General features: G+C 45.6%; 1 protein-coding gene across 1 annotated transcript; it reads right to left on the minus strand.

Annotated features, from left to right (window-relative positions):
* Positions 1-12,977: 12,977 nt before the first annotated feature.
* On the minus strand, positions 12,978-46,995 carry LOC103542932 (adhesion G protein-coupled receptor E2-like). Its single transcript, XM_070614096.1, is given in 19 exon segments — positions 12,978-13,287; positions 13,373-13,541; positions 14,441-14,532; positions 14,792-14,858; positions 33,381-33,616; positions 33,900-34,097; positions 35,156-35,332; positions 35,896-36,119; positions 36,271-36,378; positions 36,461-36,638; positions 37,563-37,640; positions 37,769-37,815; positions 37,901-38,047; positions 39,446-39,529; positions 39,532-39,578; positions 41,223-41,376; positions 43,892-44,041; positions 44,331-44,384; positions 46,858-46,995. Coding segments are annotated over 19 exon segments (2,358 nt in total). The 5' UTR covers positions 46,889-46,995; the 3' UTR covers positions 12,978-13,170.
* Positions 46,996-57,818: the final 10,823 nt, after the last annotated feature.

Consider the following 57,818-nt stretch of genomic DNA (forward strand, 5'->3'; position numbering starts at 1 on the left):
ATGCTTATTTCACTTTCCCCTTATGACTGTATATACCATGTATTTATATTTTATATAGAGGGTGGCATGGAATGACTTGGGATAAAGGATGCTGCTGTGACTCTGAGTGCCTCGTGCATCACTGCTTCAGAGCATTAGTTCCTGCTTATGGAGCTTACTATAGCATCTTTGTCTGATTGTGAGTAAGTGTTTTCTATCTTCTCACCAAGGAAAATTAAAAAGCACATGGACCATGTGACACCAAACAGGTGCTCCACACATGTGGGGAATGGGACCTCCATGGGCAAGCGTAAAGATGAGCATAGAAAGACAGTAGACACAAGTACAGGAAGAACGCCTCTCATGACAGGGAAGTGCCTGAATGAGTAAAGGAGTAAACTAAGTGTGAGTCATTCTGGGGCATCACCTCCTATATACCCAGGTTGCCCGGTGTGGTAGGCATGTGCTGCTCAAGCAGATCTGTTAGTGAAGTGCTCTGGGAGCTATGCATGCCCTTACCACACTGTGTTTGGAGGCATCAGACACGGCCCTGCTGGAGAGTGTGTACTTCTCAGACTCAGTTTTGGTTTTCCTGACCCTTGCGAACCATTTCCTGTACTGCTCCTGGACCTGCAGAGGCAAAGCAGACTCTGGGTTAGCTCACTGGGAGGAGTAAGATGGGAAGAGTCCTGAGTGGGTGTCACACAGTGATACCTCCTGGCTGAGGAGGCAGTGCACCAGGAAAATGAAGACGCCCTGCAGGCTGATGATGGTGAAGAGGTAGGCCATGATGTGGGCAGCTGGTCCCACCTGCAGGATTCCCAGACACCACGTGCATCCCAAGATGAAGAGCTGAGCTGTGCTTTAAATTTCAGAATCCTGGAGAGGAGTAAAAGTGAGGCTCCTGATGCGCCTGGAGCAAGAAAACCAAGAGCATTTTTATCTCCACTCCATGGATGCTTCTGACTGAATAGTGACCATCTTGGATCTTACTGTCCATGAGCCCCTAAAGAGAAATCCTCTTTGGGTCCAGAATGGTATTTGAACTTGAACTGAATATGGTAGTGACTTCATAATGTGGGTTTCAAAAAGATCATGATGTTTCATGAAGATCCCTAGTTTCATTCAACCAACAGTGTGGAGGACATTCTGTGCACCTGGCTCTGTGCTGGGCCTTGGGAACTAAAAACAACAAACAGAAGATTTATGTTTTCTCAGCTCTTACCCTCTAGTGGAAGAACAAAAACAAATGGTCATCTATAACACTTGTGAAGTGCGAGGTACTTTTCTGCCCAGGTCCGCCCAGTAGTGTTCCCATCCTCACCTTCTCCATGGACTGACCCAAAGCATTCTTTGTCTAGAATAGAGGCCATTGATTCTGTGCAAAGCTGGGGAAGCAAGGGACATCTCCAAGCTTATATTCCTGGGGATGAGGGTAAGGCCTTGCTGAGGCTGAGCTGAGTCAAAATGGGGAGGGCCAGGCACCGTCAGCATTTCCTTACAGAAAGGCGTGATTAATTGGGTGTCATCTCTAAAAAAGAATTGCCTAGCCAAGGTCACAACGATTTACACATATGTTTTCTTCCAAGACCTTTATCATCTTAGTCATTACACTCAGCTATATGATCCATCTGGAATTAATTTTTCTAAATGGTGTGAGATTTTTAATAAGGCATGAGGTCCACATTCTTGTGCATATGGATATCCAGCTGTCCTATCATCATTTATTGAAAAGATTATTCTTTTCCTCAACTGACTACAGCTCATGGACTGGCTGCCTATGTTTGTCAATAAAATTTTACTGGCACCCAGCCACGCCCAGCTGTTTGTCTACTGTCCGTGGCTGCTTTTTTGCTACAACCACAGAGTTGACATTGTGACAGAGACTGCATGGCTCACAAAGCTGAAAATATTTCCTGTCTGGGCCCTTACAGAAGGCTTGCTGACCTCTGGTGTAGCAGGTGCAGGATCTCAGAGACAGGCCTCATCCCCTTCTATTATGAGCACCACATCCTGAACATTAGTCCCTGACCCAGAGGTCCATCAAAATGTCAGATTTGCAGCTTCTATATTCAGAATGTTCACGGCTGGGACGCAACCCAAATGTGCATTGATAGGAGATAGGTAAACATGGTACAGCCATACTAGGGAATTCCCCAATCCTACACGCAGTATGAACCCATTTCTATAGCATGCACGGAGATTTACAAATATGTGTGTACATGTAGAGAAACATGACTGGAAGGACAGACATAAACTGTAAACAGGACAGGCCTGTAGAAAGAATGACTGTGTGTGTCTTGAGGGAGAGATGGGTCAGAAACGGGATGTGAGGAGAAACTTTCAATTTGTAGATTTCTGGGGTGTTTAAATGATTTACAACAAGAAATGTTTTATATAAATCATGTGCAGTGATGAGTAAAAACATTAAATCTTAATTTATTAAAAAGAAAGAAAGAAAGCCATGTAGGTGGCTAATTAGTTCTGCCTATGGCTGGTCACGCTCAAACCCTGACTTTTCTGATTCTCACCCTAGAGGATGGTGTCATCTCTGGGTGTGGGGACAGAAACACATTTTACCATTTTCCAGTCTCTTTATTTTACTCGTCTCTCTCCGTAAAGACAACAATCCTCAGAAGGATAAATCATTTTCTTGTCTGAAAGCTCCAGATCGCTTTGTAAGGCAGATGGCATAAACCCCAAACTCCTCCTTTCCCAACATGCAGATTGCTTCCAGTACCACTCCACACAGACTGTCCAAGTTCATTTCCTGTCAACCCCCTTTCAGGCATTATCTCTGGGTAGCAGCATTTTTGAGCATTTGTGTTTATCTGCAGTCTCTCTACAATGGGGTCACATCCTGGCTCAGCTACTTGCTGGCTGCATGAACATGGACAAACTAGTGCCCATCCTTAAGCCTCACTTTCTTCACCCTAAAGTGGGTGTAAAAGCTACTTTGCTTACAGAGTTGTTTGATGTGTAAATAATCCATTTTGTCACTTAGCAAACAGTGATAGATCCCTTCCCGTGAGTCTGGCCCTGTGCTATGTGCTTGGCCTTCGATACCCAATGGGAAGGCAAAACACACACTGTTCTAACACCTTAGAGCAGAAATGTGGTGAGAGAGACATGTGTGAGTTAGCAATTGCACAAAGGAGTGGAGCTCAGCACAAACGGAGGCAAGTGCTATGAAAGAAACGAGCACCCTTAAAATCTTCTGTCCAAGATATAATCCTTGAGATGTTAGTTGATATATAGATGGAACTTTTTTCAATATTTATAAACTTGGACTTATTTAAAGGATTGAAGAAGAAAATCGGTGATTGCTTAGGATGATGCTAACTGAAAAAACCTGAGAGTCAGGGTAAAGATAATGTAACTGACAGAGGACATCATGTGTAGCAGAAATCATGATGCCATCAGAGGAGTGCCTGGAGCTGGCGAACACTGACCTCACTCATAGGGTTCCACCCTCCCAGTGGTGGCTTCTGAGTGAGTGGTAGTCAGCATGAGCAGAAGCCTCCTGGACCAGCGCCAAGCCAGGCTCTTTGGCCCCAGAACAACCTGGAGGGGATGAGAACCAAGTGTGCCCCAGCGGGTGTTACCCACTTCAGTGGGGGTGACAGGAAGTCAAAGGACGAGAGCGAGAGACAGAGAGAAACATGCACATCAAGTCAACCATGATATTTTCACTGTGAGATTCCTGGCATGTAGTTTGTCTTTGTGCTATTCAAACATTTCCAATGTTCTGTGTTTTTCCTGCATTGCTTTTGAAATCAGAAAACCATCCTGTGTTCTCTCCAAAGAAGGAGTCAGTGCTGGATTCATCATCCCAACAACAGTTGCTCGAAGGCGTTACACGGCACATCTGCCCATGGATGAGGGGGCAGAGAGAGAGGTGTGGGCACAGCTGCTCCTTCTTCCTCTTCTCTTGGAGAAACTCCTGAGACTGGTCTCTTCACCTCGCCCCTCCAGGCTCCCCCCTCTTCTCACCACTTCTCAGTCCTTTTCTCCACCTCCCTCCCCGCTCTGTCCTGCAACCACCACTGTATTCTCCTACCTTTATCTCCCTAGTCCAACTATGTCTGCCACCCCCACGCTATCCAAACCCCTTGCCCGTCCCCTAATTGTCCCATTTTCTCTCCCGTTCCAAGATCCCTAGTTCAGTCACCTCCGTGAAGCCCGGAAACCCCCCTGCCCCCAGCAGCCAAAGAGCATTGGGCACACTCTGATTCCTTCAAATTCCCGTCAGCTGCTTCTCTCCATTCTCTCCGTGCTCTCCCTCATCCGCACTCCAGCAGCAGCCTCTCTGCCCCTCACCTGGCCCCCTGAGCCCTATCAGGTAGCCAGACCCCTCAAGCCTTCCTGTCTCCCTCCCACGCTCAACCCCATATCAAAGTTACTCTAATTCCTCTCTAAATCCTCACTCCTTTTCATTCTTCTGGGACCCTCATACTTCACTCCCTTCTTTGTCAACCACGCATTCCAGTTTCCCATAGTTGTCCCTGTCACCCACCCTGTTTGTACTCAGTGGTCCCAATCACCTGAGAACCATAGGACCTCTGTCCATCCCGGATTGCTGGGTCCGTAATCTTCAGCGTATCCTGAGTTCTACCAGTCCAGGCAGCTTTCCTCATTTCCCTCAGGCCCCCAGACCTCCCCAATTTATCACCCCCTCCCCTCCTGTTCCTCCAGTTGCTGTACCGCCTCAGACCTACGCAGCCCCCGTCCCGCAGCCCCAAGCCCTCTGAGCTCCCCATTCCTGCACATCTCCCTGCATCCTCTGCCTCTCCTGGTGTCTCCCATCCTCCCCTGACCCTCTCTGTGCCTGCAGTTACCCCACATGCAGTCTCTCTCCAGCTCCCCATTGCCCCCACTTTCTCCTCAGCCCCCAATACCACTTTCTCCTCAACCCCCAATACCAGTCTCTTCCAACACAACCCAGTTCCAATCAGGTCCCCTCACCTTCTCCCCAACCTTCCCATCCTTATTCGCACAATTTCCCACCCACTTATTCCCAGGGCCCTGTCCTCATCTCACTATCAGTCTTTCAAACTCCCACCCAAGAATGCTCCAGAGGAAGACTGAGTGGTCTAGCTGGGTCCCTCCCAGGTTACTGCAGTCCCGAGCATCCCCAATGCCCCTCCACTCACTCCTTTTGTCCACTCCTTCCCCAATACCCCTCCTTCCATTTCACTTCTTAGGCCACCCCTCCTACCCTGAGGAACTTCCACATCCGGGATCCTCACTCTTGGATGCACAATCTTAGGACCCAAGTGCCCAGCCTCTTGGTATCTCTGAGATTTGAGGACTCCACGTCTGCAGATCCTGCTATTTGTAGTTTTGTGGTCCCTGACTTAGACACTTCCAGTTCCGTGAACATGGGCTCCTTAACTGCTGGCATCCGACAGCTTCTGGTTATATACTTTCTTGTGTCTGGATTCTATGTTCTCCACCATGGGGCTAAATCCTCAATGAGTCCCTGTTTCCTCATCTACACGGTGACCATCAGAACCAGGAAAGGGGGCAGCCAGTGAGGGGAGCTGTCACAGCAGACCCCCAAAGTGGAGAGCTTAACGGAGAGACCTCTTCAACCTTTGTACCTGCTCTCTTTGATGGGCGTGGTCATGTACTGGAGGCCTGTCATGAGAGGTGTCTCATGGCTGTTTCTAACTCAGTGACAGAGTTCTGGATAAATGAGCTGGGGAACCCCCAAGCTCACTCGTCCTGGTTAATTCTTGTCTGTCTTTGGGTTTCCTACCAGAGCTTAATCTTTACTTTCTCAGTTAACATTAAAAAATGACCCATGAGGAAATTATTGTTGTTATTCCCATTATAAATAAGGATAATATATTTGATAGATTTTTAAAGGTGAAGATATGAGGGCAAATGCTGAGATCTGCCTCCCACGCCGTAAACATCTCGGAATGCTGCCCTCAGTTGACCGAGAGCTCTCTCCCATCTGCCCTCTCCAACCATGGCTGGTTCCACTTCTGCCGTGTCCCCACAGGGCTGTGTGTCCCTAGACCACAGTATCTCCTATACTGCATTTTCTCTTTCTCCTGGTTTTCCATCTTACAGACCGTTGTGGACTGAATGTTTGCGCTGCCCTGTGAATTCATGTGTTGAAGCCCTAACCCCTGATGTGATGGTGTTTGCTGGTGGGTCTTTGGGAGATAATTAGGCTTAGATGAGAGCAGGCCCTTCATAGAAGGATTAGTGCCCTTGAAAGAAAAGACATCAAAGAGTTTCGTTTCTCTGTCTGCCCATGCTCAAGCTGCAAGAAAAGGCCATGAGAGGACACAGCGAGAAGGTGGCCATCTGCAAGCCAGGAAGAGAGCTCTCACCAGAACCCACCCTGTCAAACCTCGCTCTTGGCCTTCCCAGTCTCCAGACTTGTGAGAAAGTAATTTCTGTTGGTTAAGCTGTCCAGTCTGTGGTTTTTTTATGACAGCCTGAGCTGACCAATTCACAGGTCCTCACTATTCCTAGAGAATGAGATGATGTCTATCTTGTTAACTTTAGTTTCTTTCAGTTTAGCATGATGTCTTTCCAAAGAGTAAGTGCTCACCGAATATTTGAAGAGTGAATGAATAAATTGGTGTCAGATGAGGAGCTCCCCAGAACACCCTTAATATCTCCATAGATAAAGATTTATGAAGACATGGCCATAAGCATTCAATTTTGAGTGTCTATAGCCATTTTCATGCTACAATGGCAGAGTTGAGTTGTTGCTGTAGCTATCTGGCTGTGATGGTTAATTTTTGTGTCCTCCTGACTGGGGCACAGGACGCCCAGATGGCTGGTGAGGCGTGATTTCAGGGTGTATCTGTGAGGTGTTTCCAGAGGAGATTAGCATTTGAGTTGGTGGACTGTGTGAAGCAGATGGCCCTGTCCCGTGAGGATGGGCATCACCTGATCCACTGAGGGTCTGCATAGAATAAAAGATGGAGAAAGTTGAATTGACTCAGGCTGAGTGCTGGAGCTGGGGCATCAGTCTCCTGCCCTCGGTGCTCCTGGCTCTCAGGCTTTCAGGCCCTGATGTTAATCTACGGCTCCCTGGCTGTTAGGCCTTCAAACTACACCACCGGCTTTCCTGGGTTCCCAGATGACAGGTGGCAGACTGTGGGACTTCTCACCCTCCATTATGATGTGAGTCAATACCTCATAACAAGTCTCTTCATATTTCATATTTGTGTGTGTGTGTGTCTGTGTATCCTATTGGTTCTATTTCTCTGGAGAATCCTGACTATTACACTGGCCCACAAAGCCTAAAACATACAGATGATGATCTGAGCTTTCAATGTAGCTCCATGTGAGGAGGAAAGGAGATGGAGTCTGTGAAATAGTTCATACTTCAATTGTCCAGCTGTAGGACTTGGTTTATAGGAATCTTTCAGCCTCTGAGTCAAGTCCATGAAGGAGGGCCTGTTCTCTCCTGATCTCTGCCTTGCACACAGTGAGTAATCAATATTTTTGAATGACTGAATAATTAAACCTATAGAAAACAGAACAAAGAAATTTGAAAATCCAGACTATGGTGTGAACATTCCTGATCTTTTGGCTGTTGTTGGTTTGAAAATTCATTCAGGCTGGTGTTCCTGCTCATAGAATTTTAGCATGTGGAAGAGCATTTGTAGGAAGAAGAGGTTTCAGAAAAGGGCTTAACCCAAAGAGACCAAAGAACTGGCCCTCAACTGGCCTTTTCTGTGTGGAGTGCTTTCTGAACATACTGTGGGGCACAGAAAAGTTCCAGATTTCACAGGAATCGAGCGTGAGCATGTCCACCACGACTTCTTCCACATTGCTGACACGATGGCTTTCTTGAAACACACACCACAAAATCATCCTTCTCCTCTCCTAATGGCTCAAAGAATAACAGTTCTGATTTCCCATGGGAGAAGAGGATATAGTTCAAAAGATCTTTCAATTCACCTGGAGAGAAAATGTTTTAGACGTGATATATAAAACCATAGAAAGAGAGCTTAAAAGTTTGCTTTGGAAAAAAAAAATAAGAAATTTCAGAAGTAATCACAAATTTCTATGCCAGACAGATTCGTCAAGGCAAGACCAAAAGGCCATATCAGATTGCCTTCTGCTGGACCCTGGTCTTTCTCAGAAATCCCATCTCCCTACATTTCCTAACCCCCAAGTTACAGAAGATAACAGCAATTAAATCTGCTCCAAAAAATTATCCATCTGTTTCAAATGTGTTTCCTGTTCCCTCTGCTTCAGGGTTTGTGAAACGTTGCTCTATGCCTGGAGTCACATAAGACGGCAGCTGAGAAATGAGTGAAATGTGGGAAGGATTACCTACAGTTATTCACCTAAGATAGAAAGGAAAAGGCATTAAATTCCTTTCACGCCCTTCTTCTTTCCACCCCCAGTGTGAGTTATTTGTTCCTACGTGCACAGGAAGCTAAGCAAAATTTCTGAAATTTAGGTGGGCGACTTCACCTGCTTATCTTTACTCAAAAACTTTGTAAATACTGTACTTCAGGAAATTACTCAGACCTGAGAACAAGAGAAAATATTTTGTTTTCCTTGGATGAAACTTCAGGAAGCCATGGAAGGGATGCCAAACGAGAGGGAGATGCCTTTACATCTTTACACAGCAGAGACACTACATTTTAGGAGATCATAGAAGGTAAAATTACATTAGGCAATGAATCTTCTTGGTCCTTTACTCATAGATAGTAGATATATGTGATGAGATTACTCGAATTTTAGAAGGTTTCATTAGCTATCTGATGCCATTGCTGCATTTCTCTCACAGAAAGTGTACGTTTCTTTGATTCACTGTGTATATCATCTCTGGGCAGGAGGGAAATTGGTGGGATGAGAGGATGATAAATATTTGTTCAAATATCTATACTATGAGCCAAATTTTGATGGCTCTACAATAGGTAAGCTAAACCTTGTACAGTAAGTATGGTAGAGAGGAAACTGATCCACCAAAGATGCTCACATTCTCATCTCTGGATTTGTAAATATGTTACTTTATATGGGAAAACAGATTTTGCTGATATATTTAAACTCAGAATCTTGAGATGGGAAGATTATCCAGGAGCATCCAGGTGAGCCAACATCATGACTAGGGTTTTTATAAGGGAAAAAGGGAGGCAGCAGAGTCTGACTCAAAGACAGGAAAGGAGATATGGTGACAGAAGCAGAGGAGAGAGACTGAGAGACTGGAGATGCTACACTGCAGGCTGTGATGAGGGAGTGGCTCAAGGGGCTCCTAGCCAAGAAATGCAGACAGCCTCTAGAAGCTGGAAAAGGTGAGGAAACGGATATTCCCCTAGAATCTCCAGGAGGAACGCTGCTCTGATGACACCTTGATTTTGGTCCCTAAGACCGATTTGAGACTTTCTACTTCTAGAGCAGTAAGATAAATTTGTGTTGGGTTCAGCAGTAAGTCTGTGGTAATTTGGTCCTACAGCAATAGAGAATAAATACATTCAAAGTATAGATGTGGAAGAATCAGTTTTCTGGGATTCTGGAGTGAAGGCAGCTCCGATTTGGTTGAGGGACTCCTGGGAACTAGCTCCCAGGGATAAGGATACGGCCTTGCTGAGGCTGAGCTGACTCAAGAACACGAGGGACAGGTACTGTTAGCATTCCCCTAAACAGAAAGGCGTGGATTACTTGCTATGTTCTTCCTGAATGAGTGCAAGCCCTGAGTGGGACAGGCCTGTGGAACAGCGAGAATTCAGCCTCTCAGATCCGTGGGACCCTCCCTTATGTGTTCAACATCAGCTGTACTGAGGGATGCTGCATTGGCTCCTGCTCGGTTACATTGTGCATCCTTGGATGAGTCAACATTTACTGTGGGGGGATGGTCATCCCCCTCCCACCAAAGCACAGTTCACTCGAAATCCTGCAAATGGAAGCAATTAATTAGTTCTGATTGGGCAAGACTCAGAAAACTGTCTCATTTGTACATGGGAGATGAAGGGGACGATTGAGGACTTAAAATGTTTCTCAGTTTGACCAAGTTCACATGGCAAGTACTTGGTAGAGCTGCTATTTTATTCCAGATCTGTTTCAGTCTAGGAACTAAGATCTACACAAAGCTCTTTGATCATAAAGAAATATTAGGGTGTTAACAGGTAGACATGATGGTTAATAACAAAACAATAAGTAAGGCAGAGAATTATCTTGAAATTCCCAAGAGAAAGAGGCACCTTAAACTGATCAATAATTTATTCTAATATTTTACCTCCATCATGATCAGGAAGTTCATTCATTCATTCGTTCATTTGTTCGGTAAGTAACTATTGAGCACTTGGGAAGTGTTAGACGTGGAGAGATTGAAAACAAGACAATTCTTGCCTCTTCTGCAGCTGCAGTTTGTTCGTTCGTTAATGTGATCAGTCATGCAGCAATTATGCGTTGAGCATTTCTACAGGCCTGGCCTTGTGTGAAATGCTGAGGATGCAATAGGAAGGAAAAGCAGCATGGTGCCTGCTGCAGCTCAGATCTAGAGGAAAGACAGACATTAACCAGATAGTGAAAAACAAGAGTGAAATGACTCTGAAGATGCTCTGCGGGAAAGGCACAGTGGCTATCAGAGTGAAAAACCAGAGAATCTGACCTATTCTGAGCAGGCAGAGAAGGCTTCTTGGAGGAGTTGACACATGAGCTGAGATCTGAAGGCTTATATAGTTTTGAGTCAAGGAAGGCATAAGAGTGTTTCAAGAAGAAGGAACATGTACAAAGTCTTTATTCCAAAGAAGCACGGTGAATTTAAAAAATTGAAAGAAATCCCATGTGGCTGGAACAATGGTGAGTATGTGGCAGATGAAGCTGGAGAGGTAAGCAGGAGACAACCCAAGCAAATTCTCATTGATTATGGATTTGGGGTTTGGTCCTATGTGAAATGGATTTAACAAAGGAGTGACATGATTCTATTTGTGTTTGAAAAGCTCTCTCAGGCTTCTATGTAAAGGATGCATTGGACGGTGACAAGAATAGAAAAGGCAGGTCAGTTGGGAGGATAGTGCAGTTGTTCAGGCAAGTAAAGATGGCAGCCTGGCCAAGGAGGGAGCGATGGAGATTGAGCCAGCTGGACATATTGGGCACATATTGAGAATATGAGAACAATAGGATTGGGGCTGGCCCAGTGGCATAGAAGTTAAGCTGGCACCCTCTGCTTCAGCAGCCTGGGATTCACCTATTCAGATCCTGGGGGTGGACCTACACACCGCTCATCAAGCCAAGCTGTGGTGACATCCTACATAGGTGAACTAGAAGGACTTATGATTGGATACATAACTATGTACTGAGGCTTTAGGGAGAAAAAAAAGAGCAAGAATGGCAACAGATGTTACCTCAGGGTCAATCATCTTTACCAAAAATAAATAAATAAAAAAGGGAAACCTAAGATAAAAAAAGAACAGCATTGTATAATGAATAGGTTGTGATGCGGAGTAAGATCATTGTTAAGTGTAACTTTCAGGGCTCAAATGTGTCACAGGATGGATGTAGTGCCATTCAGAAAGACAGACACCATGGGAAAGAATTGGATTAGGATAAAGATTGCAAGTCTTATATAGGAAGGATGAGTGGAAGGTGTCTTTGAGATATCAAAAATGTCAAATAGGTAAGTGGAGATGTTCCTCTCGATCTCAGAGGAAGGGTCCGATCTAGGGAAACATACAGAGGCATCATTTGCATCGAGATGTGACTGCATCTAAGGAATGGATGTGATTGTTTAGGAGGAAAGAATTTAATGAGAACTGAAGTTTTTCTGGAACCAACTCATTGGATGGAGCTATGAAGGAGACAGACATAAAAGCTAGAGAGAATGGAAGAAAGACATGCAGGGGTATATAAATAGAATCTATAGGGGATAAAGATGGAGAGTTTCATGAGAAAGGGGTGGTGAATAGTGTCAGAAGTTTCTGAGAAGGCTTTTAGGAACACAGAGATCACTGTAGGTCTAAGAGATATATGTTTTGGTGGAATCATGGGGGAAAGAAGCCATATTGCATGGGGTTAGGGAGTGAGTTTAAAGCAGGGAAATGGAGACACAGAGAAAAGTCAACTATTGGCTGGTGGCTAGAACAGGGCCAAGTAGTACCTGTGTGAAAAATGGAAGAAAACTAAACGTTTCCATAACTTTGGGAAGAACACTGTTGAGAAGGTGAGGGAAGAAAAGAGGGAGGCGGGGAGGGAGGAAGAGAAAGAGAGAGAGAGAATGTGTGAACAATAATGTAAGGATAGTTGATAAGGCAGGAATGATGGGATCCAAAGAGCAGGTAGAAGCATTGTCTTCAGAGAGGAGGAGGGAATTGTGTTGATGACACAGGAATGCGGAGGGGATGCACGCTGACGTTTGGTGGGTATGGTGGATTGTGTGAAATATACAAAGTATCGTAATGTCTTTGATTTTGTCTGTGAAACAGGTGATGAGAACATTTTCTGAGAAAGGGGGAGGAGAGAGAAGATTCAACAATGGAACCAGTGCTGGGTTAACAAGGTAACAAGAGAAATGCACAAGGACTCCCTGGCAGAACCCTAGACTCCTTTAAATGGTAAGGACGACTCAAGGGATTTCATAGAAGATGGAAGAGTTGAGAAAACATAGGTAAAAGGACTTTGTAAGTTTAAACCACTGTGTTGCTTCTTTGCAATCTGTGCCATGAATTATCCCACGTCATTAATGCTTTTCCTTCAAGGTTTTGCATAGTGTAGAAGCTGTTGAAAATATGAGGAAGTCTTTTTAAGAAAGTCTAAAATGCCAGCTAACCCTTATGTCTGTTTAATTCATAAATATGTGCGTCATTTCCTTCCATTTCCCCCTTTGTGTGAGTGCTGCTGAGTGACTGTGAGATAGAAGGTGTGCAGAGAAGAAGGACAGAACAATGCGGCTCTGAGTAGAACATGCATCACCACTTTGGATCATTGATTTTTTGCTTATCTAGTTAACCAAGCACAGCACATAGCAGGTGTTCAGTAAGAGCGCTGATGTGTAAAGGTCAAGATGAACACAGTTCCCTAAGCAAAATACATTTATTAAAATAAACTTTTAAACTGAGACCACTGCTAATGGTTAACGAGTCCAGGAGTAAGTCAAGCGTGAGCCAGCCTAAGGCATCATCTGCTGTTCACCCAGGTTGTCCAGTGTGATAGGCACGTGCTGCTCAAGCAGATCAGTTGGGGAAGTATTCTGGGAGCAATGCATGATCATACCGTGATGGGTTTGGAGGCATCAGACATGGCTCTGCTGGAAAGCGTGAAAGTCTCAGACTCAGCTTTGGGTTTCCTGACCCTTTTGAACCATTTCCCGTATTGTTCCCGAACCTGCAGAGGAAAAGCATACTCTGGATCAGCTCACTGAGAGGGGTGAGGATGGGAAGAGTCCTGGGCGGCAGCTGGATAGTGGTACCTGCTGCCTGAGGAGGCAGTACACCAGGAAGATGAAGACGCCCTGCAGGCTGTTGATGATGGTGAAGAGGTAGGCCATGACACGGGCAGCTGGACCCACCTGCAGGATTCCCAGACACCACGTGCATCCCAAGATGAAGAGCTGAGCTGTAGCTTTAAAAGTCAGCATCCTGTGGAGGATAAGAAAGGAGGCTCCTGAGGCACCCAGAGCAACAACACCAATGCCATTCACATCTCCACCCCATGGATGCTCCTGCCTTCCTCTGCTGGTGATGAGTTCTCAGGCTGCGCTGTGATCATCTTTGATCTTTGCCATTGATGATTCCCCATAATGGAAATGGCACTCAGGTACAGGAGGGCAGTTTGATTTAGATTGAGGAGGATAGCGATACTTCAAATGTAAGCTTCAAAAATTTTATGACGCTCCACAGGGATCCCTATTTTCACTCAGCCAACACTACTGAGGAGGTACTGTGCATCAGGCTCTGTGCTGGGGCCTGAGCATAAAAAATAACACACGTAAGATTCCATTTCCATTTGGAAATGATGATGATAGGAATATAGAAGAAACATCGTTAAATTTCCACAAGGGTTCCTGGAGCAAAGGCCTGCCCAATCTCCTAGATTTGATGTTGACTAGGATTTTTTTCCAGAGAGAGGAATGGACGAGGGGTGAGAAGTAATCTGAACTGATGGTGTTGTGTGAAAATGTAGACTGGTGTGGGAGCAGACACAGAGTTTTCTAAGTGCTTCATGGGAACATCAATCTTCTTTGCACTTTTGTCATGGGACTGCTGATAAAAGTCCAAAGAATGCTTATCAACCAATGTCAATTCTTCCTGCTGCTGAGGGAGTAACAATCTGGGACTAGAGATGGATGGACCATTTTGGCTGTGGTGTCAGCCACACACCCCTGAGTCTGAGCTGGCTGCCACAGAAGCATAGCTGGGTCTGATTACTCTGGGTTCTCAGAAGACCCTGAGAAGGGGCAGCAGGGGCTGCTAAGGGACATGGCTTCGCTCTTGGGACCACACGCGGCTGTGGGCTGTCACCCTCCCCTCCAGCTTACCTTGTGTCCTGCAGGGTGGACACATCACTGTTGAGGGAAGACAGTCTGCTTTTCAACATCCAGAGAGTCATCAGAAAGAAAGCTAAGTTGACCTTCAGGAAACCACAGAAGGATTATTGATTAAAATTCCATTCTGTTTCTGTATCCTAGCCTGTCCAACATCAATTCCACCCTTAAGTAGTTTCCACATTTAGTAACAGTGCTAGAGTTTGTAGTTTTTGGAGCAGTCTTAGAAAACCAAACCAAATCCATGACAACCCAAGGATATTCCAGCTCATCCACCTCCTTATAATTCTGCCCTTCTAATGACCCCCAGCTGAGCATTAAGGATGTTCTGAAGTCATCACTCACAGAGCAGATGGCACAGACTGGTCCAAGGAAGCCCCATATAAATCCACTTTCTGAGCGGAGCCAGCAGCTGAGCAAGAGAGAGAATAAAAATTGCACTGGTCCTTAGGGATATTGAAAAAGTATATAAATTCGCTCATCTATTCATTCTTCAACAAATATTGAGTATCTTGTCTGTGATAGGCTGTGTGGTTGGGCTCTGAAGATATAGCAGTGAAGAAAGTAAACATTGGACTTACAAGCAACATGGGGGAGTGAGCTGTTCCCTTCCTCTCTCCCCCTTTGAACTACAACTAAATGGACATTCCCTGAGCAACAGAGGAAGCCCACACAGCACAACAGGATGCCTGAGAACACAGGCAGCTATACATCTGAGGGTGGATGGACTGGCCTCCTGGGAAGTAGCAGAGATAGATGAGCACACCCTTCTCTCTCCCAGTAGCCCTGTCATGCACACCAACGCTTGCTAACCTGGTGCAAGTGCCCAGAAAGTGGGAGCACACAGCAGGACATCTGTAAGAAGAGGTGGTGGTAACCCTTAGCTTGTGCTTGTGGTCACTCTCCCAGCAGGGAGGGGGAGCCCACTGCTGCCCCTGTGCCACCAAGGAGCAGCCATAGCTCGGGTCCCAGTGAGTATGTCCCGCCCTCCAAGCACAGCAGCCTAGTGAACCGAGGCTGTGGACTGTAAACAGAGGCCTCAGCAGATCTACGTGCTGGGGCAAAAGGCTCCCAAGCATGTATGTGAGCACTCACAGTGCTGCTGAGTCCCCAAACAGGGAGCGGGTCCTGGGCAGCTGTGGGAATAGGCACGCAGCTGGACCCACTCAGGTTCACTTTCCTGGTGGACAGGGAGAGCCTGCTGTGCCCCAGTGCTGTCAAGGAGCAGTCATAGCTCGGGTCCCAGCAGGGAAGCCCCAAGCGCCAAGCACAGTGGCCCCTCAGACTGCAGACCATAAACAAAGACTTCAGAAGATCCACCTGCTGGGGCAAATGCTCCCCAGGCCCGTATATAAGTGCTCCTAGTGCTGCTGAGCTCCCAAAGGAGGAACAGGCCCCAGGATGCTGTGAAAATAGGCACGGTAGCTTTGAGCCCGCTGGTGACCACTTTCAGGCAGGGAGGGGGAGCTCAGAGGGCCCCTGAGGCACCAGAGTGGACCTAGCCCAGCGAGGAAGCCTTGCCTGACAAGGAGAGTCCACACAAATGCCTGAACACACCCCAGGCTGGGGTAAGCACCCATAATACACCCACAGCTCCCAGCAGATGAGGTGGGGCCAGGAAAACTGCTCCTGCTCCCGTCCCCCCCCAGTAGTAACAGGGGGAATCTGTGCCCTAAGAATACCACAAATGCCCCAACAAAAGATTAGTTCATCAAACACCATGAGAAACTGCAGCAACAATTCAGACCAGAAGGAAAATGACAATTCTCTAGAAACTGACACTGAAGGCACAGAAATATACAACCTAAATGACAGAGAATTCAAAATAGCCATCATAAGGAAACTCAGTGACTTCCAAGAAAACACAGAAAGACAATTCAAGGAGCTCAGCAATAAAATGAATCTCTTCACCAAAGAGATTGAAACTATAAAAAAATCAAGCAGAAATTCTGGATATGAAAAACACAATTGATGAAATGAAAAAATAATCTAGAATCTTTAATAAATAGAACTAATCTTATGGAGGAAAGAATTAGTCTTCTTGAGGGTAAAAATGTGGAAATTCTACAGGTGGAGGAGGAGACAGAACTAAGATTTTTAAAAAATGAAGGAATCCTTTGAGAAATATCCAACTCAATTAGGAAAAGCAACATAAGGATTATAGGTATTCCAGAGGGAGAAGTGGGGGAGAAAGGAGCAGAGAGCTTGTTCAAAGAAATAATTGCTGAGAACTTACCAAAGCTGGAGATGGCTTCAGATTTACAGATAAATGAAGCTAATCAAATGCCCAACTTCATCAGCACTAAAATAACTTCTCAAAGGCATATAATTGTAAAAATGGCAAAAGTCTGTGATAAGAAAAAATACTAGGAGCAGCAAGGCAGAAGGAAATAACCTACAAAGGAAATCCTATCAGGCTTTCAGTGCACTTCTCAGCAGAAACCCTACAGGCTAGGAGAGAATGGAATGATACATTCAAAATACTGAAAGACAAAGACTTTCAGCCAAGAATACTCTAGCCAGGAAAGCTTTCCTTCAGATACGATGGAGAAATAATCTTTCCCAGATAAAAAAAAGCTGAGGGAGTTCATCACCGCTAGACCTCCCCCTACAAGAAATAAGCAAAGATGCCCTCACACTGGCAACAGAAAGACAAAGGTCTACAAGGCTCTGAGCAAGGATACAAATACACAGACATGATAAGAAACGTGTGCCCTCTACCAGGACAGAGAACCAAAGACTCAATTATAACTTATAAGAGAAAGGGAAAGAAAGCATCAAAAGTAATGGTAAACACTTCAACTTAGCCACAAACTCAAAAAATTAAAAACAGAAAAATTTTTAACAGCAGTTACTCAGAAGGGGAGAGGAAAGGGAAGGAACCTGCTTAGGTTAATGGAGATAAGAGGCTATGAGGAAATGGTCTATCACATATCCAACATCTTTCCTACAACCCTCACGGTAACCACCAACCAAAAAATCAAAGCAGAGCCACAATTCACAAAAAGTGAGAAATATCCCTCAGAAAACCAATAAAATGAAATGGCAGTCAGAAATACAAAGGAAGAGAAACAGTGGAAACATAGAACAACCAGAAAACAAGAGACAAAATGGCAGCCTTAAGCCCTCATATATCAATAATCACTCTAAACGTAAATGGATTGATCTCTCCAATCAAAAGACACAGAGTAGCTGGATGGATTAAAAGACAAGACCCAACAATATGCTGCCTCCAGGAAATGCAACTCAGCTCCAAACACAAACACAGGCTTTGAAGGAAGGGATGGAGGAAAATACTCCAAGCTAATGGCCAACAAAAGAAAGCAGGTGTTGCCATACTTTTATCAAACAAAGCAGACTTCAAGTTAAAAAACACAAGCATAGACAAAGAGGGGCAGTATATAATGATAAAAGGGACATTCCACCAAGAGGATGTAACACTTATTAATATATATGCACGTAACATAGGGGCCCCAAAGTACGTAAAGCAATTATTAACAGACATAAAGGAAGAAATTAACAGCAATATGATAGTTGTAGGGGACCTCAACACCTCACTCACACCAATGGACAGATCATCCAGACAAAATATCAAGGGAATAGTAGATTTAAATAAAACACTTGATCAGATGGATTTAATAGATATATAGAGAGCATTCCATCTGAAAACAGCAGACTATACATTCTTCTCAAGTGCACATGGGTCATTCTCAAAGATAGACCATATATTGGGAACCAAGGCAAGCCTCAATAAATTTAAGAAGATTGAAATCATCCCAACCATCTTTTCTGACCACAATGCTAGAACCACAAGAACAAAACTGGGAAAGTCAGAAATATATGTGGAGACTAAACAACACGCTACCGAACAACCACTGGATCATTGAGGAAATCAAAGGGGAAATTAAAAAATACCTGGAGACAAATGAAAATGAAAATATAACATACCAACTCTTATGGAATGCAGCAAAAGAGGTCCTAAGAGGGACATTCATAGCAATGCAGGTCCACCTCAGCCAGCAAGAAAAATCTCAAATAAGTAATCTTGAAGTACACCTAGCAGAGCTAGAAAAAGAAGGACAGACAAAGCCCAAAGTCAGCAGAAGGAGGGGAATAATAAAAATCAGACCACAAATAAATGAAATAGAGACTTAAAAAAACAGTAGAAAGGATTAATGAAACTAAGAGCTGGTTCTTTGAGAAGATAAACAAAATTGACAAACACTTAGCCAGACTCACCAAGACAAAAAAGAGAGAAGGCTCAAATAAATAAAATTAGAAATGAAAGAAGAGAAATTACAATAGATACTGCAGAAATACAAAGGATTATAAGAGAATACTATGAAAAAACTATATGCCCACAAATTCGATAACCTAGAAGAAATGGATGAATTCCTAGACTTATACACCCTCCCAAAACTAAATCAAGAAGAAACAGAGAATCTGAACAGACCAATCACAAATACAGAGATTGAAATCGTAATCAAAAACCAGCCAAAAAACAAAAGTCCAGGACCAAAATGGTTTCTCTGGAGACTTCTACCAACCACTCAAAGATTTAGTGCCTATCCTTCTCAAACTATTCGTAAAAACTGAAGAATGTGGAACACTGACTAACACACTCTATGAAGTCAGCCTTGTCCTGATACAAAAACCAGACAAGGACAAGAAGAAGAACTACAGGCCAATGTCACTATGAACTTAGATGCAAGAATCCTCCACAAAATATTGGCAAACCGAATACAGCAATAAATTACAAGAATCGTACACCATGATCAAGTGGGATTCATTACAGGGACTCAGGGATGGTTCAACATCTGCAGATCAATCGATGTGATACACCACATCAACAAAGTGAGGAATAAAAATCCCATGATCCTCTCAGTAGATGCAGAGAGCATTTGACAAGATCCAACAGCCATTTATGATTTTAAAAACTCTCAATAAAAAGAGAGAAGGTATAGAAGGAAAGTACCTCAACACAATAAAGGCCATATACGACAAACCCACAGCCAACTCATACTTAATGGCGAAAAACTGAAAGCCATCCCTCTGAGAACAGGAACAAGACAGGGGTGTCTTGGGGACTACTCTCGCCACTCCTATTTCAACATAGTATCGGAGGTATTGGCCAGAGCAGTTAGGCAAGAAAAAGAAGTAAAAAGAATCCAAATTGGAAAGGAAGAAGTGAAACTTTTGCTAATGGCAGGTGATACGATTCTATATATAGAAAACTCTATAAAGAATCCACCAGAAAACTATTGGAAATAATCAACAACTACAGCAAAGTTAGGGTACAAAATCAATTTTGAAAAATCAGTTGCATTCCTATACACTAACAATGAACTACCAGAAAAAGAAATCAAGGAAACAATCTTATTTACAATCACAACAACAACAAAAAATAAAATATCTAGGGATAAACTTAACCAAAGAGGTGAAAGACCTGTACACTGAAAACTATAAGACATTATTGAAAGAAATTGAAGACATAGAGAAATGGAAAGATATTCCATGTTCATGGGTCTGAAGAATAAACAGTCAAAATGTCCACACTACCTAAAGCAATCTACAGATTCAATGCAATCCCTATCACAGCTCCAACAACATTTTTCACAGAAATAGATCAAAGACTCCTAAAATTTATATGGAACAACAAAAGACCATGAGTAGCCAAAGCAATCCTGAGCAAAAAGAACAAAGCTGGAGGCATCACAATCCCTGACTTCAAAACATACTCCAAAGCTACAGTAATCAAAACAGCATGGTACTGGCACAAAAACAGACAAACAGATCAATGCATCAGAATTGAAAGCTCAGAAATAAAACCACACATTAATGGAAAGTTGATCTTTGACAAAAGAGCCAAAAACATACAATGGAGAAGGGAGAGTCTCTTCAATAAATGGCGTTGTTAAAACTGGACAGCTACATGCAAAAGACTGAAAGTAGACCATTGTCTTGCACTATAGACAAAAATTAACTCTAAATGGATTAAGGATTTGAATGTAAGAACTGAAAGCATAATACTCCTAAAAGATCATATAGGCAGTACACTCTTTGACATTGGTCTTAGCCACATCTTTTCGAATACATGTCTAATTGGGTAAGGGAAGCAAAAGAAAAATTTAACAAATGCGACTACATCAGACTAAAAAGTTTCTGCAAAGCAAATGAAACCATCAACAAAATGGAAAGACAACCCAGCAACTCAGAGAAAATATTTGCAAATCATTTATCAAACAAGGGGTTGATATCCAAAGTATATAAAGAACTCACACAACTCAACAACAAAAAAGCAAACAACCCGATCAAAAAATGGGCAGAGGACATTTTTAAAAGGAAGACATACAGATGGCCAACAGACACATGAAAAGACGCTCAAATTCACTAATCATCAGGGAAATGAAAATCAAAACTACACTGAGATATCACCTCACACCCGTCAGAGTGGCTGTAATCACCAAGACAAAAAACAACAATGTTGGAGAGGATGTGGAGAAAAGGGAAGCCTCACACACCGCTGGTGGGAATGCAAACTGGTGCAGCCATTATGGAAAACAGTATGGAGATTCCTCAAAAAACTAAAAAGAACTACCATATGACCCAGCTATCCCACTGCTGGGTATCTACCCAGATAATTTGAAATGAACAATCCAAAGTTACATAAGCACCTCTGTGTTCATTGCAGCACTATTCACAACAGCCAACACATGGAAGCAACCCAAGTGCCCATTGATCAATGACTGGATAAAGAAAATGTGGTATATATACAATGGAATACTACTCAGCAATAAAAAAAGATGAAATCATCCCATTTTCAACAACATGAATGGACCTGGAGGGAATTATGCTAAGCAAAATAAGCCTGAGAGAGAAAGACAAACACCAGATGAGTTCACTCATATGTGGAATATAAACAAATACGTGGACAAAGACAACAGTCCAGTGGTTACCAGGGGGTGGGGGTGGGCACAGGGGGTGAAGGGGAGCACTTATGTGGTGACAGACAAGAAATAATGTGCAACTGAAATCTCACATTTCTGTAAACTAATATGAATCTCGATTTAAAAAAAAAGGAAGGTAAATATCGTCTTAAGCCCCTGAAATCTCACATCAGCAGGAGGCACACAGTCAGACACACTGTGTGACAATAAACAAAAATGTGGGGCGATGAGAATGTATCATAGTTGTCCCACTTAGTTTTGGGCCTGAGAGATTAGGATGGTTAGTGAAGATTCCCACCGGAAATTACAGGTTAGTTGAGATATGAACAATGAGTGGATGTCACTGAGAGAAACAGTGTTGAGGCAGGGGCCTGTAATTTCTTTAGGTTCACGGGACTCAAGTTTTCAAGAGTCTCATGAACCTAATGTGGTTTGAGAGGGTTTTCCTGCACTATTCAATTTATTTATCCTTCACCTGCTGCAAAACCCACCCACTGAGTCTAAAATCATTTTTCTGGCTTTATTGAGACATATTTCACACCCATAACATTCACGGATTTAAACTGTGCATTTCAGTGACCGTCAGTATATTCACAGCTGTGCAACCATCACCACAATGTAACTGTAGGAAATTTTCAGCTCCTCAGAAAGAAACTTCAGAGTGATGTCAGCATCGTGATGGAGTGAGTTATTCCCTTTGTCTCCCCTCTAAATTACAACCCACTGGAAATCCGTTGATGGACAGAGACTCCGTACACAGTGTTACAGGATGCCTGAGAGATCCACGATCTATACATCTGACGGTGGGTGGACTGGACCCCAAGGAGGCAGAGGAACTAAGGGAGCAGCCCCTTCTCCCTCCCCTCACAGCAGCAATCCAGGGCAGGGGTCCTCACACCTGTGCATGTGCCGATGAGCACACGCTGTGGGGCAGAAACAACAGGTGCAGGGTGGTCATCGCCCATCCCCCCGTGGATCCACCGTTTGTGCCTGCAAACAGAGACTGCGGGAGATGAAGCACCAGGTGTGGCTTGGTCCCTGACCCTCCCCCGCAGATCTGGTACACGTGGTTGTGAGCAGACACTGGAGGAGCAGAAACAACAGGCATGCCTTATCCCCATCCCTCCCCCCTAGAACTAGCAGGTCACACACAGGCCCTGAGAATCACGACACAGAGGGGGGCCAGTGAACCAGCCCCCTTTTCCTCCCCCAGCAGTGGCCCAGTCCTTCCAGTGGTGGGGACATTATACAAAATTCAGATTTTCCTGCCTGGGGAAGGTTGCCCTGACCTGAGTTTTCAAAACACACCAGCAAGTGCCAGAAACCAAAGGGTGCACGAGTGATCAGCAGCAACAAGCTTTCTCTGCATAGCCCCTGCACTCCCCCACCTGCCCTGCAGCAGTGGCAAGTGGAACCTGTGACCATAGGCTGCAGGAACCACAGCAGAACCAGTGACCCAGACCCAGTGGTGGCACACACGGAAGGGGTAAGGGGCTGCAATAAAAGTCCTCAGGTCCCCAGGGCACCAGCACTGACAGTGACACTGGTGAACCCGGGACACCTCAGACAAGCCACAAGCAGCAGCATAGGAGGTGCACAGGGCAGCAGCATCCAAGCCCCTGGAGAGCCCGTGGGGGAACATGAGGCCCAGGTGACCCCGAAAGCAGCAGAAGTGCTGGCAGACTGGTGATCCCGATGGCAGCACCTGAGACGGCAGTGACATCACAAGCAGCAAGGCACCGGCCACCTCAGAAGCACAAGTGGCACAAGGAAGAGACAGACAATGCCCCTGGCAGAGGCAGTGGAGTGTGGAAAGTGCAGGCTCAAATACCACCAGAACCAGCTCAGAACCAAAGTAACCAAAGCCATACCCAAATAAGAAAGGTGTTTACTACGAAAAATGTACCAGTAGAGGATCAAATCATCAAGCACCTTGAAGTACAGTAACACGGCAGAACACAAGGAGAATGATAGCTCTCCAAAAACCAAACTTGAAGTCACAGAAGATTACAATTCTGAGATAGAATTCAAAATAGCTGTCCTGAAGAAACTCAATGAGTTACAAGAAAACTCAGAAAGAGAGTTCAGTGAGCTCAGGAATAAAATTAATGAACAGAAGGAGTACTACACCAAAGAGATTGAAACTCTTTTTAAAAAAAACAAAGAGAAATTCTGGAGATGAAGAATACAGTTCATGAGATGAAAAATAAAGTAGAAAGCATTAAAAATAGAGCAGACCATATGGAAGACAGAATTAGTGAGCTCAAAAACAGAAAACCAGAATTGATTCAGATGGAGGAAGAGAGAGAACTAAGATTTTTTTTTTTAAAAATGAAGAAATTCTATGAGAAATATCTGATTCAATTAGGAAAAGTAACATAAGGATAATAGGTATCCCAGAAGGAGAAGAGAGGTAGAAAGGAGCAGAAAGCTTATTCAAAGAAATAATACTAGCAAATTTTGCAAACCTTGGGAAAGAACTGGACATACAAAACAAATAGAACTGGACGTATGAAGCAATAGGAATAGACCATATGAAGAACTCCTAATACCTCAATGCGAAAAGATCCTCTCAAAAGTATATATTATTAAAAGTGTCAGGAGTGAGCGACAAAGAAAGAATATGAAGGGAAGCAAGAGAGAAAACCACATACAAAAGAACCTCCACCAGGCTTTCAGCAGTTTTCTCAGCAGAAACCTTACAGGCTAGGACAGAGTGAAATGATATATTCAAAACACTGAAAGACAAAAACAGTGGAAATGGAAATATAAAGCAAACAGAATATAAGAGACGAAACAAAGGAGCCAAGAATACACAATGCAGAAAGGAAAGTCTCTTCAATAAATGGTGTTGGGAAAACTGGGCAGCCACGTGAAAAAGAATGAAAGTAGACCATTATCTTTTGCCATACACAAAAAGTAACTCCAAATGGATTATAGACTTGAAAGTAAGATGTGAAACCATAAACTCCTCGAAGAAAATATAGACAGTACACTCTTTGACATAAGTCTTAGCAGCATCTTTTTGAATACTCTTTCTCATCAGGCAAAGGAAACAAAAGAAAAAATAAACAAATGGGACTACATCAGACTCAAAGGCTCTACAAGGCAAAGGAAACCATGAACAAAACGAAAAGACAATCCACCAACTGGGAGAGAATATTCGCAAATCGTATATCCAACAAGGGGTTAATTCCCAAAATATATAAAGAACTCATGCAACTCAACAACAACAAAAAAACAAACAACCCGATCAAAAAATGGGCAAAGGATATGAACGCACATTTTTCCAAAGAAGGTATACAGATAGCCAAGAGGCACATGAAGAGATGCTCAACAACAGTAATTATTTGGGATATGCAAATCAAAACTATAATGAGATATCCCCTTACACCTGTTCATAATGGCTATGATTAACAAGACAAAAAATTAACAAATGTTGGAGAGGATGTGGAGAAAACGGAACCCTCCTGCACTGTTGGTGGGAATGCAAACTGGTACAGCCACTATGGAAAACAGTATGGAGACTTCTCAAAAAATTAAAAATAGAAATGCCATACGATCCAGCTATCCAACTACTGGGTATTTATCCAAAGACTTGAAACCAACAATTCAAAGAGACTTATGCACCCCTATGTTCACTGCAGCATTATTCACAACAGCCAAGATGTGGAAGCAACCCAAGTGTCCTTCAACTGATGAATGGATATAGAAGATGTGGTACACATATATATATGAATACTATTTAGCCATAAAAAGATATGAAATCGTCCCATTTGCAACAACATGAATGGACATCGAGCGTATTATGTTAAGTGAAATAAGCCAGACAGAGAAAGACAAGCACCACCTGATTTCACTCAGACATAGAAGATGAACAAACACATGGGGAAAGAGAACAGATTAGTGGTTTCCAGAAGGGAAGGGGATGGGGGAGGGTGAAAAGTGTAAAGGGGTGCATATGTACGGTGACGGATAAATACTCGACTGTGGATGGTGAGTATGATGCAGTCTACACAGAAACTGAAATATAATAATGTACGCCTGAAATTACACAATGTTATACACCAATATGACCTCAATAAAACAATTTTTAAAAAATTACAAATGCCGCTCTAGCAATTGCTACCTGTTTATAAAACTAAAGGATTGAAAATAAAGTAAGTGTCCATCAGTACAGGGCTAGCTATTGAAATTATGAAAAATTTATATAATAAAATCTTATGCATCTGTAAAATGGAAGGAAGAAGCTGAAGAATCTTCAAGATATGTTGTTAAATGAAGAAAACCAATGTGCAGAAAAAGGGTATGGTATGCAACGATTGGTACTAAAAATATATTAAAAAGAAAAATATGTGATTTTTATATTAACAAAATCCTTTTGATAGAAAAAAAGAAACTTCCTTCACATTAGCAGCCACACCTCATTCTGACTCTCAGGCACCCCACCCCCACCCTAGCCCCAGTGCACCACTCATCTACTTTCTGTCTCTATGGTTTGCCTATTCTGGACATTTCACATGAGTGGAGTCATAAGATATGTGATCATTTATGACTGGATTGTTTCATTTAGCATACAGTTTTCAAGGCTCATTCACGTTGCAGCATATTTTCATGGGTGAATAATATTTTTTATTCTTTATATATATATTTATATATATATATATTTATTCTTTATATATATATTTATATATATAAATAATATTCCACTGTATGCTATGCCACACTTCGTTTATCCATTCATCAGTTAGTGGACATTTAATTTCCAACTTTTGGCCACTTTGAATGATGCTGCTATGAGCATTCATGTCCAGGCTTTGTGTGGAAGCATGTTGTCATGTCTTTGGGGAATATACCGAGGAGAGGAATTGCTGGGTCATTCGAACTTTGAGAAACGGTCAAACTGTTTTGCAAAACAGCCGCACTATTTTATATACCAGCCAGCAATGGGTGAGGATTCTAATTTTTCTACATCCTTGCAACACTTTCCACTGTCTGTCTTTTTCTTTCATTTTGTGTTAAAACTAATGAGGGTGAAGTGATATCTTATTTTGTGGCTTTTAATTTTCATTTTGCTAATGCCTAATATGTTGAACATCTTTTCATGCACTTACTGGTCTTTTATATACCTTTAAAGAAATGTCCAAGTTCAAGTCAGTCCATTTTATATTGAATTTGTCTTTCATTATTGAGTTAACTCAATTTAATTTTAACAACAGTGCAAACAGAAGATCTCTTATGATCACAGATTGGTTACCAAGGCATAGAGAGCTTATGTCTATTGCTCAAGGTTTTACTAACAGACAGTAAGAGAATCTACTCTTGAATCAACATTAATGCAAAGTATAGAGTGAGGCAGGACATTTCAAGAAAATGGAGAGTGAGGCGGGACATTTCAGGACAATGGAGAGTGAGGCAGGACATTTCAGGACAATGGAGAGTGAGGCGGGACATTTCAGGACAATGGAGAGTGAGGTGGGACATTTCAGGACAATGGAGAGTGAGGTGGGACATTTCAGGACAATGGAGAGTGAGGTGGGACATTTCAGGACAATGGAGAGTGAGGAGGTACATTTCAGGACAAAGGAAACTGAGGCGGGACATTTCAGGACAATGGAGAGTGAGGCGGGACATTACAGGACAATGGAGAGTGAGGTGGGACATTTCAGGACAATAGAGAGTGAGGAGGTACATTTCAGGACAAAGGAAACTGAGGCGGGACATTTCAGGACAATGGAGAGTGAGGCAGGACATTTCAGGACAATGGAGAGTGAGGCGGGACATTTCAGGACAATGGAGAGTGAGGTGGGACATTTCAGGACAATGGAGAGTGAGGTGGGACATTTCAGGACAATGGAGAGTGAGGTGGGACATTTCAGGACAATGGAGAGTGAGGAGGTACATTTCAGGACAAAGGAAACTGAGGCGGGACATTTCAGGACAATGGAGAGTGAGGCGGGACATTACAGGACAATGGAGAGTGAGGTGGGACATTTCAGGACAATAGAGAGTGAGGAGGTACATTTCAGGACAAAGGAAACTGAGGCGGGACATTTCAGGACAATGGAGAATGAAGTGGGACATTACAGGACAATGGAGAGGTTGGTAGGACACTTCAGGACAAGGAACTATATACTGAGAAGAATGTAATCAAGAAAGAACTGAAGTGTCTGAGAAGGACACCTGGAAAGAGCTCAGCTGAGCAGGTGAACATAAGTTTTAGCAGCATGTTGTGGTTAAGAGTGCACGTCCCGGGAGACTGACTTCTTGAATGAAGGAGTGAGGACCTTGGGAAACTTGCTCTCCTTCTAACGCTACAAGAATATAAGCAAAACAGCTAAAAGCAACCATTTCAAAACTCTAGCAATTACTCCAAGCCACAGAACAAACTGAAAATATCCTATCCAAGAGAACCTGCTGACCCTCAATAAGACTGGAAAGGAAGGAGTCTGTGAAGTTTCAACTTGGAGCCTCTTCCATTCCTTCTCTCCCCAGCTTGGTGGTGCATCAGCCAAAAGTTGACAGCATTCCAGAAAACAGAGGGAGCTGACTACATCCAGAGATCTGTTAACAGCATCATCATCATCCTTAGAGCACAGTCAGCATTTCTTGAGACTCTTTGACTCCCTGGGAACATTTTCTTCTCCAAGTTTGGTGGCTCTTTGATGTGACCAATAGTTCGTCTCAGTTGGGAACAAAAAAGCCTACTCCATGGGCATTTCCAAACCAATAGCAAACTGCTGTCACACACCAGCTGCCTAAGGCTGTGATTTTAGGCAGGGTCAACAAGGACTTGTCAACAAGGGGAATTTAAAAGGAAATACTGGAGAACTAAAGGACCATAGAGAATTTTGAAAAACTCTGAAATATTCCTGGAAATCTCAGGATGCACAAGGATGTGCCCATGCTCAGGAAAAGACTGGGAATAAGAAAACACCATCCTCTCACCTCTGGCTGACCTTGAGGCTTTGTGCAATCAGGAAGTGAAAGCTCAGTCTGTTATGTAAGCCCCTGAAGGTGGAAGGTGCGCCTTGTCCCACAGATGCCTTTGTAAAAGAGTGCAGAGCACGTAGGCAAGGCATTTAAGGAAATCTTCTGACCAGACATTGAGTGGCCACTAAATTATCCTGAACCAGGTATGACCCTGTAGGCTCCCAGGATTAGAAAAAGAAACAAGAACTTTAAAAAGCTAGCAGAAAACTCAGAGGTCATACTCTTTAGAGAATGATCAATATGCAGAATTTGTTTAGGAAATTCAGAAACAAACAAACAGCAACAAACCTTTGAGGAATCTGATAACAGGAGCGTTGCAATATATGATCTAAAACACCTAGTTTTAAACAAAAATGTATGATACATATGAAGAAACAAAATAGTATGCATCACACACATGGAAAAAATCAGCCAGAAGAATATGTCACTGAAGAGGCATAGATTTTGATCTTAGTATGCAAAGTCTTTAAATGCGTTATTATAAATATATTAAAAAACTAAAATAAAGCACATTTGGAAAATAGAAGGAAAGTATGACAGTCTAACCAAATAAAGAATATGAATAAAGGAATAGAAATTATGAATGGAACAAAATGGGAAGTCTAGAGTTGCAAAGTACAATAACTGAAATGAGAAAATATTCAGAATGGCTCAACTGAATGGAGCTGGCAAAAGAAAGACTTCAACGGGCCAGCCCCAGTGGCGTAGTGGTTAACTTCAGCATGCTCCACTTCAGTGGCCCAGGTTTGATCACCAGGTGTTGACCTACACCACTTGTGGCCATGCTAGGGTGGCAACTCACATACAAAATAGGGGAAGATTTGCACAGATGTTAGCTCATGGCAAATCTTTCTCAGCAAAAAAAAAGAAGAAGAAGAATTAATGAATTTGAATATAGATCAATAGAGATTATGCAGACTCAGGGAGAGGGAGAAAAAAGAATGAAGAAAAATGAAGAACCTCAGAGACCTGTGGCACAGGACTGAGTGCACCAACATACACATAATTGACATCCCAGAGAAAGATAAAGCAAAAGGGCAGAAAAATACCTGAAGAATGAATGGCTGAAAACTCCCTGAATTTGAAGAAAAGTATTAATCTACACATCCAAGAAGCTTAATGAACTCCAAGTAGAATTAACTGAAAGAGAGCCATGCCTAAACACGGCATAGAGCTACTGACAAGAGTCAAAGATACAATCTAGAGAGTGGCAGGAAGAAACTGACTTTTCGTGTACAGGAGATCCTCAATAAGACCAAGAGATGACTTCTTGTCAGACGTCATGGCGGTCAGAAGGCAGTGGGATGACATCTTCAAAGAGTCAAAAAAGATAGTGAACCAAGACTTCCATATCCAGCTAAATTCTCCTTGAAAAGAAAAGAAATTAAGTCATTTCAAGATAAACAAAAATAGATAATTCTTGCTAGCAGAACTGTCCTACAGGAAATACTAAATGAGCCCTTCAGGCTGACAGGACAGGACACTAGACAGTAACTGGGATCCACATAAAGGAATACAGAGTGCCACTAAATGTAACTACATAGGTATCATGAAAGGCACTATAAACATATTTTTCTTTGGAACTCTTTTCTTCTGTTTTAAAAGACAACTGCACAAAGCAATACTTATAAAATGTGTCAATGGTTTATGACAATAATAGTACGAAAAAGGTGGAAGGGAATAGAGAAAAACTGGAAGAAAGTTTTTGTATAATACTGAAATGAAGTTAGATGCCAATTGCAATCCTCAGGCAACTCAAAAAATATAGTAAAAGAAATAAGGGAATTGAAAAGGTACACTAGGAAATGTCTACTTAACACAAAAGAAGACAGAAATGAGGAATGGAAGAATAGAAAAAGACATAAGATATACAGGAAAGAAATATCACATGGCATGTAAACCCTACCTTATCAGTAACTACGTTATAGATAAATGTATTAGACACTACAATAAAAAGTCAGAGAAAGGTAATATGGATTAAAACATTTTTTTGTATCTACTGGAAGACACTTTGGATTCAAAGACACAAATAAGTTGAAAGTTAAGGGATAGAAGGAGCAACCAAATGAGAGCTAGGGTGGATATATCGACATTAGACAAAATAGACTTTAAACAAAATTGTTAAAGACGAACAGGATATTTTATAACAATAAGTGGGTCAGACCATCAGGAAGACAATGAATATAAACATAAACGCACCAAACAAGAGTCCCTAATACATGAAGCAAAACCCAAGATCGAAGGGAGAAACAGACAATTCAACAAGAGTAGTTGAAGACTTCCACACACAGTGGGTTTGTTCATGTCCCCTCAAAATATGTGTCCAAGTCTTAACCCCTGGCACCTGTGAGGGTGATCTCACTAGGAAATAGGGTCTTCACAGATGGAATTAAATTAAGGATCTCAATATGAGATCAACCTCGATTTAGAATGGATCCTAATTCCAATAGCTAGTGTCCTTATAAGAGAAAAGAGAGGGATATTCAGACACTGATGCGCAGAGGCATTGGAAGACAGAGGCAGCGATATGAGATATACAGCCCCCAGCTGAGGAATGCCTGGAACTACCAAAGCTGGAAGAGGCAAGGAAGGATTCTCCCCTAGGGCCTTCAGAGGGATTGCAGTCCTGCCAACACCTTGATTTTGGACTTCTGGCGTCCACAACTGTGAGAGCATATGTGTCTCCTATTTTAAGCCCCCAAGTTTACAGTATTTTGTTAGCACAGCCCTAGGAACTAATACCACATCACTTTCAAAAATGGATGAATAACGAAGCATAAGATCAATAAAGAAATTGAATATTAGGACAGCACAGTAACCGATGAGATCTAACAGACTGTAGAATTTTCCACTCAACAACAGAAAAAGGCACATTCTTCTCAAGTGAATGAAGAACATTCTCTAGGATACGATAGAGTGTAAGTTAGGAGTTAAATGAAGCCTCAGTAAAATCTTAAAAATTGGAATCATACAAACTATTTTTTTCTAATCAGAAATGAATTAAATTAGAAATCTACAACAGAAGAAAATTTGAATTTCACATATGTGGAGAAATTAAACATTCTCCTAAATAACCAATAGCTATGGTCAATTGATTTTCAGCAAGGAGGCTAAGACAGTTCAATGGAGAAAGAACATCCTTTTCAAGAAATGGTGTTGGGAAAACTGGGTATCCACATGCAAAAGAATAAAATTAGATCCCTTCCTCACACCATACATAAAAATTAACTCAACAGCTATCAGACATATCTGTAACAGCTAAAACTATAAAACTTCTAGAAGAAAAAACTGGAGAATGTCTTTGCATCCTTGGTTTAGGCAATGGTTTCTTAGACATGACATCCAAAGCACTACCAACAAAAGAAGAAAATAGGAACATTTGACATCACGAAAATGAAAAACTTTCCTGCTTTAAAGAAAGCACATTAGGAAGACAGTGAAAAGACACAGATTGGTAGAAAATATTTGCAAATCGTACATTGATGATGGACTAGTATCCAGAATATATTAAGAACTCTTACAACTCAACAACAAAAAGACAAATAACCCAATTTAAAAATGGGCCAAAGATTTGAATAGGCATTTCTCCAAAGAAGATATGCAAATGGTCAATAAGCACATGAAAAGATGCTCAACATCATTAGTAGTAGGGAAACGCAAATCTAAACCTCAATGAAATATCAATTTACACTCATGAGGATGGCTAAAATAAAAAATGTAGAAAATAAGTGTTGACAATGATGTGGAGATATTGAAACTCTCATACATTGCTGATGGGAATGTAAAATATGAGACAGACACTTTGGAAAACAGGTGGTGGTTTGTCAGAATGCTCAACATAGATTTGCCATATGACCCAGCAATTCTACTTGTAGATACACACCGAAGACAGATGAAAACACAAGTCCACACAAAAACTTGTACATGTATGTTTACAGCAGCATCATTCATAACAGCAAAAAAATGGAAATAATTTAAATGCTCATAAACTTATGGATGGATAAACAAAATGTGGAATGTTCACATAATGGAATATTATTTACAAAACAACAACAAAGAATGAAGTCATGATACTCACTACAACATGGATGAACCTTGAACACACCATGCTAAGTGAAAGAATCCAGTCACAGAAGATCGCATGCATGACTTCATTTATGTGAAATATCCACAGTAGGCAGATCCACAGAGACACAAAGTGGATGACTGACTGTCGGGGGTCGGGGCGGAGGAGTGGGTAGCGGGAATGGGGAGTGAATGTTACTGTACGTGAGCTTTCCTTTGGGGAGTTGAAAATGTTCTAAAATTGGATTGTGGCGAAGGCTGCACAACTCCATGGTTAGTCTAAAAGCCACTGATCTGGACACTTTAAAGGGGTAAATTTTAGGGATGTGAAATATATTTCAATAAAAATATAAAAACAATAAACCTAGTATGAAAAGCTGAAAATAAAAGCCTGCAAGCTCTGGAGCGTGGCTGTCTGGATTGGAATCCCAGCTCTGTTACCTAGCAGCCATGCACCTATGGGGATTTACCTAAACTATGTGTGCCTCAGTTTACTCAACTGTAAAATGGGACAAGGGACAGTACACGTCTACTTCATACTATTGGTGTGAGGACTGATTAAGATAACACATACAAAAATGGTTAGAAAAGTGCCTGGCCAAAAATAAGCACCTTCTAAATCTTAACTGTGATACAATCTAGTATTTTCATTATTTAAATCAGCTCTATTTTTCAAATGAAAAATTGGAATATCCTTTGGATTTTGATACAGAAGTAGGTTAGATTTTTAAAATTTTGATTTCATCTTTGCAATTTCAAGGTCAGAGATTGAAAGAAATTCTCCTTAACGGTTATTATCTTCCTCCAGAAAATGCCCTAGGGATTATTACTTAGTGTTTCTCTGCATATTATGCTCTGGCATAATCCAAATGCTATGCTGGCCAAGGTCATGCTGGAGAAGAGCAGGACAAACGGGAAAGTGCATTTACCGGGTTGATGTTCCATAGAGATGAGGCCTGGATGCTGCAGAAATGGCCACGATCACGGCCGGGACGCCGTAGCCCACAGGGAACATGAGCCACTTCATGAACCTGCTCACACTGGAGTAGTTGACCACCGTCAGGTTTCGTGCAGTGAGGAAGAGGTGCAGGCCCTCCAGCAGCATCCAGGTGAAGGAGGCCAGGTAGAGATAGTGTAAGGCGCCCGCGATGAGTGCGCACAGCACCTGGGGGAGGAGTGAGGCCTCACCAGGAGGGACTGTCAGCGTGGAGTGTGGCCCCAGGACCTCTCCCGTGCCTTGCCATTGGGGAGAAGTCTGATGTGTATGAAGGAGCGGTCAGAGAGGGTTTGTCGTCTAGTTGCATCAGTCAATGTGACATTGGTCACTCACCCCCTAACCTTCCCCAGGACCCAAGATCATTTCATTAAGGCATCCAGGGCAGCATGGCTCCCATGGACCCAGCACCCCCTGGGGCAGGCCAGAGGGTCCACTGGGACTGGGTCAGTACCTTGATCTCCGTTCGGTCGATGGCCGTGAGGAAGAGGAGGTGGGCCAGGAAGAGGCAGAGCGAGAGCTGCAGGTGGAGGGAGGTGCTGGTGTTCTGGATGGCTCTGCACAGCAGGAAGGTGAGGGCTGCCAGGAGGAGGCACAGCAGAGAGAGGCTCAGCCCCACGTAGGTGATCACATCCAGCACGGGATCCTCCTTCTGGGACCCAGCAAAGAGGAGAGCACAGTCACTCCTTCCTGCTCTGGAGAAATGGCCCTTCCACCATTTTTATTTTTCTTTTTAGGCATAGAAGAATTTAGGAATGGAGAGGCCAGGTAAATTTGTGATGTTTGTGGCTAAGTACCTAAACGTTCAGAATGTTAGGACACTATGGGATTGTGAACTGATTGATTCAGAGCCTGGACGAAGCCCTGCCTGTCACAAGGGTTTGTTTTCCTTCATGAGTTGCCTGAATGCTTCTCTGGTCTGGTGACCTAGAGGAAGTAACCAGCTCACCTGCACAGGGGGGAGGCCAACACGGCCCCTGACCCACCTGTTCTCACTGGCTTCCCTGGTGCCCTCTGCCAAATCGTCCTTTCTGCAGCCCCTGAGCACTCCTGCACCAGAGACCCCTGAGGTGAGCAGAGGTCTAATTTGGCGACCATATCCCTGCCCCCGCGTGGACACACCCCTTCTTCCAGGTTTCCAGTCAAAAGCCAGTCCAGTGCTGCTGTGAAGGCATATGGCACATGGAGGGCCCACATCAGATCCTACATCAACTGCCTTGAAGAGAAGGAGTTTATCCTGGGTGGGCCTGGTCTAACCAGGTGAGCCCCTGAAAGATCCGGGCTTTTCTAGGAGAAAACCCCTCAAAGTTCGAGCGAGTTTTCATGTGAGGGAGCTTCAGCTGCTGGCCTCGAGATAGGCACTCTGACACCTTGTGAGAGAGCCCATGAGACGACCACACGAGAAGGGATGCAGGCGGCCCCCAGGTGCTGAGCATGTCCCCCGCTGCCAGGTAGCAAGAAAGTGGGACCTCAGTCCTACAACTGCAAGGAATTGAAGTCCCCCAACAACACACAGTGCAGAGGAGGACCCCAGGCCTCAGAGGAGAGGCTCGTAAGACCTGTAAGATGCCGACAGACAGCTGCACCACGCAGGACTGCTGACCTGCAGAGACTGGGGGTGACACATCTGTGGGTCTTTAAGCTGCAGCATCTGTGGGAATTGGTTGTAGTGTGACAGACATTGAACGCAGCCCCTCTCAGGGCCCTCACCTCCACATCCTTGGGGTTCACCAGGATGGCCATGCTGCCCGGCAAGCCCAGGCAGGTGGTGTTGCCGTTCCGGCTGCCCAGCCTCCGGCACCCTGTGGTGGCCCAGTGCCCGCCCCCGTGGCCAGCTCCCTTCCAGAAGGCACAGATCAGCTCCTGCCGTGTCCCGGGCGTCTCTGGCTGTGGGCAGGTGGGGGTGACCGGAGAGGTTAGCCTGGACCCCCCTTGGGTCCTGAGCTCGGGCTGAGACTGAGGAGGGCTGTTCTTCATATGCAGCTGCCCGCTGAGCGCCTGCTGCGTGGGCCAGGTGGGGGCACAGCCGTGACCAGGGCAGACCCACTTCCCTGCCCTGTGGGGCTGACACGCTCAGGGAGACAGAGGGTAAATAATAGACCTGATAAGTAAGTAAAGTAGACAGTGTGTTGGAAGGTGTCAGGCGCTATTTAAAAGTGTAAAAAGAAAGACTCGGCGGAGAGGAAGGAGAGCTGTGGCTCCAGGTTGTAATTTTCAGTAAGGAGGTCAGGGGAGGCCTAAAAGAGAAGGTGACATTTGAACAGACTGGAAACATGTAAAGGGCTGAGTCACGTGAGGGAAAGGTGTCCCAGGCAGAGGGCACAGCAAGCGCAAAGGCCCTGAGTTTTGAGGAAGGAGCAGAGTGGGCGCAGGTGGGCTGCAGAGGGACCACTCTGACCCTGGCTACCGGGTGAGTAGTGGGGCTGACCCCTCCCCACCCCAGGACTCACACGGTGGGAGAAGATGACGGTGACCTTGGGGTCGAGTTTCGTCGTGTTCGTGTTGCTCAGAAGGACTGACTTGACGGCCGAGAGGAGCCTCCACTGGATGCCGCGGAGGGGGCTGTCGTGGGTCTCTTCCAGCTCGGCTTGCCTCTCGGGGTCCAGCTCCAGGGAGGCGTTGGCCAGCGGTTTCTGCATGTTGGGGCTGGAGAGGATGCCCACCACGGCAGGGCCTGCGGACAGACACACCGGCCCCTCTGCCTTCCCTCCTCCCTGAGATACCTCATCCAGGCTGGCCGTCCCGGGGGAGCCCGTCTGACCCTCACCCCTAGCCACATCCCAGCCCCTTCCCTCTCCACGGGTGCCCCCTGCACCCTGCCTTACCCGACCCCACAGCCCCGGCCGCCATGGCCCAGTCCAGGACCATCCGTGCGTGGCTCTGGCCCAGGGTGACATTCCCGTGTCCCTGCTCCTGGATCACCAGGGACAGCTCTGAGGGGAGAGGGGCAGTGACTAGGGGTCCGGGGAAGGACATGCGTTGGGCTGGGGCGGGCAGGGCAGGACGAGGCCTCACCTGTGCCTTCAGAAGACTGGTAGGTGAAGGAGGCTCCAGGCATGGCCTTGGCGAGGGTCCTCAGGATTTCTTCCAGGCCCGAGAGCAGGTGGGTGACCGTGTGGTGCCGGTCAGGCAGGGCCAGGGTCTCCAGGTCCCCGGGGGCTTTTAGCAGCTCGTCCACTGACTGGATGAGGTCCTGGGGGTGGTGGGTGACAGCCGCTGAGTCATTGCACCACAGGGGCCACCTGAATGACCCAGCTCTCCCCCACCAGGGACACAGGAGGACCCCCCGGGGCCTGGGGAGCACAGGTGGGCGTCATCGAGACCCCGCAGGAGCCAGAAGACCAGTGAGGGGGCAGCCTGTGGCCTGTGCGTGTGTCACAGCCACGGCCTCGACGTCCCTCAGGACTGGCCTCCTGCGCCTCCACCCAGAACAGTTGCCACGAGCCACGTGGCCGTCGGGCACTGGAAATGTGGCTGCTCCAAATGGAGCCGAGCTTGAAGTGTGAAATATGCAGCAAAATTGCAAACAATTAGTTAGAAAGAACGTGGAATATCTCAGTGACATTTTTATGATTCTGTGTTGAAATGGTAATGTTTTGGATCTATTGGGTTAAAGGCCATTTTCTCAGTACTTTCCCTTGTTTACTTGTACTTTTTATTTAATGTAGCTACCAGAAAATTTAAAATGACATACGGGCTCCCGCTTTTCTACCCGCTAAGCGCGCACCAGCTCCGCCCCGCGCCCCGGGCGCCAGCTGCTGTTTTTGGAGTCTCTTCTCTTAGTTCGTTTATGAAGTGAGGAGACGGGCGGAGTCACTTGCCTGAAGTCACTCGGCAGGGAGGGGCAGTGGGTGGGGCGGGGGATTTGAACCCTCGTGGCCCAGCTCCGGAGAGAAAATCCTTAACTGCTCCCTTCTCCCCCTCAAGTGCACGTGCGCGTTTCAGGCTGTGTGGGCACGTCCGTGCTTGAGTAACTGGTGTAGACACGGCGTGTATATGGCGCACACGGACACGAGTCTCCCTGAGCAGAGGCCCTGCTGGGGCTGTCTCCACTCACACGGAAGCATCCCCCAGACACCGCAGGGGACTGTCCTGGGCCCCTGGGTCCTGTCACTACCCGGACGGTGTTCTGGGCCGAGGCTGGCTTGAAGTGTCTGCGCAGATCCTGGACTCCTTCAAAGAAGCCGGAGAGACTCTGGGGGGAGGGGAGAAGAAGGGGTCAGGGAGCCTCGAGGGTGGGCGGGGAGCTGGGGGAAAAGGGGGCGGACAGGGCAGGCTGCACGAGGGGATTCCTGCCTCCTGGTCCCTGCTGGGGGCACTCACCTGGCTCTGGATTCCGGGGGGCGGAGTCCAGGTGGGGAAGGACATCTCTGCAGCGGACAGACAGGGGTTCATTAGGGGTAAGAGGGTCTGTGTTTGTTGCGGTGGGGTCTGGGGTCGGGTCAGATCAGGTACCTTCGCACACGGTGGTGTTTTGGTTGTCCCGGAACCCCGGCAGGGGTGTCCACCCTGGGCAGCAGCAGCACCTGTATGAGCCCATGGTGTTGACGCAGACGGTGGAGTTGTGGCACCGGTGCTGACCAGAGCTGCACTCGTCGACATCTGGGGACAAGAAGACAGGGTCAGGCCAGGTCACAGCCTGGAGGAGGCCCCTCTCCCCTCCATGCCCCTCCCCTTTCTCGGTATTTGCCTCCCCTCCCCCCCGGGCTGGAGGTGATGCCACCTGGTGAAGGCACACCCTGAGTGGTGACCCCAGGTCATGGGGAGTGCAAATGTGACACAGCAGGTGAGCCAGACGGATGTGCAGGTTGTGAAATAGTGGGAACCTTCACCCCAGTTAGTAATTAGCTGCTGCCTGGGGTCCCAGGAGCCTTCCCCATGGTACCCCAGCTCCTTCCCCAGGACCCCCAGATCTTTTCCCATTTGGTCTCAAAAGGCTTATCGCCTGGCCCAGCAGCCGCCCCCAGCCTTCATGCTGCTGGGTCCGCATGGGAGCCATCGAGTATGTGAGCAGCTGTTCTGGGTGGGGGTCCCCAGGAGTGCAACTGCTGAGCTCTGGACTGGCACAGACGGTGCTGTCTGGGCCTTTGGGGGACGCAGGAACCGGCTTCCAGCCAGGGTGGCAGTGGCACTTGTAGCTGCCCAAGACACTGAGGCAGTGGGTGGAGCTGTGGCAGGGATTGTGCCCCGAGGCACATTCGTTCACATCTGAGGACAAAGCCAGAGGGTCAGGCCCTGCCCTCCACTCACTGCACCCCCGTCACTGCCCGGCACTAGGACCCCACCATTATTGCACGTGCCACCACCTGGTGACCTTCACCTTCGCCCTCAAAGCACCATATGGTGGCCTCCCTGCAACGTGGCCTTGCAGGGACCACAGCCCCCAGTTTACAGGCAGAGAAACCAGGAGGGAAACTGAGTAGTGGGGGCTGGACTTTTTTTTTTTTAAAGATTTTATTTTTTCCTTTTTCTCCTCAAAGTCCCCGGGTACATAGTTGGATATTTTTCATTGTGGGTCCTTCTAGTTGTGGCATGTGGGACGCTGCCTCAGCGTGGCTTGATGAGCAGTGCCATGTCCGCACCCAGGATTCGAACCAATGAAACACTGGGCTGCCTGCAGCGGAGCGCGCGAACTTAACCGCTCAGCCACGGGGCGGGGCTGGACTTTTTGACCAAGGACTCTTGCCGGCTCCTTCCTGGGCCCTGGTCCAGGTTCCCTTTCTGGAAAGTGGAAGTGACAGCTTCCTCTGCTCCCATGTGACAGACGAGGAAGGGGCGAGGTCTGGGGGTGCTCTCAGGGGCAGGGGGATCCACAGGAGACCCAGGCCCAGAGACCCTGCCGCCACCCTGCTCTTTGGGGACCTTCAGGGAGGTGGGCCCTGGGCAGGCTCAGCAGGTGTCAGCATCGCAAGGCCTGAGGATCGGCTCCTCCTAGGGCTGCAGGACCCGCCTCGGCTCCTTCCCAGTGCATCCAGCCTCGGTGTCTCCCCGGGGCTCTACCTGTGCACAGATTCGGGTCCTTTGGGTTGAGCTCCAAGCCCGGCGGGCACGTGCAGGTGTAGCTGCCCGGGGTGTTGGTCAGATGCTGCTGCCTTTACAGATTCTGGGTTTCTGCACACATTCGTACACGTCTGCAAGGGGAAGGAGAGGTGACGCGGCCTGCAGCCGTGGGCAGCCCTCGGGGCTGGGAGGCAGCCACGTTTCCGGGCAGAGAAGCATCTGGAAGGCCCCACTGTCTGTTCCCTGGTGAATGGGCGCCTTTTCTCATTCACGTGCAGGCCTGTGGGTGGATATGGTGGCCTGGATGCGCTGATGTCCAGAAGTGGCTGGAGGCGGCCTGAGTCCTCCCTGTCCCCAGCTCTGACTCCCTCAGCCTCCCTGGGCAGCTCCCAGCCGGGGTGGGGACATCAAGGCTACCTGCGTCTGAGGATTCGGTCAATGGCCAGGTGGGCCTTCCTGGAATCAAGAGCAGGGAAATGCTGCGTTCCCCTAGCAGTACCACCCTGGACCCAGTGATGGCCTTGTCCAGGGCGGGTGCTTCTGGTTGAGTTCTCCTTGGAATTCCCGTGAAACTGGAAGGACAGTGCTCTCCCATCCACGCTCACTCTGAGACTCCAGCTCTGTGGAAGTGGACCACGAGCCACCCCTGAGCCAGGCCCCTCCAGAAGGAGGCGTTCAGCAGAAGGGAGAGTGGAGATGGTGCTGGACAGTCCAGGGCAACCCAGACAGCGGGCGCCACGCTGGGTGGACAGTGGGGCTGACTGACGTCCGGCCAGGCAGCCTTGGGGCTGTGAAGGTGCCTTTTCCTGATTCCCATGAAGACATCCTCTGGACTGACAGAGGTGGGGAGATTCACATCGGATCAAGGCCAGCGGTGGGCGAGGGCTGGTGGCTGGAAGGGGAGCAGGTGCTAATGGGCGAGGGGTGGCAGAGGTTTCTGTCTTCTCAGCCCTCAGCCTCCCCCCAGAGATGCAGACTGTGGGCCCCGTGGCGTTGTTTCAGCCTCCATCTTCTGGGCCCAAGTGGTCCAGGTCAACGTGGGGCTGGGCTTGACCTCCTTGGGAGACAGTCAGCCTGGGGCGATGGTCCATGATGACACCCTCTCTTGCCATTTGGTCCTGATGGAGCTCTTCTGTCACCCAATTCTCTGAGTTTGTGTGGGGTGGTTTCCAGGTCACGCTGTCCACCCCTGAACCTGCTCCCCCCGGGTCCCGGTCATCCGCGTTGCCCACGGGCCATGAGCTGAAATTACTGGGGAGGGTCCGGGCAGAGCCTTGTTCAGAGAAGTCGATGGAGGCAGACCCTCTGGGTCAGGTGCCAGGAGGCGTCTTCAGCAGGTGGGGATGTTGGCCAGGGGCAGCACCAGCCGGGGAATGTGGACCTGCCCTTGAATCTCCCCCATCTCGTGTTTCTGGACGGGGTTCCTGGGTCCATCATGGCCTGGGGGCTCTGAGGGGGCTCCTGGTGTGGCCGAGCCCCTGTGGACTTCTGGCAGTGACTGAAGAGGATGGATATCGTGCTGGTACCAACACACTGTGAGCCCGTGAGTTCTCTTGATGCCAACCCTCTCGTTTCATGAAAATAAGATGCCATGTGGGCAAGGATGACATTCCAAAATTGCAGAAGTGTCCCTCTGTGGAGGGTTCTGAGCCTTGGGGTTCAAGAGGGCGAGTGGTTAGGTTGGTGCCAGGATGGCCCTCTGCTACCTGGAGAAAGTGGCGCAAATGATTCCAAGCCTCATGGATGAGGGGATGGCAGATGCGGGTGGTTCTTAGCTTGACACGTGTTCTCAATCTCATTTCTGAACGTTGTTGCCCCAGAAACGAGCCCATATCCGGGGGCACATGTGCAGTGGTAGCTCCCGTCCACATTCTGGCAATCCACGAATTTTCCACAGGACACCGCCAAGGGTGGTTCACACTCGTTGATGTCTGGAACACGACAGGGCAGAGGGTCACCTCCCAAAGGTGAGAGTTCCCAGAGAGCAGAGACCCTGGCCCCAGGCTCACCCTGCACGGGGATGGCACAGAACTCAGCTCCCGGGTGGCACCCCTGGGACACAGCTGGGCTGGAGCCATCTGCTCCAGAAATTCTGCTAATTCTGTGCTCCTCTCTGCTCTCTGGCTGGGCCTGAGGGCACCTAGATTCAGAAATTCTTTTGTCCCATGACGGGGGCTGGAAGGAGGTGTGCACCCCTCTCCACAGCTGGAGGGGTAGACGGAGGCATTGACTCAGCTCCAGACCCTCCCCTGGGGTGCTCTCAGCACCACTGGGGACCCGGGAGTGCACTCCAGTCAGGGTGACAGTGGCATTGAGGGCCACTCTCGATGCCGAGGAAGGGGAGGGAGCCATAGTGGGGGCTGTCCAGGGCCACGCTCATCATTCACACCTGGGGATAAAGCCAGGTGGTCAGGAGCCTGCCCAGCGCTGGCTTCCATCACCCTTTACGCACAGTGGCCCAAGTGCACCCACACTCCCCATCAGGCACTACCCCAGCTCCCCAGGTCGGGCCTTTCCCAGATGCCCCAGGATGTTTGCAGGGGAGTCTTGCCATCTCCACCCCTGAGAGAAGTCTCCCCTTAACAGAGCCTGTGGTGGATGTTAAATGAGGAAGCAGCACAAGCTGCTCACGGCTGAGTCATCGGGGTGTCTTCTGGCATCTTCTCTGTCCTTGTTCTCCCCTCATGAGAGGAAAGATGCCCATGAGCCACAGCCCCTTTGAGCAGCTCAGGACCCACAGAGCAGGGGCTGCACAGTGTAACTGAAAACAGCATCAGCTTAGTAAGAGCCACAGACACAAAAATGAATCAACATGCAGGGCAGGATGGCGGCCCTCGTGCATCCAAGGAGGGGACCAGAGACTTAAGCGCCTGAAAGGACTCACAGTGTCATGGTGAGTCAGGCAGGCGACTGGTCTCCCCCAGATTGGAGCTCTCTTCTCTGCACCTGAAGACTTCCCTTCTAAGGCCCAGACCCAGGCTGTGGGTGTCAGCACCAGGACAGGACAGGACGCAGGAGGGATGCACGCCTGAGGGATTTGTGTTCAGCCCCAACCTGGCAACAGGGCTTCCCTCCTCTGTTCTATGATGGCGGCAATGGCTGGACATCTGTTCCCAAGGTTGGCGGGAGGATGTGAAGCCAAGTGTGGGACCGTTGAGAATGAGGTGCAGGGGATGGGGGGAGACACGAGGATGGGACATCTCCACCTGACAGGCGCCCTCCCAGAGAGAAGCCGGGATCCAGGGGCATTAGCAGCAGGGTCTCCTGTCCATGGTCACCCATCTACAAATCTCCGTGAGACACACACGCACACACAGAGGAGACTTTAGGAACACCGCCAGGGTCGTGGATGGCTGGGTCGTTGTCACAACAACGTCGGCTTTTTCCACCTGACAAAATTTACTTTCCCCCAAATATTAAATAACACACGTATACTAGGAAACAAAGAAAATTATCCATAATCCACTCCACAGACTACTGAAACTTTTAGGGGTATTTTCTCTCATTTTTTCAAATCTATAGGGAGTGTTTTTCCCTTCATTATCAATAAATATGCATCCAAGACCATTTTGAGTCAATGAGGAGTATTTCCTAGTGTAAAACCAGTGTAATTTTCTTCTTTTCCCATTTTTAAAAATTGTGGTAAAATGCACAACATAAAATTTACCATCTGAACTATATTTAAATGGTATAACACCCTTTTATGACCCTGTGTTGTTGAAGAAGGAAAACCGCTTCGTTGTACACCTGGATTTCGATTCGACCACATGATTAGTTGTAGGATTTGGAAAAGTCACTCGATCTCTTTCCACCAAATCTGATCATTTAAACCACAAGCCGAGCTCTGCCTCCCTCACGGGGCTGCTGTGAGCATGAGGTGTGAGACCATGGTCGTGAGCTGGGTTCCTGGCGAGCTCTGGCTGGTAGGAGGGCCTGAGCTCCCCTGCCCGGGCTGTGTCTTTCCTCCTGTTGCTTCCATTATCTCTCCCGTTTCTTTGTATTAGTTGAATAATGACAATAATAACAGCAGTAACAATGATGATAGCTGTCACTTTTGATAATTCGCTGTGTACTAGTCTTTCCCTGTTCTTCCCACAGAGAAATGTTAAATCTCACACCATCCATGTGGGGCAGGTGCGGTGATTATCCCCAACTCACAGACAGGCAAACTGAGAGGAGAACCAATTTCCCGAATGTCGGAGAGCCAGTCAGGGGCAGAGCAGCACTCGGAGCCCTCGGAGCCCAGCTGCCCTGTGTGAGCTCTCAACTCTCTCCCTACTGACTGTGAAAGCAGGTGCCCACGTCCCTCACACTTCCTCTGCCTGTCTCCTCTCTCATCCCTGACAACGTGCTTCTGTGCTGCTCTCTGGGCTGAGGGCTCTGGATGCCACACAGTCTCCCCGCACCGTCCCCACGTGCCCCCACCACCCCAAGCCCCCACAGTACCGTCACAACTGTCCGCGGGGTTGGTGATGATCTCCCCAGACCAGGAGCTGAATCCTGGATGGCAGCGACAGGCAGTGGCATTGATACATGTGGAGTTCTGAGGGCACCAGGGAGCACAGCCTGGAGGGACAGAGGCTGCGGAGGCAGAGGCTGTGGGACAAGGACCACGGTCAGAAAGCCCATGGAATGGAAGAAGTCAGCTGTCAGCGGGGGGTCCAAGAGTAGAGGAGAGGAGGGCAGAGAGGGATGACCCCCATCAAGGAGGAAGAGCTCAGAAAAATCTGGACATTTAGGGGGGAAGAAACAGATTCTCTTGTCCCCATCTCTGAGCCTCGCTTGCAGAATAGGGCTCTTTTCCCTATCTTGTTGGTGACAGAACCCAGGCCCCAGCAGGGATGCCCCAGCTTATGTCAAAATGGGGCTGGCTGAGCAGACTCACCTCCAGAACTCAGGGCTGCAGCTCCCAATGGCAACAACAGCAGCACTGAGAGTCCTGGGGCAGAAAAAACAGAGAAGTGACAAGGAGAGGAGAGTTAAGCTCCAATTTTAACCTTTGGCCACATGGCCACTGCCTCCTGTGGAGGTGGCTCTGGCCTGCAGCACACGTCTTTCTAGCAGCATCCCCAAGGCTCCTGTACTGCACAGGAATCGAGGACTCAGCCTCTCCCTCCATCCCCCAGGACTCCCCGAGGACTCGGTTATTGACAGCCACAGCCACAGCCACAGCGATATCAGCAGGGCACGGAGCCCTGGAATCAGGGGGTGGTGACAACAGGTGGGGAGTGGGAACTAAGGAAGCTGCAGGTAGAGCAACTCTCTCCTGGTGAGTGGACTCTCCAGGGACAGCAGCCATGACTTCCTGGTTCCTCCAGTGAGCTCCTGGCGTCCTCTAGTGCACTGAGGGCACAGCCTTCCCCCTTGGCCCCCAGGCCAGTCCTGAGAAATGAGTCACTGAGCAGGCGTGGTGGGGTGAAAGCCACTATGGGCACTAAGGAATGAAGTCTGCTGTACAGGCCACAACCAGTCTGCCTCACAGGGTCTGTCATCACATCTACGTGAGCTGAAAATCTTCAGATCTGCATGCCTTTACGGAATTTTTCTTTTTGGCTAAAAGCAAAGATGAATTTCTCTTAACGTTGCACTGCCAGTTCTCACTATGCAAGGTGGCGGAGGACCCTGGTGGATGATGGGTTTGGAGATGGACATGCCCACGTCTGCAGCCCAGATGTGGTACCTGGTGGCTGCACGGCTTCAGGAACGCTGCCCATTCTTTGCTCACACTTCCCCCAGTGCAAAGTGGGTGCAACGGTAACTGTGATAGGATGAGCTTTATTCTGACCGTAGATTAGTGAAGACTAACAATGGGTTAGCGCAGTGCCTGACACAGAGCAGACAGACAACGTAAGTCAGCTAAAGGGAAGGAAAGAGCAGAAGAAGGAAAGGAAGAGCAGCTCCCTCCTGCTCCTCTTCTACTTTCCTGTTCCCTGAGACACAGCTGCATGTGCCAGACTCCAGGGTCAGGCGGAATCACACGCTCAGCTCGGTTCTCTCAGGGGTCAGAGTCCTAGACTTCCACTCTGCCCTCCTTGCCACGAAATGTCCTTTTCTTTTGTGGCTCCAACCTGTGCTGAGGAAAGCCAGGCTCCGGGGCCAGACCACCCGAGACCACACCCAGCCCGGAGCTGCCCCTCGGGAAAGCTGTGCAGGCGACCCATGCCTCAGATGCCCATCAACCATGCTCCTGTTCCTAGAGTGTGGCCCCCAGAGCAGGCGCAAATGATCCTAATGTCCCATGCATGTGAATAAGGTCATTAGTCTACTGAGATGTTATACACGCACACCTAAAACTGTGCACATCTGGGAGAAGCTAAGTTTGCTCTCCATTTCTTTCAAAGCCCCACAGTATTTTGCACATTGGACCCTGCCAAATATGTGCAGATTTTTAAAAACAATCATGTTCCAGAAAGCAGATGGTAAGAAATATGGCTATTTTCATAAAAACCAGGAAACTAATTACAACCAATGAGGACAACATATAGGTAACATCTAACCTGCTAGGTGACATGTATTATCCTAAACGTTGAGGGAAATAGAGACTAATCAGAAGTAAGCTGACCTCACAGATAGCAGTTTTCACTAATTCACTCTTGTCCTTCTGATCACTCCATGACCCACACAAAACTGATAGACTTAAGGACTTTGTTTTTCTTAGAATATTAGACTTTTCTGAGAGTTTGGTTGTCTACTCTTCTGAAAAACAGTGGTATCGGTGGTATGATGTTTAATCTTATGCATCTCTTTACCTGGGCCACAGCACCCAGATATTTGATCAAACACCAGTCTAGATGGTGCTGTGAAGGTATTTTTAGATCATAGTAACATTTAGACCAGTAGACGTTGGGCAGGTAGATTACCCTCCACAATCTGAGTGGGCCTCACCCAATAAGTTGAAGAAGTTAAGAGAAAAAAGACTGACCCCTCTGCAGAAGAGGGAATTCTGCTCCCAGACTGGCTTCAGAGTTGAGATGCAACATCGAGTCTTCCCTGGGTTTCCAGCCTGCCATCAGGTTTTGGACTTTCCAACCTCCACAATCTCATGACCCAAGTCCTTAAAGTAAATCTAGATAGGTAGGTAGACAGACAGACGGACAGAGACAGAGAGAGACACAGAGACAGAGAGAGAGATACATCCTGTTGGTTCTGTTTCTCGGGAGAGCCTGAACTAATATGGGTGGTAAATCCCTTAGTCCCCACCTTTGCCCTCGCAATAAGTTTCACTGACTTTCTCCTTTGAGGACCGAACAGAACTGAGCTAATATCCTTCAAACTTCTTCCCCGCTTTTCCTTACAGAGATGGTGGGAAAACGAGCCAGAAATCGGGCAAAGAACAGAGAACATTCTCAAACTGTATAGACAGTTCTCAAGGTAGCTTATTCTTCTCTCATCATCGTTATAATTCTTCCTACCTGGCAGCAACCTTAGAAATCTCTTTCTCATGGTGCAGAGTCCACAAGCCCAGCCAGGGAGGACATCGGATCTTGGTCTGTGTGTGACAAAGACTTCCTGTTTTTAGTATGACTTCTGTCTTCATGAGCTGACTTAGGAAACCTCTTATCTCAATGCTTTCTTCCCCTGATCTGCCCCATGATTAACTTCTCTGAACCTCATAGTTCTGCTTTTAAGTATTTGTACAGCATCACTAGTATTTTCACTAAAACCCTGCCTGAGGCTGATTTTCATATCTTTTTGATAGAAGATGTGATACTGTGTTTAAAAGGCCTCCCAAATGTGAAGAATCATTCTACTGATCTCTTTGCCCCTATAAGGATCTCGATTCAGAATGAAAAGACCTGTCTATTTCTTATCTATTAACAGATTTCTCAAAGTTCTTATTTTGAAATAAATATAGGTTCACAGGAAGTTGCAAAAATGATACCAAGCTGTCCTGTGTACCCTTCACCCAGTTTCTGTCAAAGCTTACATTTTTATGGGATGATCCTGCAAGGTCTAAACCGAGCACCTGACACTGGGACAACGCGTGTATACAGTTCGGTGTCACTTTATCTCACGTGCACATGCCCGTAACTGTCCTGCAATCATGAGGTGTAATATTCCAGCGCCACAGAGGTCCCCCTCATCCTGCCCAACATCCCAGACTCCGGCAGGCCTAAAACCAAGTTGTCTCACTCTTCAACAATGTCAAAATGGTCCCTGATTCATATTTATTGATAAAGGAAAATATTCGTGGTATGTTTTAGAAGATGATAAAAACACACTCCCCAAATCTTCCAGTAGTCTATGTGGTGGGATTATGCTGATTTTCTTTGCTTTCAGCTTTTACATCTTCTGCGTTTTCTACACATCCATGTGCATTAGTCTGCTAGAGCTGCCGTAACAAAATAGCGTGGAATGGGTGGCTTAAACAACAGAAATTTATTTTCTCACAGTTCTGGAGGCTGGGTGTCGAAGATGAAGGTGCTGGCAGGGCTGGTTTCTGGTGGGTCTCTCTCCTGGCTTCCAGATGGCTGCCTTCTCACTTTGCCCAAACATAGGCTTTCCTCTGCGTGTGGAACAGAAGAGAGAGATCTCTGTTGTCTCTTCCTTTCCTTTAAAGACGTCAGGCCTGAGCAGCCCTGATGGCCTAGTTGTTAAAGTTTGGTGCTCACCACGTCAGCAGCACAGTTGACTTCCCCGTTGCAGAACCACATCACCCATCTGTCGGGTGCCATGCTAGGGTGGTGGCTCATGTAGAGGAACCAGAACAACTGACAACCAGGATATACAGCTGTGCCCTGGGGCTTTTGGGAGGGAAAAAAATAGGAAGGTTGGCAACAGATGTTAGCTCAGGGTGAATCTTACCCTGGGAAAAAAAGACATCGATCCTGTGGGACTAGGGCCCTGCCCTCATGACCTCATTTCACCTTAATTATTCCTAAAGGGCCCATCTTCACATGTCCTTACATGGGGGTCAGTCTTCAACATATGAATTTTAGGGGGACACAATTTAGTCCATTACGTCACATTTACTTAATATTTGGGGGAAAAGTAAATTTAATTAAAAAAAAAAACATGTCTTCATTTCCCCTTCATTCCTGAGGGTATTTTTTCTGTATATAGAATTCTAGGATGACAACTCTTTTGTCTCAACACTTGCGAAATGTGTGCCTTGCACTGGCCGCCGTGGTTTCCGAGGACCAGTCAGCAGTGATTCCAGTTGTTCTGCCTTATAGATCAGGCCTCCTTATTCTCACTGTCTCAGGGTTTGTTCTTTGTCTTTAGTTTCAAAAGTCTGATTGTGCTGTATCTTGGCCTAGATTTGAGTTTACCCGGCTTGGAGTAGCCTCAGCTTCTCGAATCTATTGCTTTTTGTCTTTTGGCAAATTTCGGAAGTTTTAAGGCACTTTTCCTGAATAACTTTTCAGATGCACATTCGTTTTTCATCTCCCTCTGGAATTCAAGGACACAAATATTAGATTTCTGTTATAGTCCTGCAGGGCCCTGAGACTCTGCTCATTTTTTTTTTTTTTGTATATTCTATTTAGTCTCCTTTGTGCTGACTGGATAATTTAAATTGTTCTGTTTTCAAGTTCACTGATTTATCCCCCTCTTTTGTCTCCATTCTGCTATTGAGCCCGTTTGGTAGATTTCTCATTTCAGTTATTGCATTTTTGAGGTCTAATATTTCCATTTAGGTCTTTTTTATATCAGATATTTCTTTGTCAAGATTTTCCATTTCTTGGCCGAGACTTTCTGGTTTTTTGTTTGTTTCAGAAACCTTTGTTTGTGATTGAACATTGGAACATTTTTTCTGACAGGGGCTTTAAAATACCTGTCAGATCATTCTAACACATGTCTCATATCAAACTGAGATTTTCCTGTTTCCTGGGAGGACAATGACTTTTTCATTGTACCCTGGCTATGTAAGGTATCATGTTTTGAAATTCATAGACTCATAAACTTAAGGTATTATGTTACCAAGGTCTTCAGTTTTGGCTGACTCCTCTGACATCATTGCAGTGGGGAAAGTGCTGCCATCTCGTTTCTGGCCCACGAGGCTGGGATCCAGCTTTCCCGCTTGGGCTCCACTGATGCTCCCGTAGGGGAGGGATACCTTGTTACCACTGGGTGGGGTTGGAGGGTCTCGCTCACAACCAGGCCTCTGCTGACACCACAGACGGGGGCTCTTTCCAATGGGCGTGATGAGCATCCCAGCTCCTTCTCTGCTGCAGCCCGTGGGTTGGGAGGAGCGCTTCCTTACAGACAGCAGGAGTGGAGGGCTGGGCTTCCCACCTGACCTCTGCTGCTGAGGGGAAGACACAGTCTTTTCTGTGGTGTTTGGTTGGAGTGGGCAATTACTGTTGACCTGCTCTCTGTTGTGTTGGCTGCCCATTCTCATTCTTTTGGCTAAGCGGGGAGCAGGCTTCTCTCGCGGGCACTTCTTTTATCTGCACCCGTTGGTATTTCTGGGTTGCAACCTCTTCATTCCAAGTCTGGGATGTATGAGGCAGGAAGAAAACCCACAGAATCAACACTGCGTATTTCCTTGGGTCTCAGGGTCCCTGTGCTATCTGCCTTCTCTGCACCTTTCAGAGTCTTCTTATGGTTGTTTTATGTATAAAATGTTTATATTTACTATAGTTGTAGTTGGGTTTTAACATAAAGTTTTTCATACTATCAATTGTTCTCAACTTGTCCTTCAGGCAACAGTACTTTTTGGAGAGTTTTCGCATGACGTACATACAGATCCACATCTTTCTTTTTGGCTGCTGTTGTATATATTTAGATTACACAATATGAATAAGTTATATCTTCCATTCCTTGTTTGATGCACATTTAGATGGGCTCTTGTTTCTCATTGTTACAATAATTCTGCAGTGAACGTATCAGAAATATCACATGGAGATCATTTGTAAATTTCCTTAGGAGATTCAACAAGTGGTTCAGGTACTTGGTTGAAGAGCATGCATATTTTACATTGTAATAAATTCTGCCAAACTTCTATCTGGTAGGATCTATCAAATTACCCAGGTGCTATAGAAGAGGATCAATCTCCCACGTTCATACTTTTTTAAATTTCATTTTGAACATGAAAAATTTTGTTGACCTGTGATTTCAGTGACTTCTATGCTAGGTCAATCATTTATCTCATTTAGAAGGAAATTAATGAAAGAGAGATGCAGGGACTTCAAAATGTCTAGAAGGTGTGTTCCTTATATATTTGTGGATGGAGAAAAGTCAAAGACTTCAAGAATATAAGCCAACCTCTCTGAGCACACAGGTGCCTCCATCCTTAGGATGACAAGGCCAGACCAGGTGAACTGCACGGTACCTTTCAACTGTACAATTCTAAGATTCTGCAAGCTTAGCAGTTAGCCATCAGGACGCTTAGGGATCACAGACGTCTTGGAATCTTGAAATTATACATTATCAAAGGTTTTCATTTTCCCCAATTTGAAGGGTAAAGAATTTATCTTATCATTTCAGTCTGTACTTCTCTCATTTACCAGTGTAAATTTCAACAAATTTTCATGTCTTTTTGCATTTTCCTGGTTCTCTCTGTGAGTTACCTCCTCATATCTTTTGCACGCTTTCTATCGTATTCCTTCATTCTTACTATTTAAGGAGTTAACAATATGTGCGTGCATGTGTTTACGTGTCGCATGTATCTGTATCTATATATCTTTCCCTAAATAAAGCAAAATTTTTTATTGTATCACATGTCTCCAAACTCTTATTATGGTGTCTTTTGTCACATAAACTATTCTTCCTGAGAACCCTGTCACCTGCTTTATTTCTGGGGAAGGATAAGGGGAGAAGAGAGAATATTCACTTGAACTTGAGCAGCAGCTAAATTGGAAGCAATGGAGTCAGCAATTTTAGGTCTCTAAGCTTCCTCTGATCCATCAGGGAATGCTGGAACTTCCTTGTTTGGAGATTCAAATTTTTCCCTGGGGGATGGTCATCCGTTTTCTGTGGGTTAAAAGAATAAAGAACCACAACCTCAAATCACCAATTGGGATTTGAACACAGAAAATAAGGCCAGTTGCTCCTTTCAAATGCGGATGTTTACATTAAACTGCAGTTACAAACCCTAGATGTTTTCTCTTGATTCCACCCTTCCCCCACCCCTGACAGGAGCCCCAGGAACCTGCAGAGCATGCGCATCACCAACCAGATGTGAATCCAGCTGTCCCTCCACACTGGAGTCCGACTGCTCATGGACTGTCCTAGCTCAGCTGCCCTAAGGGCCTGGAAGCAGTAGCTGTGCTGTCAGGGAGGGCAGATGCTAAGGATGCCACCAGTCAGAGAGTCGAACGCTGGGCACTGGGTCCAGGATGACATGCACACCCTGTTCACGGCACAGTGTCCGACCACCATGGACAGGAGTGTCTTGGAACAACAGTCTCACTAATGATACCCCTTGTCCGTTCTCACACTGATATAGATGGGATAAATCTCAGCCCCATGACAATTGGAATAATGATGAAATTGAGGGTGGTGTCATCATAAACCCATAAACTTTTCGTCTCATTTTGATGCGGTTTTTCCATTATTTTCTGTATGGATTTTTACTTTAGTTCTTGTCTAGGATATTGTCTTTCATTTTCTAATAATTTAATAATTTTGGTAAATATTAATGTACCTGGAATCTGTTTAGTAAAGATGTTTTCACAAATGAATAGTTTGTTGTTCTGACACTATTTATCGGAGAGAATATTGTTTCTATGCTGATTTCACATGCCCCTTTTCACACATTGTCCCGAAATTCCACTTGTATTGAATATTAAATTGTTACATATAATGTATTCTCTATTCTGTTTTGTTGATAATTTTTCTGTACCTGGAACTGCACTGCACTTTTAAAAATGCTGTAGTTTTGATGGTTTTATAGGTCCCAGGAGGCAAATCTCTGTATTTATTTCCAGTAAAACCAAACTGGACTTTGAGAATGACAGACTTTCATTAGAAGGACTACCATATTCGAGAGAACGCTCCAATCTCAGAAATCTGAAATCACAACGAAAAATGTTTTTCCTTACGGGGTACTGAAGGAGGCAGGCAGAGGTGAGCAGAAACCTTTGGAGGGAAGCCAGACAAATGAGGGAATGACCGGTGCGTTCTGATGGGGAGAGAGTCTTGCTGTGGTCAGCCAGTTCCCAGGAGAAAGTCACAAGGGTGGCAGCTCCCCTTTTTTGTCCTTGTTCAGGCCTGAGGGTAAGCAGAGTTCCGGGGTCTGTAGGGAAGAGAGGAGCTGATTAAAGTTTGGTGACAACAAAGCAGAGGGTGAGAAACGGGGGAATGTGAACACCTGGTCACTGACTATTCTTCACACCTGTGCTGCCTCTCCTTTCCTATTTTTTCTTCTACATACACATTATAGCTAGTTTACTAAGTTCCATGAAAAATACCTTGGAGCTTTGCGATCGCATTGACTGTACAGATTAATTTGGAGGTAATGGCTTCCTCAAAATGTTAAGATCTCCCCACCCCACCAGCATGACTCTCTCTTTATGGAGGCTGTGATGTTTCACAGTTAGACTTCGTATTTTCCTGCTTGAAGGCTTCATACGTTTTCTGTAGGATTGTTCCCAGGTATTTTTGAAGTATTATTTCTTTTATTTTAAACAGTTTTTGCTTCTGTATTTAAAAATTTGTTTTTCCCTTGATGGAAAAAGCCGTTGTATTTTGTATTTTGATCTTGCTATGGACATCTTGGTGAACTCAGTATGTGTTAGTGAACTCTCTGAAGTTTTCTTGGTAGACAATTATGTTATCTGCAAATAGTGACTGTGTTCTGTTTTCTTTCAAGCACTGTACCTGTTTATTTTTCTTTCCTCATTGCATTGGTTGGACTTGGAGGTAAAGAATTGTGAGCCAAGTCAGGTATCATTTTTCAAAGTATTTTCCTTTGTAGCAACTTGGAATTTATTTTTCTTTTTCACATCATAAGAAATATATCCGTATTCTCTTTTTAAATGACTTAAGCAACGTATGTGCTCAGCAAAATATGAGAAATTTCCCCTACGTCGCATAGCTGAGCCCTGCAACACACAGGCACATGTGAACATGCGTGTTCTCTCTCCTTTACAAAGGGACTCATGACTCACACTTTGTAACGTACCCAAGCATTTTTCTAAATATTAATCTACTTATTTTTATTTATCTATCTGTATTTTAAAAACCTATATTAAACTATGTGTAAGATTCTGTGACTAGAATTTTCACATGAAAAGATTCCTTTTTATGTACATATTACTTCAATTTTTTTCACAGTTCCATAGGTTTTCCTACTATGGTTGAACTCTAATTTGTTAAACTGCTCCCTATTAGTAAGTAAACATTTTATTTTTGAAAGAGCACTTGGAAATTTGAAGTGGGTACATAGTTGATTATTTGACAGACATATGGACGTGATATTGAGGGTGGAGGACGGCAAAGACCCCAGACCTGTCTGTGACTTCCTTGACCTGTTACCCTGATAAGAAGAATTGAGGCCCATGGTCTAACACAGATCTCAGGGCTGGAGTGTCTGGAAGCAGGAGAAGTGAACGGCCTAAAGCTGAATTCTCCGTAAGGGGCAGGGAGAGGGTGAGTCCGTGCACACCCATAACTTACTGCTCCCCCTCCACCAGAGCAGCACGGCCCCCACACTGAGCTGACATCTGTGGCTCCCTGCAATCACATGTATAAGGCCTGGGGAAGCTAGGACCCCAAAGCTGCCTGTGTTCCCACAATAAGCTCTTCATGAGAAATTTTGGCATTGTCTTTTTTCTGTATTTCTATTTGATCTTCATGTCAAAACAAAAATGGGTAATAACTGAGAAAACTTGACTATTCTTCCAAACACCCAGAAGACACCTCTTATTTTTACACTCTATTTATTAAGTACTCTGACACTGTGTGCTTATGTTGTAGTTTTAAATAACCATCCACAAATTAGAGATTCCGCCAAATTTCTTCTTGAACTCTGTCCTGATCCTACTCCCCTCAGCAGAAGTCCTTTATGGATAGGATGCGTGTTATTCCTTAAAAACTCAAGGCAGAACTTATAACCTTTTAATCACATTAGTAATAACACATTCTTGTTGAAACAGCTCAGACATTACAGAAGTTGTCATACCCTTTAATCAGTGTCCCCAAACTTAGGCTCCTCACTTCGCACCTGTAAAAAATACCATATTTTACTATTCATAAGAATTAACTCAACAGCACTGTGCAGACTGTATTTCAAGTTGCTTTTTCACACTCAACTATGTCTATTGTAGCTCATTTCACGTCAGTGTAGGAGCTGTGCTATAGACAGATGTATTTTATTCTTTCTTATTCTGACAGATATACCCCCATTTACTTTGTCATTCCTGATTTGTGGATGCCTGCGTATTTAAGAAAAGTTAACAGTCCTTTTTAATTAGAGGACAAGAATAACAGTGATTGAGAAGCACAATGAAGTCAAAACAGTTCTGATGTTTTCCATCTGGCAAAGTTTCCTTCACCCCAAACATGGGCCCTTCAGTTCTCTGCAGGCACACTTGCGCCGCAAGAGTTTTCCAACTTTCCCAAGCACTGAGGCCAAATTTCAGGGTAGAATACTGAATTTAGCCCTCTGAAAAATAAAAAAAATTACTTTTAATTTGGAAATGCTCATTTTTTACTCCCTAATAGATTATTTGTAATTACTAACTTTTAAGTAACATGAATGGCTATCGCTGTGCACTCTTAAACACCATAAAAAGGCTTTTGCTTTTGTACTGGGTTACGGTCCTTTGGGAAGATTCTCCCAGCTCACTGGTGAGCTCAGAAGCAAAATGTGAGCATGACCCTGTTGGTGTGGTAGTTTCCGGGGCACCTTAGAGGACAGGAGAGCAAGTGGGCAGCCACAAGAGATTTGAGCCTTGGCCAAATTGCTCTATTTTTAGAAATATTAACTTTTTAGAGCAGTTTTAGGTTCACAGCAAAATTAAGGAAGGTACAGAGATTTCCCCACGTGCTCCCTACCCCCACACACGTGTGGCCTCTCCCGTCGTCCACATCCCTCACCAGACGAGTACCCTGATTACAATGGAGGCAGCTCCATTGACACGTCACAGTCACCAAGATCTCTGGTCCACATCAGGGCTCACTCTGGTGTTGTCCATTCTACTTCTTGCATCTCTTCCGCTCTTGCCCTTTGGCACACATACTGCAAAATCCTTCCTGTAAATATTGTTCTATGAACATGGGAGTGTTTCTCCAAGGGAGATTAAAAGAAGTGGGATTTCTGGGCCCCAGGGTGTGTGCGTCTTAAATTTTCATAGCTAGTACCGAATTGCAACATACAGTGTCTACATCAATCTACCCTCGTACCATATGGGGCTATCCATTTCACCATGGCCTAACCAATGTTGAATGTTATCCAACCCTTAGATTTTTACAGTATGATACTCGACAGTATCAATTCCTTATATTAACCTCAATTTCCTTGATTACTACATATTTATTAGAACTTTTCTTTTTCTGTTAATTATCTCTAGATTTCTTTTTTAACATTTTGTTAGCCTTTTAATTATTGAATTTTAGAAGTTCTTTGTACATCATAGATGTTAATCTTTTATTAACGTTGCAAATATTTTACCTTGTCTTCAGGCTTTGTTAATGGTGTAGTTTATCATCCAGAAACTTCTATTTAAGTAGTAAGGCTTGTCAATTTTTTTCTATGCCTTTGGATTTTGATTGTTGTTTAAAAGGATGCTATTAATGAAATTTTAAATTGTGACTTCTGTTTTCTTTTGAAATTTCCCATATCTTCATACATGTTGTCCACCTTTTTGGGTAGAACAGGGTTTCTCAACCTTGAGGGTAACAGAAGAGAACATGAAATTTCCCGTTAAAAGCTACTTTCTCTTTACGCTTTCTATGTTGCTGTAGAAACTTTCCTGTTTCTCATGGAGAAAGGAAAACACCCGTTTTTAGCATCTATCTAATGTAAAGTAGTTAAAGCATAGTTTCTCAAGCTCAGCAGTATTGATCCTTGGGGGCTGGAGAACTCTTTGTGGCCGAGGCTGTCCAGTGCGTTGTAGACTGTTGGGCAGAATCCTTTGCCCTCACTCACTAAATGCCAGTAGGCACCCCTCCAGCTGAGAAACCAAAGATGTCTGCAGAAATTGCACCCTGGGGCAAAACTGTCCCCCTGGTGAGAACTACTACACTAGAGCCTTTAACACATTAACCTCAGTTATTTTAAATGTCCTGTTTGTTAGCCTATCTTTAATTCTGGTTCTTTTGATTTCTCCATGGGTTGTGTTTTCTTGCTTTTGCTTGTGCTTCATAATTTTTGATTGAATGCTGGACAATGTGTGTAGGACAGTAGTGTGTGGGAGGGCCCACAGCTAGTGTATTAAGTTAAGAATATGCATTGTGACCTGCTGAATGAGGAGGCATGAGCCACCCTCATGGGTCAGTGGATGGTACCCTCAGCATCCGAGCTCCCCCTCTGAGGAAGTGAAAACCCAGCGTTGTCCTGACTGAAGGTGCAGTTTCCACACACTCACACAAAGGCAGTAAAGTAACAAGATTTGTAACTTACAGGCCCCAGGACTGGAGGGTGTGTGTGCAATGAGCCCAAAGGGAAGGACAGTCCTCTGGCCCAGGTCACGAGGGAGCAGGAGATAGACAGCAGGGTTGCAAGCACCTATCGCTTATGGGGTGCTTGGGGCAGAGGTCACTAACTTTTCATGGGCTCGACTCTAGGAACTTGTGGCAGAAATCATAAGCTCAGGTCCTTATCTAAACGTCCAGACTCTGGGTGTGGGCAGGGTTGTCACGCTATAAAATGGCTTGGCAGCAACTCAAAATAGCTGTTTCTCATCACAAGTAGACACTGAGGGATTTATTATTTATTACTGGAAGTGGGCATGCTATTCTTCTGCTAGGCTGTTTTTGAGGGGCTTCTGTCTATCCGGTCAGGAGGCATCGTGCCCTGGGCTTCAGTTTATTGTAGTGTTACCCTGTGATCTTGTGCTTTTGGTGGCGGCTGTTTTGCCAGAGGGTTTTCCTCATTGCTCTGCCTTCAGTAGACCCGCCCAGCGTGGCTGCATCTCAGAGAGGGTCTCTGCACGTTCCTGCCACTCCCTCAGAGATTCTACACTCGCACGACTGCCCACCTTGGCCCTGGTCAATTCATTAAAAAGTGAAGATGAATTCTTCTTAACTGTTTGTGTGGCACCCAGATCCCTGCCTTTTGTGCTCTGCCACAGGTGAGCCAGTGCCCTGACAGTCTCTGCTGGATGAGCCTGCCTTCCCTCAGATTTTAGGCTACTTTGTTTTCCTGTGACCTCAGCTCTCTTACGGGTTCAAGAGAATGAATGATTTTGTAGTTTATATGGATTTTTCTTCTTATTAAGTTGGGAGTGGTACTCATTTCCATTTTCTATTTCCCTCTATTTTCTCT

The sequence above is a fragment of the Equus przewalskii genome, chromosome 3 (assembly GCF_037783145.1).
Source record: "Equus przewalskii isolate Varuska chromosome 3, EquPr2, whole genome shotgun sequence".
In the NCBI taxonomy this organism is placed as follows: Eukaryota; Metazoa; Chordata; class Mammalia; order Perissodactyla; family Equidae; genus Equus; species Equus przewalskii.